Below are 52214 nucleotides of genomic sequence, written 5' to 3'. Positions count from 1 at the left end.
CCTCGGGGGGATTGTAACACTATGGAGGGAGGATGTGGTGGAAGTAGTGGAAGAATTAATAGGCAGATTCTCGGTTTCCATTAAGTGCAAGAATGTAGAAAATGGGTGTGTATGGGTCTTAACCAATGTTTATGGCCCTAATTCCTATAGAGAGAGGAATGAGATGTGGGAGGAACTATATGCAATTAAGGGGCTATGGGATGGTCCTTGGTGCCTGGGCGGGGATTTTAACGTCATTAGATTCTCTGATGAAACCAGTAATTCCCAACAGATAATCTCAACAAGCATGAGGAAATTTAATGGTTTTATTAAAGATTGTGAACTGAAGGAAATACCTCCGCTACAAGCCAGTTACACTTGGTCCAACCTTCAGGAAACCCCTTTGTGCTCGAAGTTGGATAGATTCATTTTTAACCTTGCCTGGGAGAATAGTTTGGAAAACTTGGTTGCTAGGGCATTACCCAGGGTCACCTACGATCACTGTTCTATCAAAATAGGAACCGAGTCTTTTCCTATAGGACCCAAACCTTTTAGATTCGAAAATATGTGGCTTACCCATCCAGATTTTGTGAAAAAAGTGAAGGAGTGGTGGGGTGAGGAGGAGAGGGGGGTAAGATGGAAGGGGATCAAGTTCCACAAGAAATTAAAAAGGTTGAGAACCAAAATAAAAGAGTGGAATAGAGATCAGTTTGGTAGAATTGAGGAGCAAAAATTGGGCCTAATCTCTCGAATAGAGAATTTGAATGTAAAGGAATCTCACAATGGGCTGACCGAGGAGGACAGAGTGTTAAGGAGACAATTAAAAAAGGAGTTGGAAGAAGTGTTATTGAGGGAAGAAATCAGTTGGAGACAAAAATCTAGACACAAGTGGATTAAGGAAGGCGATGGGAACACTAGATTCTTCCATGATTTGGCAAATGGGAGACGAAGAAAGAATTTTGTAACCAAGCTAGAGATAGGAGAGGAGGTGATTACCAACCAGGATGACATAGTCAGAAAATTTGTGGACCACTTCAAATCGATTTATAGAAGGCCTTTGAGTGAGAGAACAGTCATGGAAAGGGTGGATTGGCCAAGAATTGATGAAGGAGTGGCAAGGTGGCTGGAAAGGGATTTCGAGGAAGAAGAGATTAAGAAAGCTGTCTTTCTAATGGATAGATCCAAGGCTCCGGGTCCAAATGGCTTTACAATGGGTTTTTATCAAGATTGTTGGGAGGTGTTGAAAGAGGATCTAGCTGAAGTCTTTAAGGAATTTGCAGACAAATCACACTATAAGCCCTGGAATTAATGCCACTTTTTTGGCCTTGATACCTAAGAAGATTGATGCCAACCACCCAAAAGATTATAGGCCTATTAGTCTGGTGACAAGCATCTATAAAATTCTGGCTAAAGTGCTCTCATTGAGGATCAAAACAGTCCTCCCTACCATCATTAGTGAAACTCAGGGGGCTTTCATTCAAGGGCGACAAATAACAGATCAGATCTTAATTGCGAATGAGTGTGTGGAGGAAATGAAAAGGTCTAGTAGGAAAGGATTCCTTTGTAAATTGGATCTTGAAAAGGCCTATGACTTGGTGGACTGGGAGTTTCTATTAGAGGTTATGCGAAATGGTGGATTTGGGGACAAGTGGTGTAGTTGGATCTTTGGGTGTATCAGTACTTGTCACTACTCTATTCTGGTAAATGGTACGGTAAGGGATTTTTTTCCGGCTTGCAGGGGTGTCAGGCAAGGGGATCCACTTTCACCATTTCTTTTTACCTTAGTAGCTGATGTGATTAGTAGGATCATTACTAAGGCTGACAGCGAAGATGCCATTAGGGGTTGGAGAATAGGGAGACACCAAGTCCCCGTCACCCACATTCAGTTTGCAGACGACCTAATGATTTTTTGTGAAGGAGGTCTTAGTGAAAAGGTAGCAAACCTAAAGGAGCTAATAAAAGGATTTGAAAGTGTCTCTAATTTGAGAATAAATCTGGAAAAGAGTTGCGTAGCAGGTATAAATTTGGAGGTAGGGGAGGTCGAGGCTATTTTCTGAGTGTCTTGAGTGTTCCACCTCTGCTTGGCCTATGTCATATTTAGGGCTTCCTTTAGGGGCAAATCCTAGGGAGAGTAGATTTTGGACCCCAGTGTTAGAAAAATTTGAGAAGAGATTAGTCTCAAGGAAGAGGAACTATATCTCTTTAGGAGGAAGAATTACCCTAATAAGAGCTACCTTGGCTAACTTAGCTACCTATTATTTGTCTGTCTTTAGGATACCAGTTAGGGAAGCTAGGAAGCTGGAGAAGTTGATGAGAGACTTCTTATGGGAGCCAGGACAAGAGAAAAAGGATCACTTGGTTAATTGGGAAATTGTGTGCAGAAGTAAAGAAGAGGGGGGTTTGGGAATTGGGAGGGTAACTAGAAAGAATCAAGCTCTGTTAGGGAAATGGTTGTGGAGATGGCCTTTGGAAAGAGAGAGATTGTGGCATGAGGTGGTGGGAAGCATTTATGGGAGGTCAGAGAATGGATGGGATGTTGGTGTATCAAGGCAAGCTAATCTAGCAGTACCTTGGAAGGCTATTCACAACACCCTTCCTCAATTCCTCAATTTTATCAGGTATGAAGTTTGTTTTGGCAACTCTATCCTTTTTTGGGAGGATATTTGGGTAGGAGACTCACCGTTAAAGGTTTTGTTCCCCTCGCTTTTTTCTATTTCTTTGTACAAAAAAGAGGTGGTCTCAAAATTTGTCTCACCCTTGGGAACACCCTTAGACCCTACTTGGGATTTTGGTTTTCATAGAGGACTTAGGGATGCTGAAATTGAGTCTCTTCCTTTTTTGCTTGGGTGTCTTAATCAGGTTTGTTTGGATCCCTCCAAGCCAGATAAGAGGGTTTGGACTCCTAGACCCAATGGAACCTTCACTTGTGCTTCTTTTTTCAAGTCCATCTCTCAACTTTCTACTCACCAACCATTTCCGTCAAAAGAAATTTGGTATAGGCCAGTCCCCCCAAAAATTATGGCTTTTTGTTGGGAAGTTTTCCATGGGAAAGTAAACACTTTAGGCAACCTACAAAAGAGAAGACCTTTTCTCTGTATTTCTCCTAATTGGTGTATCCTCTGTAGAGCTCATGGTGAGGATTGTTACCATCTATTTGTATCTTGTCCCTTTTCTGCAGACCTTTGGGCTTGGCTACTTTCGTTGTTTGGGGGTAGTTGGAGTCTACCAGCAGAAGTTCACATGCTCTTCAACCATTCTACCTTTTATTGGCCTACAAAAATAGGGAGAATTATGTGGAGATGTGCTCGTGCTGCTTTGACTTGGATTCTTTGGGAAGAAAGGAATCTCAAAATTTTTCAAGATAAGGAAAGGAACAACCAAGATTTGAAAGACTGTGTGTTAAACAGGGCAATACATTGGCTGAAGACCTTGGAAATCTTTCATCAATTCTCCTTTAATGACATTTGGAGAAATTGGTCAGCAGTAGCAAGGTGTTCATCTTTAAAGGCCAAATCAATTACAAGCTGGTCTCCTCCACCCGAAGGCTCAATTAAGTTGAATTTTGATGGAAGCAGCATGGGTAATCCAGGATTATCCGGAGTGGGGGGGTGCTTTGAGAAATGAGAAGGGAGAGATTTTGTTGCTCTACTCAGGTCCTTTGGGAATTGGGAATTCCATCAGGACAGAACTTTTAGCTGCTGTACGAGGGATCCAATTTGCAAACCAGCTAGGGGTACAACAACTAATAATCGAGGGGGATTCCAAAGTGGTGGTGGGTTGGTTGAAAAATTCTGAAGAGGCTATGTGGCGATACAAGAATGAAATGAAGAAATTTAGTTGGTTGACAAGGAATATGTTGGTCACTGTACAGTGGGTGGGGAGATCAGCAAATACCTTGTCAGATGTGTTAGCTAAGCAAGGGGTAAATAGGGAAGAATTATTTTGGGCTCAGTTGTGATTCTTGTTTTCTTTCCTAGTTTATTTGTAAGTTTCAAGGAGGGGCTGCAGCTCGCGCCTCTCACTGGGATGATCTATGAACTCACTCTAATTTGCTTCTGAATCAATAAACTTATTATTATTCATCAAAAAAAAAAGTTCATTCGCTTTCTGTTCAGTGAACCCCTTTTCACTATTGGGCAAAATTTTAGGGTTGTATAACTGGAGAACCATCATTCTACTGTTCTTTTACTATTGAAGCAGATGAGTTTCGGTTTTGTTTTGGATTTGTGCTGCTTATGGTTGTTCCGAGTATGCTTTAATCATGCAGGTTTGGAGCAGTTTGATCTTAGAGTTGTCCTAACAGATCAAAAAATTTATGATCGTGTAGGAATTTAGAGTTTATTTCACTCTGAGTCTTCTCCTCTTAGGCTATATAGATAATTGGTACAGTGGAAATGTAGAACAGGGTTCACATAGTTCACGTCAAATAGTTTGGTTTGGTCGAGTTGCTAATGGTTTGAGTTTATATACATAAATGCATATAATTCAATTCTCATATTTGAAGAATTTACTAGAATGGAATTTTAGTTTCTTCTCTTTTCTCCTTTTCCTTTTCTGAGAAGAGGCCAAGTGGGAGTCTTCATACAAAGAAGATATGGTTATAATTTTGGGGCCCACAAGATTTTCAAAGACATTGTATATTTTCTTCATTTTATTTTCCTTTTATTTGTTTGTCTATTTTACATGTCAGTGTTTCTTTCCCTGAAAGAAACCTAAATTTCTCTATTTCCAAATAATGATACAATTATAGAATCATTTACCTATTCCCTAGCACCATGATTGTCCTGAGGGGAGACTCCTCTATTTACTGGGGTGGAAATAATGACTCTGCTCATATCTTTTCCATCTTCTTTTAAGTTCACTTTTGCTCCAACAGGCCAACCAAGAGACAGCCATGTGTTCCCTGTTTCAGAGAATCTTACTTCACTTGATAAAAGTGTGGAAACATGGGTTTTTCAGCTTCTTCAAGTATGCAAATGCAGTACTTCCTTTCCATTTGGAGACTGTCCTGCACCATACATTTTTATTTAATTATATTAGTTTTTTTTCATTGGTTGAACTATGGTGAATTTGGGATCATATATCAAAAAGAATAAGTTGTAGCAATCCTTTTATCCCAGAAATATTTATTTTCTGGGCAAAAAGGTTTTGATTTTTTGTTTTCATCCTGAGCTCAACTATTCAAGTAAATTCTAGGGGGCGACAAGTAATATGACTTGGATCATCATACCAGTTAGCAATTACATCAGTGGATCAAAAACTAATTCCATGCCTGCTGAAACATGCAGGTCATTTCATCCAGTCAATTCAGCTAGCCTGGGTGAATGGGGCTCATTTGGGAGTCAGTTTTGGATGATTATGTCATGTGATGGCTCTGTTTGCTATTTTAGGGGCCTTTCTATAATCTATGGTTTTCATGTTTCAGGGTGCACAGGCTGTTGGAATGGGTAAGGAGGCTCAAAATGTACCAGCTGCTGCTAACTTGTACAAGAAAGCAAATGACATACTTGGGTGAAGTGAACCAAAATAAAATATGATCTTTTCGATGCTTTTTCTATAACTTGCATTTCTTAGTGTTAAATACTTGCTCTTTTGCTTTAGCATGCTCTCTCTATATAAAAATCATTATTATGAGTATTCATGTAGATATTTTTTTAATGCAGTTTTGATCTTCTGGATATCTGCACAAATGGACCAAAGGAAAAGCTGGATTCAACTGTTATAAGCCAGGTCTAATTCTTTTATGTCTTCATACCCACGATTAATTCATTGTTGTTTGCAGTGGAAAAGCAATATGTTATTTTAATGCTTTATATTCTACTTTAAATTTTACCATTGTAGCACATGCATGTAAATCGAACTCATGTTCTCCACCTGAATATGCAGTCTTAATGCTTAATGATCTTAAACAATGCCCAATAAGTTATGTATAGAAGAATCACTCTTCCACAATAAATTACATTGAATTGAATTGTTCTATTGCTGGTTCTAAGGATTTTTAGTTTTTCTTAGTTTGTCATGGTTTCACATTTGATTATGTCTTTCCAGCCAGCCATCTATGTCACAAGCCTGGCTGCAGTTGAAGTATTGCGTGCTCGTGATGGAGGCCAGCAGATAATTGATTCTATAGATGTCACTTGTGGTCTGAGTTTGGGAGAATACACTGCTCTTGCATTTGCTGGGGCATTCAGGTAAGCACATATATGTCAATTAAGAAATTAAATTGTGAGTGATATTTTCTTTAGAGCCACTTCATGCTTCAGAACTTTCATTAGGCAGTTTAGAATAAAGTGTGTTTGTGGCCTTGCATGCAGTTCAAATCAAGAAGCTCTAGGTTGTGAACTGCAAAGAGCCCTCTCTGTCTCTGGTATTAATCACCGCGTCATAATACCCACCCACATACCCACAAAAACCCATTAACAAGTGTGCCTTATCTAATGTCGGTGCATGTTTATATTCTATTGGTCTCCTTTTCTTTTATTTTTTTATTTGATTTTTTTTTCCTCCTTTTGGTCTCATTTGTTAATGCTGACTCTAATGCTTCTCCCACCCTCCAAAAAAAAAAACCACTTGTAAGCTTTGAGGATGGATTGAAGCTGGTCAAATTACGTGGAGAAGCAATGCAGGTACCTATCTAAAGTTAATGTTTTACTTATTCATAGTGGTTTCAGGAATCCTTTTAGTGATCATGCCTTTAAATGGCTTTTGCTAGGAAGCAGCTGATGCTGCTAAAAGTGCCATGGTCAGTGTCATAGGACTGGATTCAGAAAAGGTGCAACTATTATGTGAAGCAGCCAATGCAGAAGTAGATGAGGAAAACAAAGTTCAGATTGCAAATTTCCTATGTCCTGTAAGACTTATATTTGGTCTTTTCTAATTGATTGACAAACCCTGCTGTTTGACTTGGTTGGACTTTGAGATGGACTAGGCTTCATAAATTATAATTGCAGGGCAATTATGCTGTCTCTGGAGGTGTGAAAGGAGTGGAAGCAGTTGAAGCCAAGGCCAAGTCATTCAAGGCTCGGATGACAGTAAGTTTTCTCAACCAGTTATTTTCTATTTGATTGCTTGTTTCTTTATTGGCATTTTGGTAAAAACTTCAAGGTGTAAACTGCTGCTGTTGCCAAACTTGACGTCTCAACCATGTAGCAGACATGATATGCTAGTGTGGACTAGTTTCAGAAAATTATGCTGGCTTATGCCATCCAAAGCTGGAAGGCTTGCATATTTGAAAGGCAAGTTCCTTATAGCAACTTCTCTCTTATCCCAGGTACGATTAGCTGTTGCCGGTGCTTTTCATACTAGTTTTATGGAACCAGCTGTTTCAAGATTGGAAGCTGCTTTGGCATTGACAGAAATCAGAACCCCAAGAATACCAGTCATATCAAATGTAGATGCACAGCCACATGCAAATCCTGATACAATTAAGAGGATATTGGCATGCCAGGTGGGCCTCTTCAAATTTGATTATTTCCTTATCTTTTGTTTGTTGTGGCAATTGATTAGACTTCTAACCTTGAAGTGCAGGTTACTTCTCCAGTTCAGTGGGAGACAACAGTGAAGAATCTCTTAGCTAAAGGGCTCAAGAAGAGCTATGAGTTAGGACCAGGAAAAGTAAGCAATCTGACGGGAAACTGTTACAGTGTTTAGCTTATGGTCAAAGCAGCAATAGATATGCATCTAATAAAGGCTTTTTGGATAATGATTAATTTTTGCTGAATCATTTATCAGGTTATTGCTGGCATCGTGAAAAGGATGGACAAAGGTGCTGATATTGAGAACATTGGTGCTTGAGGGGAAACAGCCTTCCCGTCTGATGAGGCTTCAGGCCTTCTTTAGTGGCTCATATTCAAATCATTTAGGCCTTGAAGATTTTTGGCACAAAGGTTTCCTGATTTCTCAACTGTTGGGTCTGGGTTTGCATTGCAGATGAAAATACCAAACTAACATAGAGCACATGATGCAAAGACCGAACTTTGATCTTGAACTTTCGGGTTGGATTGCTTGGGATTTGCTTTCCAGTCTTGAGATATTCAGATGTAATGGGTGATTGAACAAAACTTAATGTATATTGGCCATCTGCAGATTATTCACTGTGTGAGTATCAGAAGCCAATTCAGACATTTAACATTTTGAGACTTTAACCTTTGGAATGGTACTCTTTTTTTTTATCAATAACACTTTCATTAATTCATCAGTAGAAAATTTACAAGTGGAAGACAAACACACTTATCTTCCAAGAGTCACAAAGAACTTCAAGAAAGGAAAGAAGAAAATACAAAGATACAAGGACACTAACATTACAACTTAGCCCAAAACAAGGAATCCCTTTCTGCCCCTTGTTTTGCTAAACCGTCAGCTAGGGAATTAGCTGATCTCTTAATCCAATATGTCTTAATTCCATCTCCCGCACTAACCATTTGAATTTCCTCTTCTCATTGTTATACTTCCAAAGATCATTTTGTTCTTTGGTCAGTCACCCTATCATCACCTCTGAATCCCCTTCAATTATAAGTTTCTTGATGTTCAATTCCTTAGCTTTCCGGGCTCATTCCATAACTGCACATATCTCAGCTCTAAGGGAGTCACCCACTCCAATTGGGCCTAAGAACATAGCAGAGATGACCCAATTTTCATCTCTAAAAACACCCCCGATCCCTGATTGTCCCGGGTTTCTCCTACTGCATCCATCAACGTTTAATTTCAAGAATCCACTAGGTGGGGGGGTCCAAGCCACACTCATTACTGACTTGGTCTGCGTGCAACTAGCAATTTCACCCTTCCTCAACATGTCATCCACAGTGTAATATGTGAATAATTCTAGAGATTTTAGCCATTGTACCGCCCTAAACTGTATGATAGCCCTTAAATCTGCTGTCCCTCTCTGAGTTTCTGAGAATATCCTGGAGTTCCTTTCTTTCCACAGTGTCCAACATACTGCAGCCCTTAGTCCTCTCCACATTGTCCTTCCCCTTTTTAATCGCCACCTGAAGAAGGAGGGGGCGAAAAGGCCCTGCAAGTCTGATGGGGGATTCCAGCTGCATCCAAATAAGGAGAAAGCCCAATCCCACAATGACCTCGCGAAGTGGCACGACACCATTAGGTGAAAACCAGTCTCTCCATCTGCTTTACACAGAACACACCACTGAGGTGACAAGTAAGTATTGGGTCTCTTCTTTTGGAGTAGATCACTAGTGTTGATTTTTTCTAGATAGGCTTCCCAACAAAAACTACCAACTCTAGGAGGTATAGCTCTGCACCAAACCTCACCAACAGGAAAAGGGGACAGGGTAGGACTAGTGGACTGACTTAAGACTTTGAAGAACGAAGTGCAAGAGAAAATGCCATTGGGGTTAGGTGTCCAAATTCTAGAATCCGCCCTAGTGGGGTCTAAGACAACGTTATTAAGAAGTGTAAGAAGGCTCGAAATACAGTCGAAGTCTGAATCCCTCAAATCCCTTCTTAGACCCAAGTTCCACCCAATCCCAAAAGTGAAAGATGATAGGGTGGTGAAAGACGAGATCGGCTCATTTTTCAAATTAGAAAGAGCGTACAAAGACGAAAACTGATCCTTTAGAGGGGCGCTCCCCACCCAGATTTGTTCCCAAAATTTTATGGAGTTACTGGAATTCAAGTCATACCTGATATTAGGAATGAAAACTGGAAGCAGGTCATGAATGGCTTTCCAAGGAGAGTTGCTTGTGATCCTAGCTCTGATTCCAGCGTCCCATTCGTTGTGCTCCAGCCCATGAATACTTGCCACTATTCTATCCCATAGCTTTTCCTTCTCCATAGGAAACCTCCACAGCCACTTCCCCATTAGAGTCATATTCCTTCTCCTAATACTCCCAAGCCCCCCAAACCACCACACGACTTACTCCTGCACACTTTTTCCCAGCTAACTCTATGATCCCTCTTCTCTTCTCCCGTCTCCCACAGCACTTCAGCACTCTCCCTAATCTCTCCCTCCTCCAAATTCACCCCCACTACATAGCTTTTCCCAAGGTTAACCTTCAAATTGGATAGTTGCTCAAACAGTTGTATCACCGACTTTAAATTCCTGATAAACCTCACATTACCACCTTCACAAAACATAATCATATCATCAGCAAACTGTAAATGTGTGAGGGGGGTTTCCATCCTCCCAACCCTCCAGCCTCTAATGAGCCCCCTAGAATCTGCTCTGTGAATCAATTTCCCCAAAACCTCCGCAATTAAAATGAACAAGAAAGGAAAAATGGGGTCTCCTTGTCTTATACCCCTATTGGCTGGAAAGAAATCTACTACTGTCCCGTTCACTAGCACTGAATAATGACAATTCCGGACACAGCCCATGATCCACTTACACCATCTAGCCCCAAACCCAAATTTGGTTAAAACTTTCCTCAAGAACTCCCAATCCACCAAGTCATAAGCCTTTTCCAAGTCCAACTTACAGACCACTCCCTTCTTCTTATCCCTCTTAAAGTTCTCCACACTCTCATTAGCAGTTAAAATCTGGTCTGTAATTTGTCTTCGACTCACAAAAGCTCATTGATAGTGTTCAATGATATCCGACATTACCTTCTTCAGCCTCAAAGACAATACTTTTGCAATGATCTTGTACAAGCTATTCACCAAGCTTATTGGCCTAAAATCCTTCGGGTGGGATGCATCTTTCTTTTTGGGAATTAAGGCTATAAATGTAGAGTTCACACCCGGATTGACAATTCCTCTCCTGAAAAACTCCTCAAACACCTACAAGAGATATCTTTCAAAATATCCCAACAATCCTGATAAAAAGCCATTGTAAACCCATTCGGCCCTGGAGCTTTTGTTCTATCCATAGAAAACACAGCCTCCTTGATCTCTTCTATATTAAAGCTTTTTTCCATCCTTCTCCTGTTCTCCACCCCTACATCTGGCCAATCCAAACCTTCTACCAACACCCTTCTACTCACAGGCCTTCTTAGAATAGATTTGAAATGCTCCACACAGGCCCTGGCAATCTCCTCCTGCTATACTAACTCAACTCCATCTACTACCAATTTGGAGATAAAGTTCTTCCTTCTCCTGCCATCTGCTAGAGAGTGGAAATACCTAGTGTTTCTATCTCCCTCTTGCAGCCATTTACACCGAGATTTTTGCCTCCAGCTAATTTCCTCCTTGTGCAGGCAATCCTCTAACTGTCTTCTCAATTCTCTCCTAAGGTCATTGTCTTCCTCTCCAAATTCTCCCCTTTCCTCTTTAAAGTCAAGGCTTTCAATCTTCTTCATCAAGTCTCCATTTCTTTCTTCTGTCCTACTGAACTCCATCAAGTTCCACTCCTTAATTCTTGCTTTCAAGAATTGTAGTTTCTTATGGAATTTTATCCCCTCCCACTCCACCGACGGGTTACACTCTGCCACCATTCCCTCACTTTGTTAGTAAACCTTGGATGCAGTAACCACATATTTTCAAATCTAAAGGGGGTAGGACCTCCACACCTTATTTCCTCCTTGCATAACACTATGGGCCAGTGATCCGAGGTCACCCTTGGGAGAGCTCTAGCATCTAAGGTTCCCCAATGTTCTTCCCAATCCAAAGAGAACATGAATCTATCCAACTTAGAGCAAATGGGTCTAGATTGGATATTTGACTATGTAAATGCCTTATGTGCTAGGGGAATATCTTTAAGCTCAAAGGCATCCACAAAACTATTAAATTTCCTCATGCTTTTTGTCACCCTCTAGTTAATCTTATTGGACTCTTCCGAGAACTTTATCACATTGAAGTCCCCACCCATGCACCAAGGCCCATCCAACAAACCTCTAACATCAGCTAGTTCCTCCCACAGCTCCTTTCTCTCTCTGTAATCATTCGGTCCGTAAACATTTGTGAGCACCCACATATAATCATCATCTTGCTACTTAAACTTCATGGAAACCGAGTACTTTCCGATCAACTCCTCCATCCCTTCAACCACATCCCTCTTCCACATTGTTACAATCCCCCCGGAAGCACCCCACGATGGAGCCACCACCTAGCTAATCCCCCTGGCTTTCCATACACTCCTTGCCCATTTGTCACTAAACTCCATTCTCTTAGACTCTTGCAACAGCACAATGTCTGGGTCATACCATCTTATTACCTCTTTTATTGTTGCTCTCTTCTTCGCACTCCCAATTCCCCTCACATTCCAACTAAGAATCTTCATTCCACTTCTTTAAAAACCCCTTGCCACCTACCCGCTACTTTCCCCCTTTCTTTTTATCTCCTTTTACCTCGAGCTTCTTGTCTCCGTCTACATTTCTCTTTAATCTCTCTACTTCACTCAACCTCCTCTTCTTTGTTATGATCTGCATCTTCCTCTTCTATAAGCTTTATTTCAACTCGTTCAAATCCTCCAGCCTACAGCCCAACTTCTCTACAAATTCTTCTATCGTGTCTTCTCTAATCGATTCCACCACCCCTACCCTTCCTACAGAATCCCCTTCATCTCTGTTCACCTGCCTTTCCTTCCTCTCCTCTAGTCCCACCTCAGTTTTTTCCTCTCCAACCTTCCTCCCCTTACTGTTACCTCCCTCCTTCATTGCTTTCTCCTCGTAACCCTCTCCATCTCTACCTTCATTCCTGTCCCTCCTCTCCATTAACCCCTCCTCTCTTCCTTCCTCCCCTTCCCTCCTCCATATCAGTTGCCCTTCCACATCCTTAAACAGTCTTTCAATGATTTCCCACACTTGTCCACTTCTACACCTTTCTTCCCGCACCTTCCCACAATCCTTCCTTCCCCTCTCCCCCTCCTCAGAGAGCCCACCTACTAGTTCGGCTGCATATTCATGGGCTACAGGACATGGTACAGGAATAGAATCTGGAACCAAAGACACAGGAGACACATTAGTATCACAAACCGAAATCACATGGTTACTTGGGACTGAAGGACAAGCTAGAATAGGACTGCTCCCGACCTCCTTCTCTTGTTCCAAAGGTTGGTAACCAATTGTCTTCCTGAGTTGGTTGGGAAGTACTTCTGTCCTTTGGTCAACCTGGTGATCTTTCCACTCTACCCTTGGGTCACCCCTAGATAGCATATTCCTACTCTGCTTCCGATTCTCCTGGTTTTCCCCTTCTGAAAAACCTTGCGCACTTTGTGGTCTTGGGAATGAGATAATCCAATTGCAGTCTTCACCCTGGAATAATCTTGTAATATTCCACCCTTCCATATTACTTCCAGCACAGCTGCCTTCATCGTTTACACTGCCCACGCTAGAGCCATCGACAGAAAGGTCCTCCGGTTCACCATCGTCTTCACCGCACTGCACCCACCCTTCAAACTTCTCTTTCTTCTCTTCAGTTCTTCCCCTAGTGAAACTTAGCTCCGGCCTCTCTGAGAAGCCTCGCACAGGGCTAAGCTCCTTCAAGTTGCGTCGGGAGACCCACTGTAACGCCCTCTTCTTTCCTGGTTTCCGATGCTGCGCGCATTCCCCCTTTTGGCTCGCGGTTGGGGACGATGATAGACCAAAACCGATGTCTATCATAGTCGAAACCCCAGTCACATGTTTCTTTAGTGGCTCACGCGCCTTATAAACGAACTGGGTCGGGCCTGCTGGCCTATTTGGGCCTTTAAGAATACCATTAGTAGCCCAGATGGGCTTTTGCTTTGGCCCATTTGTAAGCACCCGCAAGCTCACGTGATTTTTAAGGAGGTCACGCGTGTCTAGCCCCGACCCCGGTTTGGTTCTAACAGGTTCAAGTTCAAATCTTCCTTGGCCCAACCCCTTTTCCCTGTTCAGAACAGTCTTGGTGCCAGTTACAACCTGTGCAAAGAACCTGCCACCCTCCAGACTGCTCACTTCTTCCACACGCGAAAATCCCACCCCTTGCCTAGTACCCTTTTGTTTCTCCAGCAAATGTTTTTCCAATTTAGTGAAAGTGCTTTTTTTGTTTGAATCCTCCAACCCTTTCTTGCCACGCAGCTCTTCTTCTTCAACCTTCCCATCTCCCTCCATACGAGCCTCTTTCCAAAGCATCGATTCAATGGATGAAACCAGCCACACTGAGTAGCACTGCCTTTCGACTAGCACCTCTATCTTCCGAGGTATCTCCTCAGGTTTTACTCTATTCAATAAAATGGAAGCTGAACGAAGGTCTCCCCAAAAGGCCCCTCCTAGTAATCCTCCACACATCAAAGCAATGGCTTTAGCAGTTTCTTGCTTCGACAAATGAAAGGGAAGACCTAACAGACACACCACCACTCCATCTTCAACAAAGAAATCTTTGGAGTTTGATTCCGGACACCATCTTGATACTGTGAAATTTCCAAGCTTAGCTTGGATGTTTAAAGCCTCAACTTCTACTATGTTCTCAAGCAAATCCAACAAAGCCTTGTTCTTCTCAAAGGGTGTTAAAATAAATGTGCTCTTCAACTTTAACCTTGCTGTTAACAGATCTGCAACTTTCCTCCAGTCAAGAATGGGAGCTGAAGCTTCAACTATCAATTTACTTTCCCAATCCCCTCTCTGTATGTTTACTCCCATTCTGTAAATGCATGCCCCAGCTAACACTAAAGGAGTCTCTTGCTTAGTCTTGTTCACCACACTACTAGACCTGTTTATCTTCCTTTTTACTATTGCTTCTCTTTTTACACTCATGCGTTTCAGCAGTTCACATAAGGCGCCAAGAACTGCCTTCCAGCCCTGACTCTTCCTTCCTTCTGGAAAGCAGATCATCTGCTTTCTACCCTTGCCAAAAAATTCTGTCAAGGAGATAAAATAACCTTTAAGGTTTCTCTTACACTCTACAACAACCCTTCTTCCAGATTCTGAGAAAAGCTCTTTCCAACTATTTTGCTTGCCTTTGTTACTTACACCTTCCACAAACTCCTTGAGCCCTTCAATTACCCCCAGTCCTTCTAACAACACCATCCCTCTCTTTGCTTCCCTGATCTTCAAACTCAGCTGACCATTTAATCTCTGCTCCTCAAATAGGAGTTCCTTAGATTCAATCTTCAAAACTTTTTTCCAACGGCCTACCTCCACAAATTCTCCCATCTCAGCTCCTCCCCCTCTCCCCCTCTCAGCAACCTTCTCTTTGCTTCACCCTCTCACCCTCTCAGCAACCCTCTCTTTGCTTCACCCTCTCACCCTTGGAAAGCTCTTTGGAATGGTACTTTATTATTTATGTATGTTGCTTATTGACTTTCAATGATCTTTGACATAATTTGCTTGATCACTGGTGGGCTCAATATATGTTACCGCTCACCGCTCGGTGAAAACTAGAAAGCATAAGGCGAAGTTCTACATTGAAGTTCATCCGACACTAGAGATGTCACTTGCATAAATAGATGCTGAGCTTTTGATGGAAAACAATCTGATTATTTTTTCAGTCGTTCATTCCTGTACGCTTCCCCCTCCCCCCCCCCCCCCCATTTGAAAGAAGACATTTTTGTTTATTAAAAGATTAATCTCTCTCTCTCACACGCAGCATTGTATAGGGATAGATCATTATTCAGGTCTTTTAGACGTTTTTTATCATAAACTAAAGGTTCTTTAGACATTAATGTCACGGCTGAAGTGGTTGGACTGGATGAGTTATTGTTTTGCCATTTTTGTCATTTAGTGGACAAAAATAACTAAACAATAAACCATTCAAAGATATAATGATCAACCTAAATTCAACTTCAGCTTGGAAGGAGCTTACAACTTTCTTAATAATTTATTCACTGAAAACAAAAACCTTTTAAGTTATTTAGGGCCTATTTGTTTCCTCTTAATTTTTATTTCTTAAGAGGAATCTTTTAACTTTAAGAGAAAAATGGCTGTTGGTTTTCTCTTATAATTTTTTTTTGTTTTTCAATGATACTCTAAAAAAGACAAACAAAAACTCTCATATATAGGGTTAAAATGGATATTTGATCATTTATAGAGTTCAAAATTCAAAACAACATTCTCTGCATTCAGAGTTCAGAAGAAAAAAAATTCACAATACTAATATATCTCTTAATGTAATTATTGTACTTACAGATGTCAGACTTCAGAGCAAATGAATAGGCCCTTAGTTAAGCCACCTCAGCTATTATCAAAGCATCCCTATCCAGTAGCCACAATTGAGTTATGTTGGGATAGTGTTGGTAGTGTTCGATTTGCAGTAGATCCCTACCTCCCGCAATCTCCCTATGTGTTCCAAAAGGCCCCTATGAAGCATCTACATTTGCTCCCAACAACATGGTTCCAAACAATGTTGCAACAAGCTTTTGCAGCTGTACATTGGGGACATCTTGCCATGAAGGAAAAGAGAGATGTTTACAGCTGCAATGGCTTGTTGGGACTGTGTTAGGAGCAGATCTAAACCCACATGAGACAGCTCTAAAACCCTTGCAAATCAGATTTTGGTCCTCATAAGACCATGGTCACACCATTCATACAGTCCCTTGCAGCTTTGCATTAGGAATATCTCCTTGTATGATTTTTTTTAATGGGGGGTGGGGGGGAAATGCAAGGCCGTAATCTCTTTATTCATCTTATAAAAAAAAAAAAAAAGAAACAGCACTGCACAAAAATAGGGCTGCAAAAGTATCTAATCAAATCCAAATTTGACTCGTATATATTTGAGTTCCAATAGTATTTTATCTATGGGATTGGAATGCATATGAATTGCAACGAGATATTGAATAGTATTAATAAATTAAACTAAAAATAATTAGAAGATTATACGTTAATAAAATGGATTAAAAATGACTTTAACATTATATTGCATTAGCGAAATGAATTGAAAATAAACTTAAATTTATGACAATCTTGTAAAAATAAAGAATTTGAACCTATTCCACTGATACAATATAAAATTTAAGTATGTATGAGTGTATATATTTAAATGAAATAGAATTAAATTTGGATATTGTTATATCGGATAAGGGTGGATGCATATTCGATCCAGTTATAAACATATCATTTTTTTTTTATATATCTACACAACTGTGGTAGTCCATCCTCCATCCCATAACCCGCAACCCGAATTTAATATAAACATATCAAACTCGGGTCACCCTAATGGGATCGGCTTCAAATCTGAATTTGGATAAAAGGATATCGTTTGCAGCCCTAAACGGAAGGGTCTGGCCTAATTAATTGTTTATTCTGCTACATAACTCTATTACTTAATACCCAAAAATAAATAAATTAATAAATGTATATCTACGTAGAAATGTGCTTGATCTAATCATGAAGATATACTGGGTCTGGGCTCCGCTGAATGTTAAAATCATCTACTGGCTCAGTGTCTCTGTCCATGAAAATCAATTGGACAGTAGTCCATAGATTAACGGCCCGGGGCTCTGTTTGTTCATTCCCGCCAAAGTCTGAAGTCCAAACCACCTTATAGAGCAGTAGTTGTAGGAATTCCTAAATCCTAAGCAATAGCGGGCAACCAGAAGTTCGTACTTTTAAGTTTTATCATCGCATTCACATTATCTTCCACTTTAAGCATTTAACCGCATTAACAAGAAAATAAGAAATAAATTAAAATAAGAGCGAAGTCAGATGACCGGACCGGACCGGACAAGTACAAAGAAAAGTCGCAGGGAAGACCCGACGCCCTTTTTCTCTGCAGATTGCGGGGACGATTTTCGGAGAAAAGGAAACCAGTTTCGGAAGGGATTGCTTCTCTCGCTTCCTGAGAGATAGTCTAGTAATCTATTTAATCCTCTGAGAGAGAGAGAGAGAGAGAGAGCACGTTAATGGATCAGATCCTGAACAAGGTGGGGTCCTACTGGTTCAGCAGGAGAGCCAGCAAGGAATTCGATTCCGTCGGCGATGATCTCAACGTATGGTCCTCTTTATCTGTATCTTCACCTACAAAACTAGGATTTCAAATATTTTCTGTTCGTGAGCAGTGTTTTTTACTTTTTTATTATTTTTTTTCTTTTTGTTAACTCTATGTTTAATCTCTTAACTCAATTGATTTTGGTTTATCAGATCATTTTGATGTTTTTTTTCTTTTAGTTGTTGGGTAACCTAGAAGAGGACCGGAATTTCAGCTTTCATAGCTAGGTTGTATTTAATTGTCGTTATTTATTCCTTAAACCCATAGTTTAAACCTGGAGATAATTAACGTTTAATGTTAAAAAAAAGTAACTTCTGGTTGAAGCCTCCGTCAATCACTGTGGCAATTCTCTTTTCAGTTTTATAAGGCATGTTGGTTTGCTTCTTGTTAATGCATGTAGTATTTTGTCAGTGGCGAAGGTCATAAACCACTGAATACTGATGATCTGCCTAAGAGGGAGATTTGGAAACCTTATCGATTTAAATGAAATCAATGATGTCTTAAACCGCAAATAGGATTATAGGAAGTGGGTTATTATTACTTTATGCTTTAAATAAAACCAATGTAAAAGTTTCATTAAATCAACATGCTTTACAATCTGAGATATACAATTTGCACTTCGCCACTTTGTACGAAATGGTTAAGGTTGGGAGAAAAGTGACCCATCTGAATTCAAAGACTGGAAATGTGAAGGAGGTTTGGGCCATGTGTCTGTATACCGAATCAAGGGACTGAGATCAATATGAAGATGAGAATTTGCTAATATTGATTGGTGTTGAGAGTTATCCAGAACAGGCTTTGGCTGATTAGCAAGCATAAATAAATACTTTTCCAAATCACTTTATATATAGCCTCCAGTGTCTTCAACTGTCCACAAAAGTGATGGTGATACCTCTCCTGCCACACATTATAAGCAGCACTGCAGAGAACAACATGACCAATATTATCAATGATAAAATCTCCTATGAAGATTCTTTTCATCTATATGATCTCACAGCACCACCTAAGCATTCTTCTTCTATTAGATTAAAGCAACTAAGGTACATAGTCAGACTTTATCTGAAAAGCTGCATCCAAAGAATAAAACGATCCACATTCTTTGTGCTTGTACTACCGAAATAGACACAGTTCAATGAGGGCTCTCCAAGTTGTGAAGCAATGTCTAGGAACATTGGGTAAGAACCAAACTAATTTCCAATCAACTTGTCTGCCATCTTCACAGATCAGGTTCCAAACTGAAGAAATAGTAAAGTCATCTATGACTGTTTGAGTCCACACGACAGCATCAGCTTCTTTGTAGTTTATTTAGCAACAGCATTAAGCTGATTCCATGATTCAAGAAGCTGAGGTGAGGAAGAAGGACTATGCACCTAATCCCATTCCATTAGTAATAGTACTAACAATATCCATCCTGTCTAGTTGGCCTATTATTGTTCTTTGGCCTTTCATTATATTATATATATATATATATAATATAAGTGAAGAGTTGTATTATTTATTATATTCATCACAAGAGAACAGACCATCACCAATCTGTAGTTGTATATGGTAGGATCTCGTCTTTCTTTGTATTGTCTTGTGCTTTCTGTTAAATGAATATAATTTTAGTTTCTGACTCAAAGAAAGGGTTTCAGTAGGTTCACAATAAGTGCCTATTGTACATATTGATATATGTTAATAATGAGAGCACATTGTTACAAAACAGCAGATCTTAATTATGATTATGGTATAGTAGGGAAAGTTTTCAAATTTGCTGGTATGTAGTTTTATCTCTTCAACCAGTTAAGTCAATAAACGAAAACATCCCCAAAATTAACGTTTGAGAGCCTGCTGCAGTTCATTATTTGACCATAGATGTATTGATAGAACAAACTACTAAGAATGTTGGCTTCCATATTTAGTATTGCAATCATAAAGATATATCATTCATGACATTTGTCCGTCCTTGACAATATTCTAGTGATTCTAAATCATTTCTGTGGTGATTGAACTGAACTTCAACCATAATGAGAAAGTTCTAAATCATTCTAAATCATTTGTTGTGAGCAAGTTCTTTATAAGTTTTACATTCTTTTTAGTCATCCATAGTTGGCATGAAAGGAGTATTTAGATTTTTCAGCTACTAGGAGTGTAGAATCTGTCAGATAATAAGTTTAATTATCACAATCCATCAAAAAGTTTATACTCTGATTAGAAAATCAGGAAGGAAGAACTTTTCCATGAAGGACTCCCTTCATAAATCAATTGTCTATAACTCTAATGGTTTTCCATCCATAGGAATATAGGATTGATATGACAGTTCATCAAGGAAGGAGATGTTCTGGGCAAGGTTCAAAGTATCGATACGCCCCTGTGTATTGGCAGAGGCGTATTGGTACTAAAAATTATGAGCGTTATGCTTTTTTAGTTTTTTTTTTCAAAACTTGATTTTTGGGGAGGCTTTTTAGTGTTTTCTTATTAAGATAGGGGGGGGGGGGTCCCGAGACACCTGTAAACAGGTGTATCAGGACCCAAAAGATACAATACAACATGCCCGATACAGGGCGTATCGTATCGATACTTTGAACCTTGGTTCTGGGGCATCCATCCATGTGATTTTTTAGTTAAGGAGTATTTCAAAAGGGTGGATCTGTGGATATGCACTTGGGGAAGGGTTATCATACTGAAAACCTTCTATAATGAAGTAGAACCAAGAAACACATCCTCAGATGATTACAGAGGGTGAAACAAGATAAAAAAAAATAACTACATGTTGAAATTCATTATATATTTATAATTAAGGAACCTGTACAACATTTTTACTAATGAAACATCATACGACAAAGTTGACATATTGTCTCATATCTATAGTCCTTGTAGATTAAAGAAACTGATTTCATCTTGTATTGGTTTATTAAGTCCAAAGGCAACAATTAATTGTGATTAGCAAGTTACCTTCTAAAGCAATTAATAGAGATACATGATTGTATTGGTTTTTGAACAATATGTGAAGTTTGTAGTCCAGTGGTACTTCCACTATAACTAAATTGTGGCAGAGCTTAAATTCCAGATAATATGTCTTGCCTATTGTGATTTTAAGACATTATTAATCAATCACCCAACAGGTTAAAGAATGGTTCAAGTTGGTGATCAACTCTAAGATGAAATGCTGCATAGATGATCTTGTCAGGTTGCTTCTTTTGTTCTTTTACAGAGATTCTTGGTTGGGTTGGATAAGTGGGGAATGGGTAGAAAGCACATTTAACCATGGTGGGGGTGGGAAATGTTGCATGGAGGGGGATATGGGAACCAGAACCTAAGGCATGTCCACGAGTCTGACTCAGCAAGATGAGAAAACATGAACTCATAGACACCTCTATGGAAAAGTATATACTATTAAAATAGTTGATGTTTTTTGAAGCTCACATCAAATACCTGCAGAAGGGGGGTCTCAAATGTATCCTTTGTTATCAATTAACAGTTGATACAAAAAATGATGTTCACCTTGTAAATTAGCTGTTTATTTTAAAAAGGAATGTTATATACACGTCTCCTCAAGAATCCATGGAGTGCTGGACTTTCATGCATGTCTAAAGTGGACATGTCTATTTAGGAGAGTCCATGCAACATTAGTTCTGAGAGCAAACACTGGATCCCCTGGCTTCATTCAAGATAGTTGTCAAGGCGATGCCTAGGCGACAAAGGCGCCCTTTGAGGCTCGCCTCGCCTAATTGCCTAACAGTTTTCTACTTCCTACTATAAAATACTTTTTTATTCATTCTTTTTGAGATTATAATTATAAAATAGACATTATTAGACTAAAATAATTATTTTTTGTGTTTATATACTAATTTCTTTTTATGATTTTCTTATTTATTAGGGTTTAATCAACACAAACATTGCTAAATGCTGTATTGAACCCTCAAAGACTTAAAAACCTGAACCAATAAGGAAGAACTAAAAATTTTATCTAATCAGCAAATTTTCCTCTTCCATATATTCTTCTTCTACTACTACTACTACTACCAGTATTTTTTATTTTTTTCTTTTCCTAAAACAAAAATAAGGGTTCAGCCCCTGTATTTTTTGAATTTTATTTTCCTTCTTCCTTTTCTTCTCATGAATATATTGATTTTCTATACTTTAATATGAAATTTATACTTTTCGTATGAAAATCATGAATAATCATTAAAGAAATATGGTTATGGTACCTAGGGAACTACCCTAGGATCTATGTTTTTAACATAAAAAATCCATCACCTAGGCGATGCCTAGGTGACTAGGCGACAAGGCGCCCCCCAGTCGCTTAGCCTTGCCTTGGCGCCTTGAAAACTATATCAAGTTTTCCTATACAAGATATGTTTGTTTACCAAATTAAATTGGTGAGAAAAATTACCTGCAATCTTTGAGATTCTCTAAAACCTAGAAGGAAAGGCATACACAAACAGGGAAGATAAAGTTCATTCAGATTCTCTTTGATGTTAAACCAGGCCATTCCACTCCACCAAAACTAACTACCATGATTGATATCTTCAGTTCTTCTTCTATGTGCACATTCCATTCATCTAGCATAATTATTCCTTAGGTTGATTGTGGATTTATTTGCATATAGCCTGCTGTTTACCATTGCGATCTCCTCATAAGGGATTCTCAGCAAGCCAGGCTGCACTGACCTATGCCTGACTCGGTTTGGGTTCATGAATATTGATGTTTATCGTATTTGGTTTATCCATTGCATTAAATAATTAAAATATATATAATTACTTGTTTAATTGAGTTCTCCTTAACTGATTTAGCTTGGCTTTTGAGATGAAATGATTGAGTTCAGGTTTGTTCCATGACTAACCTATCATTTTTCTATATGACTTTCTGCTTTTATTAGGTTAACTTATTGCTTATTTGTGTATTAAGGCAACAACTCCATTCTTTTTTCCTTTTCTTTTTCTTTTTGTTGATCATCTAACTTCATTCATTATTTACCTAAATTTAACAAGGCTGATTGTCATTTATTAGGTTAACTTATTGCTTATTTGTGTATTAAGGCAACAACTCCATTCTTTTTTCCTTTTCTTTTTCTTTTTGTTGATCATCTAACTTCATTCATTATTTACCTAAATTTAACAAGGCTGATTGTCATTTTCATGCTATAATGTGAGTCATCTTCTGCTTTGTTTTAGATTTTTAATTTTGTCTAGTATTAGCTAATAACTGTAATTGTTTTAGTCCCATACTGACATTAGCTTCTTAAATATTCAGTCATTGTCAAGCAGCATTGAGGGTGGAGCGAAATGGTTAGTTAATAAAATTAAAGGTACATTTCTTTCTCCCTACTTCTGGTTCCTTTCCTCTTTTTGTGTCCATTTTCATGATTCTTAAATGCTTTAATTTGAATTAGTATTTGAAATATTCTGTTTGGTTTGGTTTGGTTTCTTGCCTGAAATTCAAATTATTGTGCATATATGCAGTATTTGTGAATAGGCTTTGCTTCATTTTTTTTTGTGGATCTCCAGAACATCTTACAAAGCTATTGTTGTTGCTCCTGAAATATGCCCTTGAAATAAATGAACTATTTGTAGAAAAATCAGTCCATGGGATGTAATAGTATTGTCGTTATAAATTTATAAAGCCAATAGGCCCAATATGTTGGCACTTTGAATATCTTCCAAGAAGAATTCGATTGATGTGGGGCAATCGGCTATCATGCATTATCTTTGTTCTTATGGTATTTATGGTAAGAATTCATATATATATTTTTCCTTTTCTGAATGAAAATCTGCAATATTTTCAATTAAGTGATCTTTTGATTTTTGCAGGAAAAATGCAAAAGCCATTGCCAGAGCTGTTGCGGGAGTATGACATGGCAGTAGGCATCTTCCCTCGTGACGCTACAAACTATGAGTTTAACGAAGAGACAGGGAAGTTAACTGTGTTCATACCATCCGTGTGTGAGGTTGGGTACAGAGACTCATCAGTCTTGCGTTTTGCCACAACTGTGACTGGGTACCTGGAGAAAGGAAAGCTAACTGATGTTGAAGGAATTAAGACCAAGGTGATGATTTGGGTGAAGGTGACCAGCATTTCCACCCAAGGATCAAAGATCCATTTCATGGCGGGGATGAAGAAATCCAGGAAGAGGGAGGCTTATGAGGTCCTTAGAGATGGAATCATTGTAGATAAATTTTAAATTTTAGCTTTGTTTGAACGTATGTAGGAGTGTTTCATAGTCTTCTCATACGTGATACGTGGTGTCTAGAAGTAGAATTGTGTTTCTTGTTTGAAAAGCCTCTGTGTGTTTATTTGATGACTCTCACCTTTTAATGTATCGTCTAATTATCATCATTTAGGAAATTTGTTGCCTAATTCACGTAGGGATTAGTTAGCGATAGAATAGAGATATTCTACTAACATAATGAAAGAAGAAAAAAAAAAAAAAAAGAAGAGAATTGCAATTTACATCTCAATTCCTCAAATTCTTAGAGTTCAAAATTCTTCTTTCATTTTTTTTCCTAGTAGGCTTGTAGCTTTTTTTTAATTCGAAATTATCCTATAAATTGTATTTAATTTTGGATTTTAGTAGTGGTGGGTTATCAGGTTATGGCGACCTTGGTTTCCTCCTAAGTTGATCAATCCGAAATATTTAATGAACTCGATTTACTCAATCGGGCATCAAACTTCGTAAGAGACCCGCCCATCTCATCATCCATGATCTTAGATGCATAATGCGTTATGGGACGTCAAAAGAGCGTTTTGACGGTTTTTGTCATGATCCAGGGATCCCTTTTTTTAAATTGTCTAAAACTAATTATAAGTTTTCAGCATTTTTCTTAAATTCATTACAATTTTTTAAAAATGTTTAAAATTCACCATGTCACTAATTTGACCTTAAACAGATTAACAGGTGTTAATATATTATCATTTTAATTTTTATAGCAAAATATAAAATATATACAAAATAAATTAATGGGTGTTAATATATTACTATTTTAATATTTAGACATGAAAAAAGGAAAAAAGTTTAAAAAATATTTTCAAATATAAAATACATAAAAATATAGAAATTACAAAAAATATAAAAAATTATAGAAATTGCAAACAAAATAAAAAAAATATTTTCAAATTATAGAAACTAGAAATTAAAAAACAAAGTCAGAAAATAAAAATTGTAGAAAAAAACCAAAAATTATAGAAAACATAGAAATTGTAATAAATAACAAAAATAAAAATATAGGGAAACTTATAGATTGTAGAAAATAGAAAAATGTAAAAAAAAAACAGATATTATAAAAAACATTGAAAATTATAACAAAACACTAAAAATGCAAAATAAAAAAAGAAAATTGAAAACTGAAAAAACCATTTTTCCTCTAACTCACCATTCAGGCATTCAAGGATAATTTGATTATAAAAATTGTTATTTATGCTAATGAACACGGTGCACTAACTGAAGGTGAGTTTTAGACATTTTAAAAAGTTGTAATGAATTCAAGAGAAATGTTGTTTTTAGACAATTTCCCCTTTTTTAAATCTCCAACAGACTTCTCTTAGTCCCAGTCTTATGTCTGAGACTGAGATGCTCAGCCATGGGCCCATGGTGGACTGGTGGCGAGCTGGACTATGATGGCGAGAACGAGGAGAGAGATGAAAAGGGTACACGCCGGCACGCGGAACTCCCGATAAAATTGTGAATCAAAAGAAGCAGCTTGAAACTTCTAAGAACGTTTGCAAAAGGATGCACCAGCCGGGAATCGAACCCGGGTCTGTACCGTGGCAGGGTACTATTCTACCACTAGACCACTGGTGCTTGTTGGTGCTCGCATCCGACAAGTTTATAATTAATAGATTCATATAATTAGGTTTTGGTTAACGCTTTTTTCCATTTTTCGCCGGGTTGAACAGGACCCATTGACAAGCATGTGTGACACTCATCTCTGTTATGTCTATCCATTAATGAATTTAAACATTATCTTGATAGAAACCATTGCCTCTTACATTTATTACCAATAAATCCTAGGGCATCGTTCAGAAGTATCACAGAACGACAAATTTGTGGTATTTATCATATTAAATTCTGCTTAATTTTAATTGATTCATTTTTTTAGTGTATTTATACTAATCACATCTTCTTTTGTTGTACAGTGCAACATATGCATCATATCGCTTGATCTCAAGGATTTACATAAACGGTTAGAAATTATCTAATGGTTTAGGTCTTTCTTTTCTTATATTAGTTATAGGCAAATCTATGATGCTGTAAAGGCGTGATACCATATGAGATTTGACCAATCAAATTCCCTCGACCAATTTTGAAGACTATCATCTCATTGGTTATCACTTTTATGATATTGTTTGGTTGGTTAGAATTTTTTTAATATCACAATCGGATCTAACATATCCACCCAAGGCTAAACTGTTGACTAGTCACTCGGATGAAAACAACAGTTTTATACATCCTGATATGCCAATAAGGATGTATTGATATGTATTGGGGTGTATCGATACTTTGAACTTTAGGCATTTTTTATTTTCAAAAATAGATTAGGGGGATAGATCTTCAGTTCCAATCAAGGTTCAAAGTAGTGATACACCCGCCAATACACTGAAGGATATATCGATGTGTATTGGGGTGCATCAATACTTTGAACCTTAGGCATCTTTTCATTCATTTTTTTTTTTTAATGCATAGGGGGATAAGTCTTGAGGCCTTGCGTGCCTATTGCCTTAAATGGATCAAAACCTCAAAAACACTAGGGATCTATTTGGCTTGTAATTAGAATTGAAATCAAAATCGAAATTAAAATAAAAATCGGAATAGTCTATTCCTATAGTCTAGTTCTCATGGGAATCAAAATGAGAATTAGAATAAGTTGGAATAAGATTTCATTCCCAAGGGAATGGTCATTCCCTCAAATTGGAGAATGTCATTCCTACAAACCAAACAGTTGGAATGGAAGGGAATGGTCCAATTCTAATTCTGTCCAACCAAACAGTTGGAATTGGAATAATCCGATTCTAGACTTTCATTCCTGCAAACCAAACAGACCCTAGTATTTCATGCCATATGGTGCCTTTATTATTTAAAAGAGGATTAAGGAGCCAATTGTAAATATCGGTCTCTCGGGGCTGGTGGTAGCGGGAACCAACATCTCTCCGACGTGGCGCACTTTTTCAACACCCACCGAATCCTGCCCAATAGAGACGCACTCCAGAGAACGCGAGAGCGAGTGAGCTCCCCGGGAATGGCGATTCCCATTTTCCGGTCTTTGTTTTCTCATTATCAGAGGCTCTCACTTTCTTTCTCTCACAACCCTTTTAAATATGATTCACATCCAAGGGCGAGGAGATCGCTTTCTCTCTCATGCGCTCCACCAGAGGGTCCAGTTGGGTAAGTGATTCTCCGCATTTCACTTGAATTTCTAGAGCTACTGCCATTCTAATGGTCTCCTTTGGAGGCTTCTGATCTTCTGTCGAGCATTTCCATGGTTTAGTCTGGTTTTGCAGCATTATTTTCTAAATTGGGAAAATAGATTCCTACATTTGTAACGTGTGGTGCAAGAGTTGTGATTCTTGGACTGAAGTTAATGAACTAAAAGCTAACCTGAAAACTGAAAAGGGTTAACAGAACTCTGATTAGAAGGGGAATTCAAATGGCTCACTTGGATTCAAACTTACGGAGGACAAACCTGTTTAAATGTAGGAAAAATCAAGGAAATAAATAGTACAGAAAGCATCAATTATTCTTCTCAAGTAAAGCTTCCATGTTCCGGTCTTGACTGATTATAGACTATAGCTAATCTAATGCCTAATAGGTTTCCCCATATTCTGCCTACGACTTATAGTGAAGCATCGGACCCATACATCACCCACATCTGAAACAATTACTAGCTTAGCATGATCAACCGGAGCAGTTAATCCGCCTTGTTCAGCTGTCCTTGACTATCTCTGAACCTACCTCTCCAATCAACCGTTAAAGAAGGAAAGGGTCCCTTTAATCTAGTATTTGGAGAGAGAAAATTCAAAAGATTTAGATACTCTTAGATTAAAAAGGAAGTGCACAATGTAAGTATTAGTGCTGGTCTGACGGATCCTAACATTCCATTGATTGTTAAGGAACATTTAAGCGTAGTATTTTCACTTCCTTTGTTGTTTGATATAAATGAATAGCTAATCTACACAATGAATATCGATTTTCTTTCTTAAAACGTTAAACACTATAAGGTAACAAAGATAGACTGTCAGATTTCTTTTATAGCTATGTTAGAAGTTAGAACTCAACAAAAAATGAGCTGCTTTAATAGTTTATACTTCTTTATAGACTATTCCAGCTTTTCTTGGTCTTGCCAAATTGGAATCCCAGGCACACGTTAGATTCTGGTTTTCCTGTCCATGTCCATGCAAAATTGATTTTGACAGAACAGGATCTAATCAATACCAACCAAAGTGAGGTAGTGGGTCATTCTATTAATCTTTGCATATTTATGTAAGTCAATTTACCATAACCTGAATCATAAGAAATGGACATCTTGCAATATTTAATACATCTAAAATGTTCCAGCTAGATGCCGATATTGAACTATTGTAAGCAAACAGCTTCTTTTCTTTCTTATAGGCCTTGAGATTTGTCAAAAAGAAATTTAACAATCACATTGATCTATTTTCTCATGGTCATAGGTCGGAGGTGTCTTTCTGTGTTGGAACTCACCTAATTCCACACCCTAACAAGGTAGTACAAGCCTTGTAAAGCTCTAGTTTTCTCCTAACTTCTGAAAAATATCATTCTTTACCTCTATTTTTCTTTCACATATTATGTTCTAGTGTAATACTCACTTGAAAAGTACCAATTTTGTGCCAATGCACCTCACTTTTAAATCTTGCTGTCTTAAGGTTGATAGAGGAGGAGAAGATGCCTTTTTCGTGAGCAGTTACAATGGAGGAGTTCTTGCAGTTGCGGATGGTGTCTCTGCGTAAGTTATTCAAATACATTTCCTTCAATTTGAAGCACTAGATTTTTTTTCTCTCATTTTTTTTTTCTAACTGCTTGAGTGACAGATGGGCTGAGCAGAACATAGATCCTGCATTATTCCCCCAAGAGCTGATGGCTAATGCTTTGTGTTTAGTTGATGATGAGGAGGTGATGTACAATTTAGATTTTGCTCCACACTATAATACACATACACATATGTAATAAAGGGCCTTGCTGTTGTATTTTCCAACAACATTGGATAAATGTTACTTATTTGGCAGGCCAATTATGACCCTCAGATCCTGTTGGGGAAAGCACATGCTGCTACCTCTTCCATTGGTTCAGCTACTGTGTAGGTTAAGTTATTCAAATACATTTCCTCCAATTTATTATAAATATTTTTTAGCTACATATGCCTTGTTATGTGTATGCGTGCATATATACACACATAAGATGTGTTTGTGCATGTGTGTGTGTGGTCAAGACTCGTAAACATTCTCTTCCATTTGACTAAGTAGAATTGTTGCCATGCTGGAGCGTAATGGAATTCTGAAAATTGCAAATGTTGGGGATTGTGGATTAAAGGTTGTTCGGCAAGGTAGGATCATCTTACATCCTGTTCTTTCTACAGTTTGGTTTTCTTATGCTAAGTTAGTCTAACATCTCTGCAGTAAGAGTTCCTTCACTGTCCTTGTTCTTTTTCAGGCCAGATTGCTTTCTCAACATCTCCACAAGAGCATTACTTTGACTGTCCTTACCAGTTGAGCTCTGAGGCAGCTGGGCAGACATACCTAGATGCTGTGGTAAATTATATCAAGCATTAATTATATCTGTAGTGAAATATATACATACTTAAGTGGGCTTTATTTCCTTATGACATGTTAAATGTCAAGTAGTCAGAGATTTCGATACCCTAAGAATTGCAGTTATCTCATATTTCATCATATAAATACACACTTCTATCTTGTTAATGATCTAAAAACAGAAGTATTTCCTAGACAGAGCAAAAGTAACAGTAGTTCATTCTTAGATAGGGCATGTACCAAATAACAATGTGAATTTTAGATCTCTCTTTTTCACGAGCCATGTGTTGTATGTGTGCACAGTGCACATGTTTCTTTCGAATGGTGCATAGGTTAACTGCTTTTCTCTGGATGAAAATTTCTCTCCACACCAAGTAAACCTCTCAAAGTAAAGAAATTCATAATTAGTAAGTGGTGTTATATCTGATACTACCTTGTTTTGGATTGGCTAAGTCCTAAGTCTACCTCTGAGCTTATATCTGAAGCCTCTGGACCCAATGTTCTCAAGATACCTTGGAAATAAAGATGTGAAGACAAGCAGAAACAATCAGTTACCGTTATCCTTTTTATTTTAATGAATTTTTTTTACTATAAAAAAGCTTAATTCTTTGGCTTTAACATTTCATTGTTATAGTTGGATTGTGTGCCTGGTTTGAACTTTAAATTCTTTCCCTCTGAAATGGAAATTAAGGGGTAGTTGAATGAGAATGTTCTGATGGTGATGATCAAAGTGAAAGGCCAAAAAGGGATAACAAAGGATGTCCTTAGACGTTAGCTTCCCTTGCACTGTTGAAAATATCATGACAATTTCTTTTCTCTCCCCTACTCACTCCTTGTAGTACAAAAAGAGAAAACTTTCAATTTTTAACCTAGAACTGGTCCTGTGTTGACAAAAGCAAAATATTCATCACCACCTCTTCCTCTCCCAACATTTTCATCTATGCACCTATGCTTGGCAAACTGACACTGATTACCTCTTTCCTGATGGTGTACCTCCTATATCTTTTGGAAACAGGTTAGCACTGTGGAATTAATAGAGGGAGACACAATAGTTATGGGATCTGATGGACTATTTGACAATGTTTATGACCATGAAATTGTCTCAACAATCTCTAAATTCAGCAATGTTTCAGAGGCTGGTAGGTGTTTGTTTCTTTAATTTGCCTATCCACTCCAGAAGTTGCTCGTTCCCCTCTTGAGTTTCTGACTGGTTTCAACTTCAACCATAGCCAAGGCATTGGCTAACCTAGCTAGCAATCATTCGAGGGACACTGACTTTGATTCACCCTACTCATTGGAAGCCAGGAATAAGGTAAGTTATTAGAAGAAATTAATTATAACTAACAAGTATGATTACTTTTAAATAATCAATATATATGATTTTTACAAAAGAAAGTCTTTTTGGTAATAGAAAAGTCAATAATAACATTGCATACTTATCATGGCCAATGCTTGCAGGGCTTTGATGTTCCATTTTGGAAGAAAATCCTTGGGATGAAGCTGACAGGAAAGCCTCATTTTAAAACACTTACACAGTTACTGCCCATGTCTGTCTCTCAATGTCAAGGCTAACTACTCTCTCATTATGCAGGTGGAAAGCTGGATGATATCACAGTTATCGTGGGCCAGGTTGTAGCTCATGATACATTTTCATCTTCTTAGATAAATTAAGAAGTATGAATGTAATTATTGAAGGCCCTAAAGCGATTTTCAGGGAAGCTGTTTGATTATTTATTCATGATGAATCATGACACCAATGTCCAGAATGGAAAGATGCCATACTGCACAGAGCTATTGATTTTTTTAGTTGATAAATGGTGTATATATATATTAATAAAATTTAAATAGCAAAAGAAGAGCCATCCCTAGATGCAACTTAACATGGTTAATGAGCTAGAATCATATCCAAAATTTACAGATTTTCACCCAATATTATATCCCTAACTGAAGATTAGCTCCTCAAAATGATTTCGGAAATGCTCAATGAGCAACAAATGAAACTCCATTAATCATGAGTCTCTCTGGCTCAGTTTGGAAGGAGTACAAGTACAAATATGTACAGTACAATTACATACAAAGTACAAAAGTAATACAAACTACAAGGTTTTGCACTCTATATATTTGTATTCGTACTCCTTCCAAACTGAGCTCCTGTTTTCCCAAAGCATTAATCATGACTCTCTCTCTCTGTGTTTGGTTTGAAAGGGAAGGTAGTAGGGGTGAGAAAAAAAAACCGAAAAAACCGATCAAAACCAAACTAAAAAATCGGTTAACTGAACCAGTTGGTTCAGTTTTGGTTTGGTGTTTTTAAAAAACCGAAGGTACCGATTCAGTTTCGGTTAATCAATATAAAAAACCGGTGGTTAATCGAATTGACTGGTATATATGTTTTTCTATGTATTTTCTATATATTTATGTATATTATATATATTTTTTATATTTATAAATTTTTATTATAAAACTAAAAACCAAAAAACTGGTGAATCGAACTGAAGGTTAACCAAACCGGTCAACTGGTTAACCGATTGGTTTCAGTTTGGTTCTGATTACCAGTTTTCTAAAAACTGGTACTACTGATTTGGTTCAAAAAAAGGCCCACGGTTCGGTTACCCGAACCGTGAACACCCCTAGAAGGTAGCCCTTCCTTTCCTTACCTTTTCTTTCAAGCCAAACACAGTCTAAGGGGCGCATTCATGTAAAAAATCCGGCTACTTCCTCCCCATGCACCTATTGTTACGCTGTACAAAGGTCAAAAGGAAGGAGGCTTCGTAGTATTACTTATAATCGCTAGAACACTTTCATAAACTAGGAGGACGAGCATAATAGATCTCAGTGAATCGCCACGTTCTTTTGAATAACGCAATGAAAGGGTACCAAGTGTGAGGGATTCTGCTTCTGATTAACAAAGTAGGTGTTTGGCATCGGTGCTAGGAACATCGCGGTGCTGGGCATGTGGAGTATTTTTTGTTTGGAACTGGTGCTGTCACATAGACATTTTTTGAGAAAACAGCACTGGTTTTATTTGGTACCAGTGCCGGCAGAAATGTTTTCAACATTCATCTTATTATCCAACATTCAAGATGATGTCATATTGATGCCATGTCATTGTATTATTGGTAGCAATGCACCGTTTTTCCGGAACGGGATCTGCTCCTCACACTTGGGTGATCCACGTGCACATCCATCGTGTATTGGGAACATCTTACAAGTATGGGACATGTTCCCAATGCATGGTAGGATGTGCGTGTGAAGCACCCTATGTGAGGAATAGATCCGATCTCCGTTTTTCCAAAAAACATCAAATTTGACATTTCTCCATACCACACTTTCCCGGTTTCCAAGGCATAGTCTGAAGTAACATTTTTTTCTGAGAAAATGATACCAAACAAGAGGGCATTACTTCCAGCACCCTTTTCTCTTAAGTGGCACCTACAAGGCACCATTTTCTCAGAAAATGGCACCGATGCCAAACACCGTCAAAGACAACACGTTTTCCAGCACCCAACCCCTTGACATCAAATGTTTGATTGTGAGAATTTTGCCTAGCACTGCAGTCTATGTTAAAAAAAATGTTCCTTCAGATGGAAAATGAAGACAATCTTCCAGAGTTCCAGGGAAAGGAATCCTGATTTGGACTTTACAAGGATTCAAGGGAGGAGCTTAACACTTAACACAAGGACTGTCCTCTTCAAGCTTCCATATTCTTGTATCGTCCCTTCTCAGTTGTATTTTTCATCTCTTTATCCTTCGAGGTAATCATATTAGCGAATCCACCTTCTGTCATTGATGTCTCTCTCAATCTGTTATTGACGATCGCATATCCTAGTTAGCCACCACTTCATTACATTCTTTCACTATGACTGACATCTTCGCTGCTGCTACGTGAAACAGATCAGGATAGACGGTGGAGAGTGGACCATCACAGCACTAGGAGAGTCATGCCAAAACAGAACATGAGATCCTTCTCTAGGTTTATTATATGCAACATTTTCAAGCAACTCTTCCTCGATGCCTGCATGATTCCTTTCCAGACAGGGATAGGAAGTAGAAACTAGGCAAGAATCAAAATCAAGGTGGCTCAGTTGGTATGTAAATAAATTTGTCCCAGAATAGATGTGGATCCGAGTTGAGACTTTGAAGAAGAATATTTAGATTTTTGTAAAAAGAAAAATAAAAGCATTGTACTATCCATATGTCCGAGAAAAATGAATTACGGATTTACGGCCCCTGTGGCGTGTGATTCAATAGAAAAAAAAAAAGGTTAAAGCAGTCATACTTACAACCACTGATCTTCCTCCACAAGTGTTCCCTTTAAGAGCCAAATTGTCACAGCAATTTACAAAGTAAAAGCTTTGTTAATCGACTGGAGGGATCGAAGACCAATCCCACTTCTATCTTTGACCATGATGAACCAGGTGATCTTATCACCAGGACCATTCCACAAGAAATCATGCCCCATCTTCCCTAAAAGATTTGCCACTAAGGATGGAAATGTAACCTTCGAATCCTCTCCGATCCAGCTAGGAGAGAATTCTCTACTGGCCAATAACATTATGCCATCTCAATCAGTGAATTTTGGATCTTTGGTGGGTTTAAGACCCAATGCCAACCAGTGACTATCATTTAAAGCGTTTGAAAAATTATAAATTAATTAATTGAAAGCAAAACATAGACAAACAAAGATCCAACAACGCCCTCAAATTCCCCCCTTTATTTAGGCTCTATTGCCACTTAGGTATACTTAGAGCCTTTGAAAGGTAGACTTAGGGGCCACTGGTAGAAAGTTTTCAAGGTTTTTCTGGAGGACTCATCACCTATGGTGGATGGCGACTTTCATTGCCGATTAGGTCCCATTGAAAAAAAGGTCTAAAACAGACAAAGGAGACCGACTATGACACCCTTCCCATCTGACATCATGATATTGTCCCAAAGAAATTTCTGTAAGCAATAATAAAATTAAACAATTTCCCCTAAATTCTTGGAAAACAAAGTTAAAATTTTCAGATACTAACCAATTTGCATTGAACTAAATGCTACAAATGGGCAACAATTAGTAAAAATTCCATAGTGCATGACCAATTCAGACAGGTGAACTCAACCACCTTTACTGATCATTAACATTATTAAATCTGAAAGCAACCAATTTATATGGTACAAACAAATTCAATCCGATTGCTTAACTAACACCTTTTAATGGTCATTTCTAAGAGATGTATATGTGGTTTCAATCTGACATTGCCGCGGTGAAATGCATCCCTTTATCATCAGCCGGGTTGAGGTATCTGTAGTACAACACAAAAAATGCTGGTCCCTTATGTTCACTTGCTTTTGCCACTGTCACCATTGAGTTCTTGGAAGAATGCTTTTGATGCTTCGTAAGTAGACCAGCAGATTGCTGCAGCAGGAGCATGGAACAACATCCTAGGCATCCAACCTCTCATTAGTCCAGTATATCCATCCTTTCTCACTATGGTTCGTATGACACCCGCAATAGAAGCGTTGGCAAATCTATCACATCCACATACGCCCTAAGCAACCAAATATCAAAAAAGAAGCTATATAAAAAAACTACTAGAAAAACAGAGTAAAAGAATACAAACAAGAGAAATGGATGACATTGACTAGAAAAACTAGCCTATGGTTAGCACTTTTTTTATCAATAACAAGTAACTTTATTAAAATTTAAGAAACTTTAGGTACAAAAAAGGAGGTAAACTGTCTTAATTCCCCCACCAGCAAATTACAAGGGAAAACAAAACTAGAAATGAGCCCAAAACAAACAATCCCTATTCACCCCTTGCTTGACTAACCAGTCAGCAAGTGAATTAGCAGTTCTCTTCACCCAACTGTATTTCATCTCAATGTCCCTAGTCAGCCATTTAAATTTTTTCCTTTCATTGTTGTAGTTCAACACACCAATGTTGTCTTCCTTTAGCCATCTCACCACCACCTCCGAGTTGGTTGTGCTTCCACCAAACTAAGCAACTAGGCGTCAAATGGTGGCAAACAAGATTACCATTGCTAACCATTAAATACATAATGAAAAAAAGCATAACTAAAAGCTAGTGATATACCATATAAAATGCATAGATCACAATACAGAGACCACCTAAGTGGAACACTGCTTAGGGATTTACAAAAATAATATTTTGCTTGCATGTCTACACTAAACTCAAACTTAATAATGTGTTACAATGTAGTAGTTGTATAATTACCTTTTCTATCATTAAAAGAAAATAAAAATATTCAGCTTCAAGTAGCAAAATGAACAACATTATAAGACCAGATCCTCTTAAGAATATAATATATTACATTTGTATAGCTCCAAACATCTTTTCAATGGAAATTATTCATCTCATCTCCCCTTTCTTGAATTCATGGTATGAACGAGCCATGATGTCCCAGTTGGCAAAACATTATTTTTCCAGATTTTCTGCATCCTGTCCTGCAACCAGGTAGGCTTATCTAGTCATCCAAAGTAGACTAGGAATACCATAAATGTGCATCTCATGGAGCAATGATACATCATACACGATCCAGTATGATGACCCTACATAGTACAGACGAAGCATTAACTAGACATACAAGGTTCAAGTCATGGAGAACAAATGCCTTGACCAGCTTGCAATAGCTGGTAAAATATCAGTTTCCATGCCGTATAAATGGATTCAGACCCAATCTCCACTTGCTAACAACAGTCTTTTATTTTCTTTAAATGATACTCGGGCTCCAATTTCTTCCTCTCAAAAGATGCAGGAGTTTACTTCTAATGTTAACATAACTATAGGTTTTTAAATTACCTAATTTTTTTTGATAGATATAAATTACCTAAAAAATTCTCAAAGCAATCTTTTCACTCCAAAAACTTCTCCATGCCCTGCAAGTTAATCTAAGATTTTCTTACTAAAATACACACACATAAATCCTATTAATGGTGTGTCCCATGTGGTTCAACTGCCGCACCCCTGACCTGAACTTTTTCCCTGTATATATAAGAAGGTTAGTTTGTAATTTCAGTTGCAATACATTCTATTTTAGAGTCGGATCAGATGTAGTTGTATTTTTGTCACTTCTTTAGTGGAAATTTTGCTATTTGAGATTCTATCAGCAACAACTAGGATTTCAAGTATTCGAAAAGTCTTTTTTTTTTTGTTTCTTTGAAAAGTTACTAAACCATTGCTGGTGCATAAGCACCAACCAAAGGTAGTTTAGAAGTTAGTACATCACTAGTCACTACAAAGGTGTAAAACAATATAAAAAGTAACAAAAAAAGGAAACATATAGAAGGGCACATCTTGGGCTGCTTTTAGGAGCAACCAAGCAACATGAGGCACATGCCTTACAATGCGTCCTAATGTGCACCTAGACACTCCTTTTGAAACACTGTTCGACATCTTAATTTTTGAAAGAACAATCACCAATATAGTTTTAAAGCCTTCTTTTTAACAATAATAACAGTAATTATAACATATACGTTATGACAAATTATTAGTAAATGATTTAATAAAAATCTACATAACATACCATATATTATTTACTAATTCCAATTAACAAGTATTATAAGGCATGTTAAAAATTATTCCAGTGATGATTTCTTGTTCTTATATATAGTAAGCTTATACATAAACAATCTATGAACAAAAATTAATTACTTATTGTTATGTACATTAACAGTTTTTAATCAATAGTTCTTCTGTTTTTCCTATGTCTATTGGCAAAGAAAACTGAAGCAATGGATGAATTAGTGTAAAGAAGAGGGAAATGTAAACATGGATATAACACTATAATAGCCTAAGTCAGACTACATATCATATAGTATCCAGTCCAAGCAGGAATAATTAATCAAGTGCCTACATGAGAGTACAAAACCTGAAGTGGAAATGTGGAATTTATGCCAGAGATATTGCAACTTCCTGTAAATTTAATAAATGTAGAAAAGCATTACATGCAAACCAGAAAGTAACAAGATGGAGTTGCTTGGTCATTAAGAGTAGAAAATGTTAAGCCCCAAATCCCAAAACACTTCCATATTGCAATAAATTCGACCGCATTCTGAATTCTGATTAACAGAGGCGTATGTGCAGAACCATAAGCCCAACAAAGTGCAAAACGAAAGCGCTAAACAACATATTCTAAGTTTTTCGTTTTACCTGGCACTGCAATTGGGTCTTAACAACATCCAGCGGCGTTGTTATAGCAGCAGCCAAAGCCCCTGCAGCGGCCCCAGCCGTGGCATGGACTACCAACCGCTCATCACTCGCACTCTCCGGTGATATCTCCATCAACCCCCTCTTCACGGCCTCGTATGTTGCGAAGTGAACAGCCGTATACGGGGCATTCATCAAGATAGTAGTCCGATAAGAGGCGTAAAAAGCTCCAAATCCCTCTTCCGTCAATACCCTCTTAACGCAGTCCATCACACCTTTGTAAGGACTACTCCGCAATTGTAATCTCTGCTTCACCATATCCATGGGCGTTAATACAGCATCACTAGCAATAGTGGCAAAAACTCCCGAAACGGCGTGGGCAGCCGAATTGTTCGGATTCCCACCTGAGAAAAACTCCTTGCAAACCTCGTAGATAGAAAAATAGACTGCGTGGGCGGGAGCGGCACCGAGAGCCATGGCTCCAATCCCACGGTAGAGACCTATGGCGCCCTCATGTTGCAAAACTGATCTAAGGGCTTGCCGGAGGCTGACGGACCGAGCAGGGCAGGAGCCGAGAGCCTGCATACGGGTTTTGAGGGTATCGACAGGGAACATCGCCATGTGTTCGACGCAACCAGCGATGGAGCCTGCGATCATGAACTGCCAGAATTCAAGGCCGTCGTGGGAAGCAACAGTTACCTCAGGGTGGAAATCGGGGGGTTGAGGGACCGTGCGAAAGTCGGAATTTTGATGGAATTTGGGAGAGGCGTCCGTGGCCATGTGGAGAAAAGATTTGGAGGGTGCAGAAAGAGAGAGATTGAAGTAGGGCTGGTGTTTGAAAGGGAGTTGGAAGAATTAGGGTTTGGATATCGCTTTTGGATTTGGTTGATTCGGGTTCTCGCCATACACAAATATATTTTCTGGAAGAGGAGATAGAATGGAGGGAATAGGTTGAGTCACATCTGAAAAAGGAGAGATTATGCAGAGAAGAACGATGTAGCTTTGGTTGCTCTTTTGCGCCTAGACAGATATATAGAGTGCTGAGAGAAGAAGAAGAACAGGAAAAAGAACCGCCTTGCAGATTAGGGTTTGAGAAAACAGAAAAGAACAGAGTCAGTTCATTCAGAATGGGGTAGTTCTTACTTCTACCAAGATCCTTCCAAGTTCCTTTCCCCCAGGCCATATAAATTCTTTTTTTTTTTTTTTCATGTGCGAAAATTAATTAAAAAAGAAATTCTTGTTCGGTAATTCCAATTTCCAACTCCAACTTAATTGGAGAAAGCACGGGCCCACGGGCCGCACCCGCACGGCGATGTTTGGTTACGGTTGCAACTTGCAAATCGATTTTCGATTCCGATTAACTCAACGTTTCCGGTTTCCCATTTCCAACGGACGAGCAACGACGAAATGGGACACACAACGGGGGTAGCCGTCCCTGAGGAGAGAAGCTTATCAAACCCAAACGCAACATAGAGATTAGAGAAGGAAGCCAGGATGTATGTAATGGGGCTACACAACGGGGGTAGGCCATCCCCAAACCCATAAAGTTCTAGCCCATCCTGTTTGGGTTATTTGAATGCCATAACTTTTAGATTTTATTTAAAATTTGTAAAGATTGGCATTATATCAAAACATTCTGATTTAATTTCTATGGCGTGAACCCGATGCAAATATCCTGAAGATAAAAGATGCTGTATGCTAATAAGAATTTTCTTTTCTTAGTAATGTCCTGTGTGAAGGAATATCTTATACGTGGTTTGGAATATCTCCCTGAGGAGAGAAACTTATCAAACGATGACTTGAAATTGCTTCTATCCAATAAGAAAATGGCATTCCCTCTTTAATCTATCCATTTCAGCTCGTTTATTTTTATTATTAAGTCTCAATTTGAAAAAAGTATAAATATAAATATATACATTATTATAAGTACATACAAAATACAAAATACAAGATTTTACACTCTACATTTTCTAATTTGTAATCTTTTCAAACTGAATTAAAACAAGAAAACAATAAATTAAGTAATTTGGTAAGGCCTCTTACTAGTTACAGGAGAGCAAAAAAAAAAGTAGGAGAGAACATGTCCACAGCATTCTCGTACACTCAGTCTCTCTTATCCTTTAAAAGCACAGGGGGGAAGCCATTAAAACAGGGTACTCACTATATATCAGTCTCATTGCTTTTACCATTCTTGCATAGAACCAAATTAATGCATTCTTGGCCAATTGACAACGTTTGCATCCTTTCGAAATGAATCTATAAATCCAAGGGCCCCCCACTCTGGAATATCCGTGGATGAGACAAATGAAGTTTTGTCTTTTCTCTTAGTCTTTCCTCCATTAATTTCCAACATTGGAACCTTGGCTAAATTTATTATGATTATTATTGTTCATCAATCGTCCAAACTTGTTTGTTAGATATCAAATAAAAATAAAAATTTTAAATTGAAGAGTTAGGGTTTTTTTATTATGATTGATTATTGCCCATTACTTCCATGGGTTTTGCTCCACCGTGCTAAACGGCTGTAAGTTAATTTCAGGCATTAATTCTATGTGTTTATTATTCTAGCTAAAGTTGGATGCATCAGTAAATAATGTATTAATATGAAGTTAGGTTTGTTAAAGAATAAAAACCTATTCAGGCAATTCATCTAATAATTTAAGATTTTAGGTTAAACAGTTTTTTTGAAATAATATGAAAATTTATTTGATCATAATGTTAGATCATTACCTCTATCATAATTAATTAAATTTTAGCATAAGGGAAATTGTCAAAAACTCACCATGAGTTTTCAGCATTTCTCTTAAACTAATCACAACTTTTCAAAATGTCTAAAACTCACCATGTCATTAACTTGACATTAAAAAGACTAACGGCTGTTAATATATTACCATTTTAACTTTCATAGAAAATATAAAATATATACATATATTTTAATATTTAGACATAAAAAAGGAAAAAGTTCAAAAAATATTTTCAAATATAAAATATATAAAAAACACAGAAATTACAAAAAAAATATAGAAAATGCACACAAAATAAAAAATTATTTTCAAATTATAGAAATTGAAAAATAAAATCAGAAAATAAAATTTGCAGAAAAAACACCAAAAAATTATAGAAAACACACAGAAATTGAAAATAAATAACAAAAAATACAGGAAATTTTATAGATGGTAGAAAATAGAAAAATGTAAAAAAACAGAAATTATAAAAAATAGTAGAAATTATAACAAAACACTAAAATGTAAAAAAAAATGAAAATTGGAAAATGAAAAAGACCATTTTTCCTCTAACTCACCATTCAAGGGTGATTTGGTCATAAAAATTGTTATTTATGCTGACATGGACACCTCCGTTAAGAAACATTAACAGTGCACTAATGGAAAATGAGTTTTGAAAAATAAAAAGTTACTAACATGGTGAGTTTTAGACGTTTTAAAAAGTTGTGATGAGTTTAAGAGAAATGGTGAAAACTCATGGTGAGTTTTTGACAATTTCCCTTAGCATAAGGTATGGATCCATACTTCTAACGGATCTTCACAATGAATTAAAGGACCTCACCTTAAAAGCTTAATAAAAAAAAAGTCAAAGAAATAATGAGAAAGCCTCTCAACTACATATAAATAGTAGAAACTAGCTATATTGTAAATGCAAACAGCAAATGAAATTGAAGGTGTGTTTCTTTTATAATGCTGTTAGGTTTCCTTAATTGATGATCATAATCATGCATGGCCAGGAGCCAACTAGCAGAACAAAACTTAAAAGTAGTTGGTTTGAGACTCTTAGGATTGTGGCTGGACAGGACAGATGTAGAGGTGTAAAGTGGGCCGGCATGGCACGGCCCGTGGGCGGCCCATGCAAAGTGCGGGTCATGCCGTGCTGGCCCATGGGCTATCACGGGCCGTGTCGCCCTCCCCGATGAAAAATTTGGGGGTTGGCCCGGCACGGTCTACGGCCCAGGCCCGTGCAGGCCTATGCCGTGCCACAGGTCGGGCTGGCCCGTAGGCCAAGCCTTGGGCCAAGTCGGGCCCAAGCTATTTATTTAAAAAAATGACAAAAAACTTTAAAATTTTAATTTTATATGAATTTTGTGTATAAAATAGCTTATATATACAATAATTAAATAAATTAGTGTAATAAAATTAAAAAATATTTATTTTATTAATATATTATATACTATATATTATTATATAATTATAATTTATATAAAATATATATAAATATATATATAATATATAAATAATATATATGGGCCGGGCTACGGGTTGCCAGGCTACGGGTTGGGCCGTGCCAACCCGTGGACCTAAAACCCCCGGCCCAGCACAGCCCGCAGACCGTCATGCCAAGCCAGTCCAAGTTTGTGTCGGGTCGCGGGCGGCACAACCCGATTTACACCTCTAGACAGATGGAGGTTCCACCGGAGAAGGTTGACACAGCCCCACTAAAATAAGAAATGATACTCATAAAATGGTTTATGAATCAATACATATCTGCAATGTAGAACCTACTATCAATCAAAAGAACCTCATCAAATAAGGTGTTCTATTGTAGATGCTTATCTCATTTCTTTTTTAAATTATCTCATTTGCTTTGGGAACACGCCAAAAAGACCCTCTATACTTTGTTTTGCGACAAAGACCCCGTGTACTATGACCGTGAGACAAAGACCCCGTGTACTATGGGTTCAATCCCAAAAAAAGCCATTGTAATATTTTTTAATCCCCATACTACGTAATAACTATTCATATGAGAAAACACTATTCATCATCCCCGTGATTCCTTCACATTTTCTCTCTCTCCCCCCGATCTCTCTTCTTTCCCTTCCCTTTAACAGCGTTGGGATTGAACCCATTTTCACGAGTTTGGTGTGGTTGCTCTGAACAATTGAGAGGTGATATAAAGATAGCGTTGAGTCGTGCTGAACCCGCTCGCACTCGGACCGGAGTAGATGCAGAAGCGGCGGCAACACCTCTAACACCCCTATCGCCATTTTGTTGTCATCATCAAGCGCCAGGCTGAAGAGGGCACTGGCCAGTGATGTACAGAGGGGGTAAAGTAGTTAGTTGGGTTCATGCATGTACTAGGGTTGTGGTGCCAAAATCTCAGTGTCGAATGTTAATCTGTTGTCGACCCATTTGTTAGCTCTGGATTTTAGCTTCAGTATCGCTTCTCTATTGAAATGAAAGATCCTCTCACTTAGAGGGGCATCGGTAGAGAACATCACCTGGGGACTGCCCTCAGGGAATCGAAGCACCGCAAAATAACTGTTGACAAAATTGCAGTGAAAATCCGGTGGCCTCGTGAGTTTGTTGACACCCCTGCATACCTCGGAAAAGGCATGGAAGAAGCTCTTGAAGGACGTACTGTCAGCCACCACGTGGTTGGCGGTGCACCAGATGAAGATTCCATCAGCGAGCTCAATCACATGGAGGGTGGCTATGGGCTTGAAATGGCCGTTGTAGATGATGGTGCGGTCAAAGGCAAAGAACTCCTTAACGGAGTCTAGCACATGGATGGGAGAGAGAATGTCACGAATGGGGAGGTGAGCAGCATTGGCATGGAGAAAATCGATGCCAGCATCATTGCAGACAATGTAAACGTAACCGTCATCGTTAGTTGTGAGACGGCCAGCGAGGGCAAGAAAATATATCAGTTTTGGAAAGGCCGCGTTTAAGAAGAGAGAGAAGAGAATCGATGGGAAGAGGAGGATGAGTGTAAAAAAGGCCCTTCTATATATAATGGTAGGGGAGCATAGGGAGATTAGAGACGGAAAGGTTGAGTAATCCAAGCGAGGATTCCTGTTCTAGGAACACAGTGCATTTGGAGATGATCGTAATAGAAGATGAGGAAATCATTTTGTTCTTCTCTCAATGTCTCACCCACACACACACTCTCTCTCACTGCTTTCTACCTTTAGCTCAGAAGCCCTGAGAGCACTAGGGAACGATAAGGGAGGGGTGGGGGTATATAAAAGGGAGGATGAACACACTTGGGTTCATGCACTTTGTACAGCCTGGCGCATGGGTTCATGCACTTTCACCGACCCCATAGTATTTTACCCCCCCCCCCCCCCCTTGTACATCATCGGCTGGTGCCCTCTTCAGCCTGGCGCTTGACGATGACAACAAAATGGTGATATGGGTGTTAGGGGTGTTGTCGCTGCTTCTGCACCTGCTCTAGTCCAACAGCAAGTGGGCTCGACACGACTCGGTGCTAGCTTTATATCACCTCTCACTCGTTCAAAGCAATCGCACCATAGTCGTGAAAATGGGTTCAATCCCGACATTGTTAAGGGGAAGGGGAAGAAGAGAGATTGGGGGGAAAGAGAGAGGGAGAGAGAGAGAGAGAAATGTGAAGGAATCATGTGGAAGATGAACAGTGTTTTTCTCGTCTAAATAATTATTACAAGGGTAGTATGGGGATTAAAAAATATTGCAACGGCCTTTTTGGACGAAAGGCTAACGAAAGGGGGTCTTTGTCTTATGGTCATAGTATAAGGGGGTCTTTGTCGCAAAACAAAGTACTGGGGTTCTTTGTCATAGACCCCATAGTACAGGGGGGTCTTTGTAATTTACCCTATTATTTTTTAGGGTAAAATATAAAAACCTCCCTTAAAGCTTCTAACAATAATAAAAACTTCTCCTTTACTTTTACTTTAATAAAAACCTTCTTTAAATTTTTAAAGAATTGAACAAAAATATCTCTTCTGTCACTGACCCAAATGGAAAATGTTTGATCGATGAATTAAAAATTTTCAAATATCCATTTTACCCTTTTATTTAGGAAGAGCAAGGTTCAAAGTATCAACATGTATCAGCCCGTATCGACCGATACGTATCGTTCTGGGACCCCTCCGATATGCCCCTACAATGGATGTATTGGGGGTCTGACCGGTTTAGGGGGTGGAGGAGACCTAAACCGGCCCCCTAAACTGGTTGTAAAAAAATAAAAGAAGCATAAAAATGCAGTATTGATTCGCCCGATACGCCATATGCCCCTAATGGCGTACCGGGCGTATCGATATTTTGAACCTTGCTCATATAAAGGTAGAACTCCTGGCTCTAATCCAGAAACCTCTAGCCAAAGAGCTGAAGAAGACTGACGAGAACAAAAGAAAACCCTAAACTAGATATTTTGAACCTTTTTGTTTCTGATCTAAAGCATTTCTTTTTTCTTTCTCCATATCTTTCATTACTCACTTTTGTTTCAATGTCATTTCTAAGTTGTTTTGAGTTTTTGTTGTTTTTAATTTTTTTGCAACAAGTTATTATAGTAGTGTTAAAAGTCCACATGCATTGTGAAGTTTGCACGTAGGAAATCAGGAAACGTATTCAAAGAATGTGTCACGGATCTCTTTTCGTTGCCAAGAAGACAGGCTAGGGTTACCCCGAGCTATGGTGACGACACCGCTTGAAGGGAAGACTCTAGAGGAAGAAAAAAAAATAGAGACAAATGTAGGTAATGATAGCTTGATTTCTTATTCCATTTGGCCCCCTTTATAACAGAGAATGAGTTCATACAAGCCTTGCCACGTCAGCATTCGAAACAACCTCGTAACAACCAAATGATGGTAATCACAACAGATAGGATTGCCTTCTAACGACCTGTAACAGAAAATATTTTGCTTCAGAGGGGCACACGTAGGGAACATGACACTCCCCCTCCTTGATCATCGACTCGTCCTTGAGTCGGACATCTAGGAAGCGCTAACGGAGGTGGTCATAGAGCTCCCAAGTAGCCTCCACCTACGGCAAACCTTCCCAATGGACTAGCACTTCCATGGCAGCCTGGTTACCTCATCGAACCATCCTTCTATCCAGTATTTTCTTCGGGTAAGGAAGAAGAGACCCGTCGGGCGCTGTGGGCGGTTGGGTCATCTGGATCCGGGTCGGGTCCCTGACAGCCTGTTTTAACCATGAGACATGCACGACTGAGTGGATCGTACAGTTATCGGGCAAGGCAAATTTGTATGTAACCTCCCCAATTCGGGCCAGGATTTGGAACGGTCTGTAGTAGCATGTAGCAAGTTTTTGGGAGAGCCGAACAGCCACCGACATCTGTCTATACAGTTGCAGCTGGAGTTACACCCAATCTCCTACCTGGAAGCTTCTTTCGGACCTCTTTCAATCTACATATCATTTCATCCTATTTTGTGCTCGGCTGAGATTCTCCTTGAGAATACGAAGAGCATGGTCCCTCTGTTTTTAGCTCTTCTTCCACCGCCTGGACACGGGTAGTGCCAGGCACGTAGGTGAGAAGGGTCAACGGTGGCTGTCCATACACTGCTTCATAGGGGGTGGTGTTGGTGGAGGAATGGTGTGAAGTGTTGTAGCACCATTCCACCAAAGGCAACCAACGGGCCCAGTGTTGAGGCCGCTCATCCACAAAACACCTAAGGTAAGTCTCGATCATTTTGTTGACAATTTCAGTCTGGCCATCCGTCTGTGGATAGTAAGAGTAACTCATACTGACTTTAGTTCCTTGCAACCGGAACAATTCTTGCCAAAAGAGCCCTGTGAACACCGGGTCCCTATCACTAGATTATGGCCGGTATCCCATGGAGTTTAAAAACTTCAGAGAGAAAAATTCGGGCCACCTCTTGTGCAGTGAGGCCAAATGGTGAGAGGGCATTAGTGAGGCCAAACGGCATCACTAAGAACTCATAATGTCCTTGATGAGTCCTAAAAGCTGTTTTGTGTATGTCTTCTTCTCTGACCCGCACTTGGTGGTAGCCGGACCTAAGGTCTAGTTTCAAGAAGATGGTGGCTCCATATAATTCATCTAACAGATCATCTATGATAGGCATGGGGTATTTATCCTTGACCGTAAGGTCATTGATTTCTCTGTAGTCTATACATAACTTCCAACCCCCATCCTTCTTCTTGATTAATAGAACAGGGGAAGCAAACGGGTTGTGACTGGGTCAGATCATACCTTTGGTTAGAAGTTCCTGGATAACCTTCTCAATGTCTCCCTTCATGAAGTGTGGATGCCGATAAGGCTTCTGACAGACAGGGTTGGGCTCCTTTGATTAGCAGGATAGCATGGTTGATTGGGCGGTGTGGGGGTAACCCAGTCAGCTCTTTAAATACATCAACATACTCTTCCAACAGTTGTACCAGGGAGGGTTGTTCACAGATTGGAACTGGGTCTGCCTTCCTCGGGTTGAGCTGCACAAGGTACACTGAGCAAGCTCTATTCAGTTCCCTCCGAACTCTCTTCTCATCCACCACCTCCGGTTCTTTCTTTTGTAACTCACGCAGCACTCTCAGTTCGCCTTTGTCAAGGAAGCTCATTGTCAACTTAGAGAAGTTCCAAGTGACATCCCCCAATGTCTGCAACCACTGAGCCCCCAATATGGCATCAAACTTGGGGAGGTCAAGTACGTAAAAATTGGCCTGTAGCAAGACGCCTTGAGACTTAATATTGATTCCCTCACACTTACCTCTCCCAGTGAGCTTTTCTCCACTGGCAACAGTCACAGAAAATAGGGTGTCCTCCAATACTGGGGCCTGAACCTTGTGTGCCACTCTGGAATCTAGAAAATTGTGAGATGAACCGCTATCCACGAGCACAATGACTGGGTAGGAATTGATTGTCCCTTGGATCTGCATAGTCTGGGGACTGTCTATACTGTTGATGGCATACAGAGAAATCTCTGCCTCTGTCTCCAGTCCTTCTTCATCGTCCTCTCCTTTAGCGTCCTCCGGGTCAACCACGATCCAAAACAACTTCTGTTGTTTACAGCGATGCCCTGGCACATACCTTTCATCACAATTGAAACACAACCCCTTTTCCCTTTGTTCCTTGGCTTCGACAGGGCTTAGTCTCTGAATTTCCGGTGGAATGGGCTTCTTTCCCTTAGTGAGAGACCTTGGTGTTGAAGTTCTAAGGGGTGGTCGGCTCTGGGGTAACTCCGCCTGCACCGCTTTCCTGCGTGTGTTCCATTCTTCCTCCTCCAGTAAGGCCAGCCGGAAAGCCTTGCTTAGGGTCTTGGGTTCCAGCTTCTCCACTCCAGCTCGTATCTCTGTTTTCAGCCCCGACACGAAGCATCCCACCAAGTAATCTTCGGTTAGCCCCTTTACTCGACTAGACAACCTTTGAAATTCCTCCATGTAGTCTTGAACTGCTGTTGTTTGATTTAACTTAGATAGCCTCCCACCATAGTTACTCCCCTGTAGGCCAATAAAACGAGCTTCCATGGCCGCCACCAGCTGTGTCCAGGAAAGATTTGGCTGGTACTCCTTGAACTAGCTATACCATTCTACCACCTTGCCTTCAAACCCCAAGCTCGCCACTATCACCCACCTTTCCTCCGGAATCTCCTGAATCTCCAGGTACTGCCCCACCAGTAGTAGCCAGCCTTCTAAGCCGGTTCCACTGAATTTTGGCAAGTTCACCTTCCAAAACTTCTAGTGTCCCCCCACTCCACTTCCGGTCTAAGATGATCCTTCTCCTTGTCTCCCTAGCTGTGCACCCATCCCACGAGCGTTAGAGTCCTCAGGGGAATCAGCACGAAAGCCCGAGCGATTCAGTCGTTCGGTGATCTCCGCCAGTTGCTTGAGAATGGCCTCCTGGGTGCGTTGCATGATCTCCTGCATCCTCTCTAGCCTGCTGAAACGTTCATCCACGTCGGCCATCTGATCGTCCCGAGCTACTACTAGCTCTAGTACTAAGATGTCTCGGATCTCTTCTCGTTGCCGAGACGACAGTATAGAGTTACCCCGAGCTATGGTGACGACACCACTCGAAGGGAAGACTAGAGGAAGAAAAAAAAAAAAAACAGAGACAGATGTAGGTAATAATAGCTTGCTTTCTTATAGCATTTGAAACAACCTCATAACAACCAAATGATGGTAATCACAACAGACAAGATTGCCTTCTAATGACCTGTAACAGAAAATATTTTGCTTCAGAGGGGCACACGTAGGGAACGTGACAGAATGAAGGGTAGGCTACTGCGATGGACTAGACCTTCTCCAGCCTTTATTTCGCTTCTGCATTCCAGTTCTTTTATTCATAGTTCCCTGTGTTCTATTCTAATGAGAACCAAGCATCCAACGGTTTTCACCTTGTTTAATTATTTTTCCTCGTCACTTTAAAATACTCCCTTTCTTTAAGGTTATGTTTGGTTTGAAGGAAAAAGTAGGGAAAGGAAAGGAAGGGAAATCTTTACAAATCTTGTATTGGTTTTTCTGTCTTTCCCTTTCTTTCCCTACCTTTTTCCTTCAAACCAAACAAAGCTTAAAGGTCCCAAAATTCTCCAAGTTTCAACTATTATTTTTTATAAAGAAATTCTTTTGAATGTTCAACACCTTTCTGGCCTTTGTTATAATTTGGGATTATAGCTGATAAACAACTTTTGAGTCTTATTAAGTTATTATCAATAAAAATAATCTTTTTAACATAATTTCTAGAATAGAGTAATTTAAAAAAAATATTAAAAAAGGGTAGAAACACTATTATCTCCTTCTGCTTTCAGACCACCAAACAAATCTCTCCACCTAGGATTTCTATCTCTCTTTCCTCCTCCTCCTCCTCTTCGTCTTCTCTGCATCTGAGTTTGGAGAACAGCTGCTATGAATTCTTCTTCTGAAACGGTTAGAAGAACAGTCCATTCTCAAACCAGCGTTGCAAGCTCTGAAATCACGTTCCGCTTATCTCAGTTGTAAAGTTTACGTCCCACCATCTTTCCTGTTTTTAAAATTATAAGACTAACAACTAATCCCACTCCACCACACAAACTAATCCGCTCAATTTCAGCTCTATCATCTTCTGACCTCAGAAACCGACATCAATCTCCCCACCGCTCAATTTCCTGTTCAAAAGAGTGATTGTTCTTGTGAAACACCCAGAGTAGCTAACAATAGTATCGCAAGAATTTTAAGGAGGATTGGAGAAGAGGATGCCGTAACTCTCTAATTGCCTTCTTTCCCTCACTCAAGCCTTTTTCTCTTTATTTTGGCAATTGTACATGGTGCTAGGATAGCCAAATTTATAGGCAAAAAAAGTATCATTTGAAAGAATATTCCACAAAGTTGTAGGCTTGTAGCAGTATGCAAAGTATTCCACAAACAACACTGTTCATCTTCTCATCTTCAACTCCCTCGTACCGCAGGCCGACAACCTAGTGGTGAAGGTTGATCGCGTCATCTCCAACGAAACTGGTGAGTGGAGCTTCCTACTACACCTCCTCAGGTCTATACTCCAATCCTTGCAAGACTTGATATCCCTGATACGACTTCCAATCCAGCCCAAAACAGAAACTCTCCCACTGAAAACCTTCGCGGATTCGAGAGTATCAGACGGCTTGAGATCGAACTTCCCGCTGGGGATCTCCGTTTAGAGAAGGATGCGGTTGTGAGATGGAGGGCGGAGTTCGGGAAAACATTGAAGAGCTGCGTAATTTTTGCGGTCCGGACCATCGGAAAAGCGACTGACGATGAGGGAGGCAATGGAGGAGACGGGGATGACATGGACTTCAACAGTGAAGACGGAGAGGGAAGACTGAAGTTGAGAGTAGTGTCGCTCTGATTGCGGCTTCGGCGAGGCATTATTTGTTGAGAGATGTGATCAGAGAGCACAAAGAGATGGGAAGCTTGGTATTGAAGGACAGAGAAGAGGAGGGGACGATGGTGATGGATAAGAAAGAGCTGAGGGAGTTCAGAAAGAGAAAGAGACCGGTGGGGAGATTTTTTCGATGGTCTGAAGGAGAAAGGAGTATTTCTAACTTATTTTGATATATTTTTTTTAAAAACTATCCTATTCTAAAATTTATATTAAAAAGTATTTCTATTGATAATAAGATCAAAAAGTTGTCTTTAACAATCATAATCCTTTATAATTTTTGAAGTTATTCTTTTCGGTTAAAGAAAAGGGTTATAGCAAAGAAGGGTAATTTTTGGGGTTTAATATCAATAAAAGTAATATATTTAAAAAAATTTCAAAAGTAGGTTAACTTTTTAAAAATAATATTAATAAAGGGCAAAAATATTGTTCATCTTCTTCTTCTTGCCATTTGTTCACTAGAGCTGTCGCCCGCCACTATCCACTATCGCCCGTTGCTGCCTCCTTTTCCGGCAACGTTGTCGGAGGTGTCCGAAGGCAGAGGTGGCAACGACGGCATTGATGATCATTCCTCTGCCCGCCGCCGCCGCCACCTCTGTCTCCACCCATCTCTAACAACGTTGCTGGAGGTGGAGGCGGAGGTGGGCGGCATTGGACAGAGAAACCACCAGCGCCACCGCCGACACCTTTGCCTCTGGTCACCTCCGACAACGTTGCCGGAGGCAGCGGCAGATGGCGACTCTAGTGAATAAATGGCAAGAAGAAGATGAACACTGTTTTTGCTCTTTATTGATATTATCTTTAAAAAGTTAACCTATTTTTTAATTTTTTTTTAAATATATTATTTTTATTGATATTAAACTCCAAAAATTACCCTTATATACGAAACCACTTTTTTTCACCCCTAGCTTGAAAAGAAAAATAAATTCACTAGATCCTCGCAATCCTAAAAAATAAATGTAGAATTAATTGACAGTGATAATTCTAATAAATTTCGTTTGAATGGCCTAAACTTTCCAATAAAAAGGAACAAAATAAAAAATTTTACAGTACAGGTGTCCAAATTTTCATGAGTACATGATGCCGAATCGGATCTAAAGAACTCTCACAAGCGACGGTGAAAGGCGTGTTCGATTTGGAGTAGGTGTACAAGAGAACAAGGAAACATGGAGCGATCATGAAGCAAGAGCCGGAGAAGGAGGAGAAGAGCAAGGAAGAGAAAGAAGAAAAGAAAGAGGTTGAAAGAGAAAGGAGGGGAAGGAGGAACACGGGAGAAGGGGAGAAGAAAGAAGAAGGTGAAAAAGCGAACCGGGGTAAGGGTGTCAATGGACCGGCTTTGGATTGAACCCTGTCCAGTCCAAAATCAATTTGGACGGATTGGACCGACCAACAAAATATATTGGATTGGACCAATCTGATCCAAAATATTTATTACATTGGATTGGACCCGGTCAGTTGGTAAAACATTTATATTAGATTGAGTGGGATTAAGCCAATATCTGATCCATTGATATAAGATAAGAATATATGTATTAATGGACTGTGTTTGGGTTGAAACTAATCTAAATCAAAATAAATTTGAATAGATTAAGTAGTCTAGACATTAAATTGGATCGGTCCAAATTAGTCCAAAACATTCATTAGATTGGATTGGACCTGATCCATTTATAATAGGCTCACATTGAACTGAACCGGATTGGACAAAATCCAGTCCAATTGACACCCCTAAACCGGGGACAGAAGAGGAAACGAAAGTGATTAAACTAACGTTTATATGTAAACTAATTTATAAAAGAGTAAAATGGGTATTTGAAAATTTTGATTAATCGGTCTAATGTTTTTCAATTCTGCGCGTGAGAAATTTAAAAACTTAAAGGGAGATTTTTGTTAAAGCAAAACTAAAGAGAGGTTTTATGATTGTCAGAAACTTGAGGGAAGCTTTTATATTTTACCCTATTTTTTAAGTTGTGAAGTGTTCTATAAATGGTTGAATTTAAA

The 52214-nt window shown here is 39.0% G+C and overlaps 4 protein-coding genes, 1 non-coding gene and 2 pseudogenes across 8 annotated transcripts in view; 4 read left to right on the top strand and 3 right to left on the bottom strand.

Moving 5' to 3' along the window:
• Positions 1–8154, top strand: part of EMB3147 (Acyl-carrier-protein S-malonyltransferase) — a 21244-nt gene extending 13090 nt beyond the window's left edge. Inside the window, exons 2-10 of the mRNA XM_010266236.3 lie at positions 5405–5490; positions 5643–5709; positions 6028–6170; positions 6557–6605; positions 6692–6829; positions 6930–7010; positions 7250–7426; positions 7507–7593; positions 7711–8154. Coding sequence (XP_010264538.1) covers positions 5405–5490; positions 5643–5709; positions 6028–6170; positions 6557–6605; positions 6692–6829; positions 6930–7010; positions 7250–7426; positions 7507–7593; positions 7711–7773 — 891 coding nt within the window. The 3' untranslated portion in view covers positions 7774–8154. The remainder of the gene's footprint in view (positions 1–5404; positions 5491–5642; positions 5710–6027; positions 6171–6556; positions 6606–6691; positions 6830–6929; positions 7011–7249; positions 7427–7506; positions 7594–7710) is intronic.
• A 9326-nt stretch (positions 8155–17480) lies between these two features.
• LOC104602518 (uncharacterized protein At5g01610-like) lies at positions 17481–24075 on the top strand. Its single transcript, XM_010266237.3, has 3 exons — positions 17481–17758; positions 22993–23047; positions 23550–24075. Exons 1-3 carry the CDS (start codon positions 17672–17674, stop codon positions 23918–23920), a joined length of 513 nt encoding a protein of 170 aa, XP_010264539.1. The 5' UTR covers positions 17481–17671; the 3' UTR covers positions 23921–24075.
• Positions 24076–25466: 1391 nt separating this feature from the next.
• On the bottom strand, positions 25467–25537 carry TRNAG-GCC (transfer RNA glycine (anticodon GCC)). Its single transcript has one exon. It is a non-coding gene; the product is annotated as a tRNA-Gly (tRNA).
• A 1318-nt stretch (positions 25538–26855) lies between these two features.
• PBCP (Protein phosphatase 2C family protein) lies at positions 26856–31388 on the top strand. Its single transcript, XM_088898551.1, has 11 exons — positions 26856–27118; positions 28405–28456; positions 28618–28697; positions 28783–28864; positions 28978–29048; positions 29215–29294; positions 29402–29499; positions 30515–30638; positions 30729–30811; positions 30958–31007; positions 31092–31388. The coding sequence occupies exons 1-11, from the start codon at positions 26973–26975 to the stop codon at positions 31159–31161; spliced, it is 936 nt and encodes a 311-aa protein (XP_088754677.1). The 5' UTR covers positions 26856–26972; the 3' UTR covers positions 31162–31388.
• A 3102-nt stretch (positions 31389–34490) lies between these two features.
• On the bottom strand, positions 34491–38885 carry LOC104602520 (uncharacterized). Of its 4 annotated transcripts, none has more exons than XM_010266239.3 (2): positions 37650–38885; positions 34491–35027 (listed from the first exon to the last, which is right to left on the bottom strand). In XM_010266239.3, the coding sequence occupies exons 1-2, from the start codon at positions 38424–38426 to the stop codon at positions 34818–34820; spliced, it is 987 nt and encodes a 328-aa protein (XP_010264541.1). In that variant the 5' UTR covers positions 38427–38885; the 3' UTR covers positions 34491–34817. The 4 variants fall into 4 exon arrangements, with proteins under 4 accessions (XP_010264541.1, XP_088754409.1, XP_010264544.1 ...); XM_088898283.1 differs by lacking the exon at positions 34491–35027 and adding an exon at positions 35148–35476 and having other exon boundaries at positions 37650–38838; XM_010266242.3 differs by lacking the exon at positions 34491–35027 and adding an exon at positions 35306–35484 and having other exon boundaries at positions 37650–38830.
• A 3554-nt stretch (positions 38886–42439) lies between these two features.
• LOC148802171 (uncharacterized) lies at positions 42440–43565 on the bottom strand (annotated as a pseudogene).
• A 5663-nt stretch (positions 43566–49228) lies between these two features.
• On the top strand, positions 49229–50389 carry LOC109115041 (F-box protein AUF2-like; annotated as a pseudogene).
• Positions 50390–52214: the final 1825 nt, after the last annotated feature.

This window comes from Nelumbo nucifera, chromosome 2 (genome assembly GCF_055504915.1).
Source record: "Nelumbo nucifera cultivar China Antique chromosome 2, China Antique-T2T, whole genome shotgun sequence".
Classification (NCBI taxonomy): Eukaryota; Viridiplantae; Streptophyta; class Magnoliopsida; order Proteales; family Nelumbonaceae; genus Nelumbo; species Nelumbo nucifera.
Note: the sequence above shows the minus strand (reverse complement) of the source record. Positions and strands in the feature narration are given on the sequence as shown.

Excerpts from the sequence above, each read along its gene's own strand:
- LOC104602518 (XM_010266237.3), top strand. The coding sequence starts at position 17,672 with ATGGATCAGATCCTGAACAAGGTGGGGTCCTACTGGTTCAGCAGGAGA. Across the intron at positions 17,759-22,992 it reads CCGTCGGCGATGATCTCAAC|TCATTGTCAAGCAGCATTGA; the intron begins GTATGGTCCTCT and ends TTAAATATTCAG. Across the intron at positions 23,048-23,549 it reads GTTAGTTAATAAAATTAAAG|GAAAAATGCAAAAGCCATTG; the intron begins GTACATTTCTTT and ends TGATTTTTGCAG.
- PBCP (XM_088898551.1), top strand. The coding sequence starts at position 26,973 with ATGGCGATTCCCATTTTCCGGTCTTTGTTTTCTCATTATCAGAGGCTC. Across the intron at positions 27,119-28,404 it reads CCACCAGAGGGTCCAGTTGG|GTCGGAGGTGTCTTTCTGTG; the intron begins GTAAGTGATTCT and ends TCATGGTCATAG. Across the intron at positions 28,457-28,617 it reads TAATTCCACACCCTAACAAG|GTTGATAGAGGAGGAGAAGA; the intron begins GTAGTACAAGCC and ends TGCTGTCTTAAG.
- LOC104602520 (XM_088898283.1), bottom strand. The coding sequence starts at position 38,426 with ATGGCCACGGACGCCTCTCCCAAATTCCATCAAAATTCCGACTTTCGC. Across the intron at positions 35,477-37,649 it reads AGACCCAATTGCAGTGCCAG|TTTGGTGGAAGCACAACCAA; the intron begins GTAAAACGAAAA and ends CTAGTTGCTTAG.